The sequence below is a fragment of the Erinaceus europaeus genome, chromosome 2 (assembly GCF_950295315.1).
Source record: "Erinaceus europaeus chromosome 2, mEriEur2.1, whole genome shotgun sequence".
Classification (NCBI taxonomy): domain Eukaryota; kingdom Metazoa; phylum Chordata; class Mammalia; order Eulipotyphla; family Erinaceidae; genus Erinaceus; species Erinaceus europaeus.
The window spans coordinates 140,188,182-140,255,225 of record NC_080163.1 but is presented as its reverse complement, the minus strand read 5'-3'; the positions used below and the strand labels follow the sequence as shown (position 1 = coordinate 140,255,225).

At 49.0% G+C, this 67,044-nt stretch overlaps 6 protein-coding genes across 25 annotated transcripts in view; 4 read left to right on the top strand and 2 right to left on the bottom strand.

The window, feature by feature from the left end:
- The window catches only part of CTCF (CCCTC-binding factor), a 71,688-nt gene extending 69,093 nt beyond the window's left edge, over window positions 1-2,595 (top strand). For 8 of the 10 annotated variants that reach the window (XM_016185850.2, XM_060185321.1, XM_060185320.1 and 5 more), the window contains one exon: window positions 1,075-2,595. In XM_016185850.2, the coding sequence (XP_016041336.1) occupies window positions 1,075-1,256 (182 nt within the window). In that variant the 3' untranslated portion in view covers window positions 1,257-2,595. The remainder of the gene's footprint in view (window positions 1-1,074) is intronic. The other 2 variants (XM_060185317.1, XM_060185318.1) reach the window with 1 other exon arrangement.
- A 23,233-nt stretch (window positions 2,596-25,828) lies between these two features.
- CARMIL2 (capping protein regulator and myosin 1 linker 2) lies at window positions 25,829-47,783 on the top strand. 7 transcript variants are annotated; one of them, XM_060185310.1, is made up of 39 exons: window positions 25,829-25,952; window positions 26,178-26,272; window positions 26,367-26,417; window positions 26,595-26,657; window positions 26,750-26,874; window positions 26,989-27,083; window positions 27,268-27,338; window positions 27,450-27,523; window positions 27,659-27,734; window positions 27,809-27,897; window positions 28,010-28,104; window positions 28,751-28,837; window positions 28,914-29,026; window positions 29,147-29,224; window positions 29,519-29,595; window positions 29,696-29,800; window positions 29,949-30,018; window positions 30,133-30,214; window positions 30,333-30,429; window positions 30,522-30,579; window positions 30,690-30,862; window positions 30,988-31,150; window positions 32,401-32,502; window positions 41,103-41,231; window positions 41,312-41,425; window positions 41,594-41,748; window positions 41,823-41,910; window positions 42,092-42,226; window positions 42,332-42,398; window positions 42,793-43,034; window positions 43,881-43,981; window positions 44,064-44,427; window positions 44,508-44,630; window positions 46,097-46,133; window positions 46,283-46,354; window positions 46,461-46,676; window positions 46,819-46,899; window positions 47,180-47,257; window positions 47,620-47,783. In XM_060185310.1, exons 1-39 carry the CDS (start codon window positions 25,904-25,906, stop codon window positions 47,730-47,732), a joined length of 4,203 nt encoding a protein of 1,400 aa, XP_060041293.1. In that variant the 5' UTR covers window positions 25,829-25,903; the 3' UTR covers window positions 47,733-47,783. The 7 variants fall into 7 exon arrangements, with proteins under 7 accessions (XP_060041293.1, XP_060041292.1, XP_060041290.1 ...); XM_060185309.1 differs by having other exon boundaries at window positions 28,980-29,026; window positions 30,314-30,579; XM_060185307.1 differs by having other exon boundaries at window positions 28,953-29,026; window positions 30,314-30,579.
- Window positions 47,743-50,846, bottom strand: ACD (ACD shelterin complex subunit and telomerase recruitment factor). 3 transcript variants are annotated; one of them, XM_060185312.1, is made up of 12 exons: window positions 50,657-50,846; window positions 50,453-50,589; window positions 50,269-50,362; window positions 50,103-50,179; window positions 49,956-50,000; window positions 49,785-49,825; window positions 49,493-49,647; window positions 49,317-49,413; window positions 49,160-49,216; window positions 48,621-48,976; window positions 48,003-48,094; window positions 47,743-47,922 (listed from the first exon to the last, which is right to left on the bottom strand). In XM_060185312.1, the coding sequence occupies exons 1-12, from the start codon at window positions 50,753-50,755 to the stop codon at window positions 47,844-47,846; spliced, it is 1,329 nt and encodes a 442-aa protein (XP_060041295.1). In that variant the 5' UTR covers window positions 50,756-50,846; the 3' UTR covers window positions 47,743-47,843. The 3 variants fall into 3 exon arrangements, with proteins under 3 accessions (XP_060041295.1, XP_016041334.1, XP_016041335.1); XM_016185848.2 differs by having other exon boundaries at window positions 49,160-49,237; window positions 50,657-50,844; XM_016185849.2 differs by lacking the exon at window positions 49,160-49,216 and having other exon boundaries at window positions 50,657-50,844.
- Window positions 50,847-51,258: 412 nt separating this feature from the next.
- On the top strand, window positions 51,259-53,253 carry PARD6A (par-6 family cell polarity regulator alpha). Its single transcript, XM_007517727.2, has 3 exons — window positions 51,259-51,601; window positions 51,929-52,151; window positions 52,380-53,253. Exons 1-3 carry the CDS (start codon window positions 51,539-51,541, stop codon window positions 53,129-53,131), a joined length of 1,038 nt encoding a protein of 345 aa, XP_007517789.1. The 5' UTR covers window positions 51,259-51,538; the 3' UTR covers window positions 53,132-53,253.
- Window positions 53,254-53,430: 177 nt separating this feature from the next.
- ENKD1 (enkurin domain containing 1) lies at window positions 53,431-58,795 on the bottom strand. Of its 3 annotated transcripts, none has more exons than XM_007517726.3 (8): window positions 58,728-58,795; window positions 58,401-58,499; window positions 58,120-58,314; window positions 55,929-56,101; window positions 54,390-54,515; window positions 54,134-54,297; window positions 53,897-54,033; window positions 53,431-53,806 (listed from the first exon to the last, which is right to left on the bottom strand). In XM_007517726.3, exons 2-8 carry the CDS (start codon window positions 58,483-58,485, stop codon window positions 53,646-53,648), a joined length of 1,041 nt encoding a protein of 346 aa, XP_007517788.1. In that variant the 5' UTR covers window positions 58,486-58,499; window positions 58,728-58,795; the 3' UTR covers window positions 53,431-53,645. The 3 variants fall into 3 exon arrangements, with proteins under 3 accessions (XP_007517788.1, XP_016041316.1, XP_060041285.1); XM_016185830.2 differs by having other exon boundaries at window positions 58,679-58,784; XM_060185302.1 differs by lacking the exon at window positions 58,728-58,795 and adding an exon at window positions 58,573-58,591.
- Window positions 58,796-58,874: 79 nt separating this feature from the next.
- On the top strand, window positions 58,875-60,759 carry C2H16orf86 (chromosome 2 C16orf86 homolog). Its single transcript, XM_060185303.1, has 4 exons — window positions 58,875-59,121; window positions 59,330-59,559; window positions 59,915-60,117; window positions 60,218-60,759. Exons 1-4 carry the CDS (start codon window positions 59,017-59,019, stop codon window positions 60,610-60,612), a joined length of 933 nt encoding a protein of 310 aa, XP_060041286.1. The 5' UTR covers window positions 58,875-59,016; the 3' UTR covers window positions 60,613-60,759.
- Window positions 60,760-67,044: the final 6,285 nt, after the last annotated feature.

Below are 67,044 nucleotides of genomic sequence, written 5' to 3'. Positions count from 1 at the left end.
ATTTATTCCCTTTTGCTGCCCTTGTTGTTTTGTTGTTGTTATTGATGTCATTGTTGGTGGATAGGACAGAGAGAAGTGGAGAGGGGGAGGAGAGAAAGATAGACACCTGCAGACCTGCTTCACCACTTGTGAAGCGATCTCCCTGCAGGTGGGGAGCCAGGGGCTCAAACTGGGTTCCTTAAGCCTATCCTTGTGCTTTGTGCCACATGCGCTTAACCGGCTGCACTACCGCCTGACTCCCTTAATTTTTTTTATATTTATTTATTCCCTTTTGTTGTATTTGTATCATTGTTATAGTTATTAATGTCGTTGTTGGATAGGACAGAGAGAAATGGTGAGAGGAGGGGAAGACAGAGAGGGGGAGAGAAAGACAGACACCTGCAGACCTGCTTCACCGCCTGTGAAGCGACTCCCCTGCAGGTGGGGAGCCGGGGGTTCGAACCGGGATCCCTAACGGTTGTCCTTGTGCTTTGCACCATCTGCGCTTAACCTGCTGCGCTACCACCCAACTCCCCCATGTTTCATCTTTTTAGATAATATTTGTTTATTAGTGATAGAAAAGAGACAGAAAAAAACATCATAGTTCTCGCATATGTGGTGTTTGAACTCAGGATTTCATGTTTGTAAGTCCATTGCTGGTTCTCAGTAATAAATAAGTAGGTGGTGGTGGTAGAGGTTTTGTCATCAGGCTTACTTATATCACGGGGGCTCAGTGCCTAGTACAGTTTTCCCAGTGTCCTCCCCCTCTTTCTTTCTTGATAGAGATAGGAATTTGGAGGAGTCGGGCAGTAGCGCAGCAGGGTAAGCGCACGTGGCGCACAGCGCAAGGACCAGCACAAAAAAGTGATAGAAATTTGGGGAGGAGAAGAAAGACAATGTCACAGTGTCAAAGATTTTGCTCTTTGGCACATTTTAGAGCACTGGGGCTTAATGCATAGACACATTTCAAATCTTTTTTCTTTCTATAACATGGCCAAGGCTTTCCTCTATTGCTGACATATATTTTGTGTTAAGTCTGAAAGGACCCTTGCAATCAGGGAACTTTAATGGAGCATTTGTGCTCTTCTTTGCCAGCAACAGCTATCATTCAGGTTGAAGATCAGAATACAGGTGCAATTGAGAACATTATAGTTGAAGTCAAAAAAGAGCCAGATGCAGAACCTGCAGGAGAGGAGGAGGAGGCCCAACCAGCTGCAACAGATGCCCCCAATGGAGACCTTACGCCTGAGATGATCCTCAGCATGATGGACCGGTGATGGTGGGGCCTCGAGTATCGCCTGGACTACTTTGGGCTGTGTTTAAACGGTCCTTGACTTAATTTTTCTCCCTTTATTCTTTTGGCTTTGGGAAAAGCACCATTTTACACCATTTTACCAAACATACTGAGAACTAAAATTTCAAGGATGATGTTAGAAAAATGTGATTTTACTAGAACTTGCTGTTTGATGTTAGCAAATCATGGAATGTTCTGAGTCCCTGAGGGTTTACTGTGAAGTGCTGAGGACAGTGTTGACGCCTAACTGGTTTTCTTTAATGGAAACAGAGACATCAGACCCTCTTTCCTACAATGGTAAACCACTCCAGAATGGCCACCGGGTTTCCCAGAGTTCTATGGTCTTCCCAAGAGAGTTTTTAATTGTAAATGCAAACTTGGGAAGGACTTAGACTTTTAAACTGGTTTTTGCTTTTGCTTTTCCCTGACTCTCTTTGGATGGAGTCAGCTGCACACCAGTAGTATGGCATGCTACGATCGATCGGTTTCTGTCCTAAAGGCTTTGCCTCTTTCTTGGCAAAGTTTCTGGTATGGTCAAGCTTGTAAATAACTTTTTTTACATTTTAATCTTTTCCATTAATTAAGAGGTTAAAAAAAAAGTGCAGTGTAAGAAAACCCAGCATTTTAATTACTTGCAAATTAAGTGACTACAGACTCTGTAGTGTGTAAATGTTGATAAAAAATTGGATCACAATCATGTAGCAGAACAGCACGCAGACTGCTGCCCGCTCGTGACGGCCGCCCAGGTGGAAGATCGTGATTTCCAGCCCATGGAGCCAGCATTTGAACCTTGTACAATTAAATTTCAGTTATGATTCCCCATCACCATTTTGTTTGCTATGTTTGTAACTAAATTTTATGTTTTACAAATCCTCTGTTAAGGCAGAAGGATTATTATGAGTGGGTCACAGCAACCCTTAAGAGCTGGGCCAGGAAATTTACTAGGTCAGTCATTTAAACTTTGGATCTTCAAAAAGTAATAATAATGTGAAACAAAACCAACTAAAAATGATTCTTGCACATGAACTGTCACATGTTTAAAATGTGTTTTTTAGAGAACCTCAAGTCTTGCTGATTTCAAACACTTTTTCCTTCTGTGTATTGCTTTTAAGAGAGCCATCAGTTAGCTTTCAGACTCTAGGTTGATGCATTTTGTACTTAGCTGTACTGTGTGATATATTTTTTTTTGTTTTATTTTGTTTTGTTTTTTTAGGACGCCAACATGAGACCTGTAATAAAATATGTAATGGGGTTTAAAGCTGGGGAGGAGGATCTACTGCTGTACAGCTAATAAATCATAACAGATTAACAAGTGCTCCAAACATCCTGTCTAATGTGATTCCTGCTTAATGAGGGGCCCGACAGGACCCAAATGCAGGAGGCCTCATTGCCTTTCAGAGGTAAACTGTATAATAGATTGAGTGCAGCCTCCTGGAAGTAGATGTGAATAGAGATAAATGGACATGACCCACCTTGCGAGTAAGTTCCCCGTGGCAGAGAAGTAGCTTAGAATAGAGTGAAATAGAGTGAGCAGAGGGAGAGAGAGCTCTGTCCTCAGGGTCTCAAATAGGATCAGCATCTGGAAGTCTTCCTGGTGCAGGGAAGAAAAACTGGATCCAGTCCTTACAGAAGTTCATTTGAGGGAGTTCGGCTGTAATGCCAAGGTGCTGCAAAGCACAAGAACCCCGGAGTAAGGATCCCAGTTTGAGCCCCCAGCGCCCCACCTGCAGGGGGTTTGCTTCACAAGCGGAAGCAGGTCTGCAGGTGTCTGTCTGTCCTTCCTGTCTGTCTCCTCCCCCCCCCCCCATTTCTCTCTGTCCTGTCCAATAACAACCACGACGGGCAACAAAAGCCCCAGCGATAACCCTGGAGGCAAAATATATATATAATTAAAATAGTCCTAGTTTTTTTTTTCCCCTTTTGTTGCCCTTGTTTTTTATTGTTGTAGTTATTATTGTTGTTACTATTTATGTCATTGTTAGATAGGATAGAAATGGAGAGAGGAGGGGAAGACAGGGGGAGAGAAAGAGACACCTGCAGACCTGCTTCACCGCCTGTGAAGCAACTCCCCTGCAGGTGGGGAGCCGGGACTTGAACCCGGATTCTTACTCCTGTCCTTGCGCTTAGCGCCACCTGTGTTTAACCTGTTGCGCTACCGCCTGGCTGACAGTCACAGTTTTTAAAAAGAAGTTCATTTGAAAACAAACAGTTCACACAGTGGCACGCTCAGTTAAGTGCATATGTTATAAAGCACAAGAACCTGGGTTCAAGCCCTGCTCTACCTCTCACCCTTCCCTCTTGATTGCTCTGTTTTCCCTCTCTCTTTACTGCGTGGGACTGAACCTGGGACCTTGAAGCTTCAGACATGGGAGTATGAGAGTCTGTTTGTATAACCATTATCCTGTCTCCCCTGTCCTTCTCTCTGTTTCTATCTAATAATATTTTTTTTAAAAAATCAGAGTCTAGAAGGTGGCACAGTGGATAAAGCATTAGACTTTCAAGCATGAGGTCCTGAGTTCAATCCCTGACAGCATATGTACCAGGGTGATGATATCTGGTTCGTTCTCTCTCCTCCTACCCTTATCATTAAGTTTTTTGTTTTTGGTTTTGGTAAATCAGATATGATTGGTAAGGTAACTCCTGAAAGGATGCCTGCTTTGCCCTGGGTATGACACAGGTTCAAGCCCAGTTCCCACCACAGTTGTGCAAGATTTGGTGCTGTGTTCTTTCCCTTTTTCTGTCTACAAAAAGTTGGCCCAAGGGCCGGGTGGTGGCACACCTTGTTGAGCGCATGTTACAATGCACAAGAACCCAGGTTTGAGCCCGCAGTCCCCACCTGCAGGGGGAAAGCTTCACAAGTGAAGCACTGCTGCAGGTATCTCTCACCCTCTCTCACCCTCTCTATCCCTCTCTTCCCTCTCGATTTCTGTCTATCTTTACCCAATAAGTAAAGATTAAAAAAAGGGAGTTGGGCAGTAGTGCAGCAGGTTAAACGCACGTGGCGCAAAACGCAAGGACCGGCTTAAGGATCTCGGAGCCCCCGGCTTCCCAGCTGCAGGGGAGTCGCTTCACAAGTGGTGAAGCAGGTCTGCAGGTGTCTATCTTTCTCTCCTCCTCTGTGTCTTCCCCTCCTCTCTCTGTTTCTCTCTGTCCTATCCAACAACGACGACAATAACTACAACAATAAAACAAGGCAACAAAAGGGAATAAATAAATATTTTTTAAAAGATTTTTTAAAATTTTAGAAGTTGGTCCAGACAGGGCATGGCAGTGTGTGGGTAGAGACTCCTAGACAAGCACCACAGAAAGCAGGACAAAAAAGGGAGTAAGTTTATCTTGGCGAAATAATATCTTGTTGCTGCTGACCGTTTATGAAGTTGAATTTGGTGAACTTTGTAGCTTAGGTGCAAGTTGTAGCCACTGATTACAGGTTTTTTTGTTTGTTTGTTTTGCCCCCATGGTTTCCACTGGGGTTTGGTGGCGGCACTATGAATGCAATGCTGCCGGCAACTGCTTTTAATTGGACAGGACAGAAATTGAGAGAGGAGGGGGCGATAGGGAGGGAGAAGGACCACTTGTTAAGCATCTGCCCTACAGATGGGGACCTGCAGGTTTGCATAACCATCAGGATCCCTGCGTGGGTCCTTGGGCTTGTGGAAATCTCCACAGAACAGCTCCTAGTGTCACAGCTCCAGGGTACAGCAGATCCAGAGAACAAGACTTGAGGGAGACTGCATGGAGGGCAGGGAGACGCTCTATTACTTAAATGGGTTCCAGGCTGATTCCCACCAGACCTGCACAGGCTTGTCCTGCGGCACACGGCTTTTTATCAGTTTCAAACTGGGCGTGGCACAAGCTGATTGGTTAGAAACTGTCCATCAAGGCGCTGACAATAAAGGTGAGAGCAGGTTGACTAACCTTCAGAGCCAGCCACTGGGATGCTGGAGTGTAGAAGTGGGCATCCACCAGGAGCCTAGAGATTTTTCATTTCATACTTAGCAGCTATGTGCTCTTAACCTGGTACACCACCATCCAGCCCCCTAATTACAGGGTTTTTTAAAGGAAAACTTCAGTATAACCAGTTTTCAGTGAAAAGTAACACAGAACAAAATGTATTGTGACTTTTGTCTGGCTTGGGCTGGCCATATATTTGGATCTCCCAGAAAAAAACAACTATGATCTGAGGCATAAAAACCAAACTTGGTAGTTGCTCTTTGGACTAAATGTTAGTAGTCTGAGGATACTGGGAGCATAGCCTCCATGCCATCCAGGAGAAACTTGGTGGTATGGAGATTTAACCTTGGGAACTCAGAGCCTCAGGCTGAGGCTTTTTGCATAACCATTATGCTATCTATGCCCATCCTCTCTACCTCCCTCCCCCCTGTTTCTCTCTGTCCTATCAAGAAAATTAAAAAATGAAAAGTTACTCTTGTGCCTGAGGCTCAAAAGTCCCAGGTTCAATCCCCAGTACCACCATAAGTGGGAGCTGAGCAGTGCTCTGGCAATAAATAAATAAATAAATTGTTGGGGGAAGGGGCCAGGCACTAGCATACCTAGTTAAGTGCACATAGTACTAAGCACAAGGACCTGCACAAAAATCCAAGTTCAAGGCCCTCCCCACCTGCAGGGGGAAGATTTCACAAGCAGCAAAGCAGGTCTGTAGGTGTCTGTCTCTTTCACCCTTTCTATCTTTCCCTCTCTGTTTCTTTGTCCTATCAAATAAAATGGTAAAAATAGCCACTAGGAACAGTGGGTTCATAGTGCTGGCACAGAGCCCCAGCAATAACCCTGGAGGTTTAATTTAAAAATAGAGCATTGGGAGTCGGGCAGTAGCGCAGCAGGTTAAGTGCAGGTGTTAACAAAAATAGGGCATGGGGGAGTCGGGAGGTAGCACAGCGAGTTAAGCACAGGTGGCGCAAAGCACAAGGACCAGCATAAGGATCCCGGTTTGAGCCCCCAGCTCCCGCTTTACAAGCGGTGAAGCCAGTCTACAGGTGTCTTTCTCTGCTCCTCTCTGTCTTCCTCTCCTCTCTCCATTTCTCTCTGTCCTATCAAACAACGATTGCATCAGTAACAACTACAGTAATAAAAAAATAAGGGCAACAAAAAGGGAATAAATATTTTAAGAAATTTTTTTAAAATAGGTCATGCGTAGACAGCATAATGTTTGTGCAAAGAGACTGTCATGCCTGAGGCTCTGGAGTCCTAGGTTCAGTCACCTATACCACCATAAGCCAAACAGAGCTATGCTCTGGTTAATTAAAAGAAATTGATGCAGAGGGGGAGTCCGGCGGTAGCACAGCTGGTTAAGCACATGAGGCGCAAAGCACAAGGACTGGCTTAAAGATCCCAGTTCGACCCCCGGCTCCCCACCTGCAGAGGAGTCCCTTCATAGGTGGTGAAGCGGGTCTGCAAGTGTCTATCTTTCTCTCTCCCTCTGTCTTCCCCTCCTCTCTCCATTTCTCTCTGTCCTATCCAACAATGACGACAACAATAATAACTACAACAATAAAACAACAAGGGCAACAAAAGGGAATAAATCAATAAATATTTAAAAGAAAAAAAAGGAATTAATGCAGAAAGTGAGACACAACACTGCTTCACCCAGTGAGGATGGGGGCTCAACCACAGGTCCTTATGCATAGTGATACGTGCACTGCCATCTGGCCCCAACCTTTTAATTAATAGTTTTAAGATAATCAAATTGCCAACAGACATAGAAAAAAATGAGGAGGAGCTGGGCGGTGGCACAGCAGGTTAAGCGGCATGTGACGCAAAGTGCAAGGACCGAAGGGTCCCCACCTGCAGGGGAATCACTTCACAAGTGGTGAAGCAGGTCTGCAGGTGTCTTATCTTTCTCCAGCCCCCCGTCTTCCCCTCCTCTCTCCATTTCTTTCATCCTATCCATCAATAACAATAATAACCGTAACAATGTTGAATGACAAGGGCAACAAAAGGTAATTTTTTTTTTTTTTTAAAGAAGGGGTGTCGGGTGGTAGTGCAGCAGGTTAAGCACACATGGCTCGAAGTGCAAGGACCTGCTTATGGATCCTGGTTCGAGATCCTCCCAGCTTCCCACCTGCAGGGGGGTTCGCTTCACAAGCGGTGAAGCAGGTCTGTAGGTATGTTTCTTTTTTTTTTAATTTTTTTATTTAAGAAAGGATTAATGAACAAAAACATAAGGTAGGAGGGGTACAACTCCACACAATCCCCACCACCCAATCCCCATAACCCACCCCCTCCCATGGTAGCTTTTCCATTCTCTAGCCCTCTGGGAGCATGGACCCAGGATCGTTGTGGGTTGCAGAAGGTGGAAGGTCTGGCTTCTGTAATTGCTTCTCCGCTGAACATGGGCGTTGACTGGTCGGTCCATACTCCCAGTCTGCCTCTCTCTTTCCCTAGTAAGGTGTGTCTCTGGGGAAGCTGAGCTCCAGGACACATTGGTGGGTGTAGGTATGTTTCTTTCCCCTCTGTTTTCCCCTTCTCTCTCAGTTTCTCTCTGTCCTATCTAACAACAACGACAGCAATAGTAACAATGACAACGATAATCAAAAAGGAAAATTTTAAAAAAGAAAAATAAAGATTCTTACTGTCAGAGAAATGAACATGAAAGCAGAGTTAACGTCAGCAGCATGAGAATGACCTACCAAAAAAAAAAGAGAGAGAGAGAAATTATGGTGAGAATATGAAAAAAGAATCTGTGGTCCGGGAGGTGGCACAGTGGATAAAGCATTGGATTCTCAACCATGAGGTCCCGAGTTTGATCCCCAGCAGTACCAGAGTGATGTCTGGTTTTTTTCTCTCTTCCTATCTTTCTCATGAATAAATAAGTAGATTCTTTTAAATATTCCCTTTTGTTGCCCTTGCTTTATTGTTGTAGTTATTATTGTTGTTGGATAAGACAGAGAGAAATGGAGAGAGATGGGGGAAGCCAAAGAGGGGGAGAGAAAGATAGACACCTGCAGACCTGCTTCACCGCTTGTGGGGCGACGCCCCTGCAGGTGGGGAGCCAGGGCTCGAACCTGGATCCTTATGCTGGTCCTTGTGCTTTGCGCAACCTGCACTTAACCCGCTGCGCTACAGCCCAACTGCCAAATAAGTAAATTTTTTTTCCCAACCCCTCTTAAGTAAATTTTTTTAAATACTTATTTTCCCCTTTGTTGCCCTTGTTTTTCATCATTGTTGTAGTTATTGTTGTCGTTGTTATTAGATAGGACAGAGAGAAATGGAGAGAGGAGGGGAAAACGGGGAGAGAAAGGCAGACACCTGCAGACCTGCTTCACCGCCTGTGAAGCGACGCCCTTGCAGGTGCAGAGCTGGGTGCTCAAACCGGGATCCTTAAGCCGTCCCTTGTGCTTTGCGCCACATGCGCTTGACCTGCTGCGCTACCACCCAACTCCCCCAAATAAGTAAATTCTAAAAAGAAAAAAAAATCTTACAATTTAGTAGAAATGCCCATTTTTAAAAAATATTTATTTATTCCCTTTTGCTGCCCTTGTTGTTTTATTGTTGTAGTTATTGTTGTTAGAAATGCCCATTTCTTCAGCCCCTGTGGAAAAGTTTAGAGATGTCCTAAAAACATTAAAAGCAAACCCACCAAGTGGCTGAGCAACTCCTGTTTCAGGTATTTGTCCAAGAACATGAAAATACCTGAAAAGATCTGTGCACACCCGTTTTGATGGCAATGCTATTTGTAATAGAAACAACCCACGTTTCTTTCTTTTTTCTTTTTTTTTTTCTTTGCCCCAGGGTTACTGCTAGGGCTCACAAATCCACTGTTTCTGGGGGCCATTTTGCCCCCTTTTGTTACCTACCCTCCAAGTTTCTTTCTTTTTATTTATTTATTATTACCAGTGCACTGTTAAGCTCTGGCTTATGGTGGTGCATGGATTGAACCTGGGACTTTGGGGCCTCAGGCTTGAGGGTCTGTTTGCATAGCCATTATGCTGTCTACCCTCTCCACCCAAAACAACCCAAGTTTCCAACAACAGATAAATGGTTAAAAAAATTGTAGTGGGGGTCGGGCGGTAGTGCAGCAGGTTAAGCGCACGTGGCGCAAAGCACAAGGACCGGCATAAGGATCCCGGTTCGAACCCCGGCTCCCCACCTGCAGGGGAGTCGCTTCACAGGCGGTGAAGCAGGTCTGCAGGTGTCTATCTTTCTCTCCTCCTCTGTGTCTTCCCCTCCTCTCTCTGTTTCTCTCTGTCCTATCCAACAACGACGACAATAACTACAACAATAAAACAAGGCAACAAAAGGGAATAAATAAATATTTTTTAAAAGATTTTTTAAAATTTTAGAAGTTGGTCCAGACAGGGCATGGCAGTGTGTGGGTAGAGACTCCTAGACAAGCACCACAGAAAGCAGGACAAAAAAGGGAGTAAGTTTATCTTGGCGAAATAATATCTTGTTGCTGCTGACCGTTTATGAAGTTGAATTTGGTGAACTTTGTAGCTTAGGTGCAAGTTGTAGCCACTGATTACAGGTTTTTTTGTTTGTTTGTTTTGCCCCCATGGTTTCCACTGGGGTTTGGTGGCGGCACTATGAATGCAATGCTGCCGGCAACTGCTTTTAATTGGACAGGACAGAAATTGAGAGAGGAGGGGGCGATAGGGAGGGAGAAGGACCACTTGTTAAGCATCTGCCCTACAGATGGGGACCTGCAGGTTTGCATAACCATCAGGATCCCTGCGTGGGTCCTTGGGCTTGTGGAAATCTCCACAGAACAGCTCCTAGTGTCACAGCTCCAGGGTACAGCAGATCCAGAGAACAAGACTTGAGGGAGACTGCATGGAGGGCAGGGAGACGCTCTATTACTTAAATGGGTTCCAGGCTGATTCCCACCAGACCTGCACAGGCTTGTCCTGCGGCACACGGCTTTTTATCAGTTTCAAACTGGGCGTGGCACAAGCTGATTGGTTAGAAACTGTCCATCAAGGCGCTGACAATAAAGGTGAGAGCAGGTTGACTAACCTTCAGAGCCAGCCACTGGGATGCTGGAGTGTAGAAGTGGGCATCCACCAGGAGCCTAGAGATTTTTCATTTCATACTTAGCAGCTATGTGCTCTTAACCTGGTACACCACCATCCAGCCCCCTAATTACAGGGTTTTTTAAAGGAAAACTTCAGTATAACCAGTTTTCAGTGAAAAGTAACACAGAACAAAATGTATTGTGACTTTTGTCTGGCTTGGGCTGGCCATATATTTGGATCTCCCAGAAAAAAACAACTATGATCTGAGGCATAAAAACCAAACTTGGTAGTTGCTCTTTGGACTAAATGTTAGTAGTCTGAGGATACTGGGAGCATAGCCTCCATGCCATCCAGGAGAAACTTGGTGGTATGGAGATTTAACCTTGGGAACTCAGAGCCTCAGGCTGAGGCTTTTTGCATAACCATTATGCTATCTATGCCCATCCTCTCTACCTCCCTCCCCCCTGTTTCTCTCTGTCCTATCAAGAAAATTAAAAAATGAAAAGTTACTCTTGTGCCTGAGGCTCAAAAGTCCCAGGTTCAATCCCCAGTACCACCATAAGTGGGAGCTGAGCAGTGCTCTGGCAATAAATAAATAAATAAATTGTTGGGGGAAGGGGCCAGGCACTAGCATACCTAGTTAAGTGCACATAGTACTAAGCACAAGGACCTGCACAAAAATCCAAGTTCAAGGCCCTCCCCACCTGCAGGGGGAAGATTTCACAAGCAGCAAAGCAGGTCTGTAGGTGTCTGTCTCTTTCACCCTTTCTATCTTTCCCTCTCTGTTTCTTTGTCCTATCAAATAAAATGGTAAAAATAGCCACTAGGAACAGTGGGTTCATAGTGCTGGCACAGAGCCCCAGCAATAACCCTGGAGGTTTAATTTAAAAATAGAGCATTGGGAGTCGGGCAGTAGCGCAGCAGGTTAAGTGCAGGTGTTAACAAAAATAGGGCATGGGGGAGTCGGGAGGTAGCACAGCGAGTTAAGCACAGGTGGCGCAAAGCACAAGGACCAGCATAAGGATCCCGGTTTGAGCCCCCAGCTCCCGCTTTACAAGCGGTGAAGCCAGTCTACAGGTGTCTTTCTCTGCTCCTCTCTGTCTTCCTCTCCTCTCTCCATTTCTCTCTGTCCTATCAAACAACGATTGCATCAGTAACAACTACAGTAATAAAAAAATAAGGGCAACAAAAAGGGAATAAATATTTTAAGAAATTTTTTTAAAATAGGTCATGCGTAGACAGCATAATGTTTGTGCAAAGAGACTGTCATGCCTGAGGCTCTGGAGTCCTAGGTTCAGTCACCTATACCACCATAAGCCAAACAGAGCTATGCTCTGGTTAATTAAAAGAAATTGATGCAGAGGGGGAGTCCGGCGGTAGCACAGCTGGTTAAGCACATGAGGCGCAAAGCACAAGGACTGGCTTAAAGATCCCAGTTCGACCCCCGGCTCCCCACCTGCAGAGGAGTCCCTTCATAGGTGGTGAAGCGGGTCTGCAAGTGTCTATCTTTCTCTCTCCCTCTGTCTTCCCCTCCTCTCTCCATTTCTCTCTGTCCTATCCAACAATGACGACAACAATAATAACTACAACAATAAAACAACAAGGGCAACAAAAGGGAATAAATCAATAAATATTTAAAAGAAAAAAAAGGAATTAATGCAGAAAGTGAGACACAACACTGCTTCACCCAGTGAGGATGGGGGCTCAACCACAGGTCCTTATGCATAGTGATACGTGCACTGCCATCTGGCCCCAACCTTTTAATTAATAGTTTTAAGATAATCAAATTGCCAACAGACATAGAAAAAAATGAGGAGGAGCTGGGCGGTGGCACAGCAGGTTAAGCGGCATGTGACGCAAAGTGCAAGGACCGAAGGGTCCCCACCTGCAGGGGAATCACTTCACAAGTGGTGAAGCAGGTCTGCAGGTGTCTTATCTTTCTCCAGCCCCCCGTCTTCCCCTCCTCTCTCCATTTCTTTCATCCTATCCATCAATAACAATAATAACCGTAACAATGTTGAATGACAAGGGCAACAAAAGGTAATTTTTTTTTTTTTTTAAAGAAGGGGTGTCGGGTGGTAGTGCAGCAGGTTAAGCACACATGGCTCGAAGTGCAAGGACCTGCTTATGGATCCTGGTTCGAGATCCTCCCAGCTTCCCACCTGCAGGGGGGTTCGCTTCACAAGCGGTGAAGCAGGTCTGTAGGTATGTTTCTTTTTTTTTTAATTTTTTTATTTAAGAAAGGATTAATGAACAAAAACATAAGGTAGGAGGGGTACAACTCCACACAATCCCCACCACCCAATCCCCATAACCCACCCCCTCCCATGGTAGCTTTTCCATTCTCTAGCCCTCTGGGAGCATGGACCCAGGATCGTTGTGGGTTGCAGAAGGTGGAAGGTCTGGCTTCTGTAATTGCTTCTCCGCTGAACATGGGCGTTGACTGGTCGGTCCATACTCCCAGTCTGCCTCTCTCTTTCCCTAGTAAGGTGTGTCTCTGGGGAAGCTGAGCTCCAGGACACATTGGTGGGTGTAGGTATGTTTCTTTCCCCTCTGTTTTCCCCTTCTCTCTCAGTTTCTCTCTGTCCTATCTAACAACAACGACAGCAATAGTAACAATGACAACGATAATCAAAAAGGAAAATTTTAAAAAAGAAAAATAAAGATTCTTACTGTCAGAGAAATGAACATGAAAGCAGAGTTAACGTCAGCAGCATGAGAATGACCTACCAAAAAAAAAAGAGAGAGAGAGAAATTATGGTGAGAATATGAAAAAAGAATCTGTGGTCCGGGAGGTGGCACAGTGGATAAAGCATTGGATTCTCAACCATGAGGTCCCGAGTTTGATCCCCAGCAGTACCAGAGTGATGTCTGGTTTTTTTCTCTCTTCCTATCTTTCTCATGAATAAATAAGTAGATTCTTTTAAATATTCCCTTTTGTTGCCCTTGCTTTATTGTTGTAGTTATTATTGTTGTTGGATAAGACAGAGAGAAATGGAGAGAGATGGGGGAAGCCAAAGAGGGGGAGAGAAAGATAGACACCTGCAGACCTGCTTCACCGCTTGTGGGGCGACGCCCCTGCAGGTGGGGAGCCAGGGCTCGAACCTGGATCCTTATGCTGGTCCTTGTGCTTTGCGCAACCTGCACTTAACCCGCTGCGCTACAGCCCAACTGCCAAATAAGTAAATTTTTTTTCCCAACCCCTCTTAAGTAAATTTTTTTAAATACTTATTTTCCCCTTTGTTGCCCTTGTTTTTCATCATTGTTGTAGTTATTGTTGTCGTTGTTATTAGATAGGACAGAGAGAAATGGAGAGAGGAGGGGAAAACGGGGAGAGAAAGGCAGACACCTGCAGACCTGCTTCACCGCCTGTGAAGCGACGCCCTTGCAGGTGCAGAGCTGGGTGCTCAAACCGGGATCCTTAAGCCGTCCCTTGTGCTTTGCGCCACATGCGCTTGACCTGCTGCGCTACCACCCAACTCCCCCAAATAAGTAAATTCTAAAAAGAAAAAAAAATCTTACAATTTAGTAGAAATGCCCATTTTTAAAAAATATTTATTTATTCCCTTTTGCTGCCCTTGTTGTTTTATTGTTGTAGTTATTGTTGTTAGAAATGCCCATTTCTTCAGCCCCTGTGGAAAAGTTTAGAGATGTCCTAAAAACATTAAAAGCAAACCCACCAAGTGGCTGAGCAACTCCTGTTTCAGGTATTTGTCCAAGAACATGAAAATACCTGAAAAGATCTGTGCACACCCGTTTTGATGGCAATGCTATTTGTAATAGAAACAACCCACGTTTCTTTCTTTTTTCTTTTTTTTTTTCTTTGCCCCAGGGTTACTGCTAGGGCTCACAAATCCACTGTTTCTGGGGGCCATTTTGCCCCCTTTTGTTACCTACCCTCCAAGTTTCTTTCTTTTTATTTATTTATTATTACCAGTGCACTGTTAAGCTCTGGCTTATGGTGGTGCATGGATTGAACCTGGGACTTTGGGGCCTCAGGCTTGAGGGTCTGTTTGCATAGCCATTATGCTGTCTACCCTCTCCACCCAAAACAACCCAAGTTTCCAACAACAGATAAATGGTTAAAAAAATTGTAGTGGGGGTCGGGCGGTAGTGCAGCAGGTTAAGCGCACGTGGCGCAAAGCACAAGGACCAGCATTAAGGATCCTGGTTCAAGCTCCCGCCTCCCCACCTGCAGGGGAGTCGCTTCACAAGTGGTGAAACAGGTCTGCAGGTGTCTATCTTTCCCTCTCTCTGTCTTCCCTTCCTCTCTCCATTTCTCTCTGTCCTATCCAAAATTGAACAACATTAACAACAACAATAATGACCACAAGGGCAACAATAGGGGGGAAAAAGTTTGTGGCATATGTATACAATTGAATAGTATATACACCTGTGAAAAGTGACAACATAGAGGGGCCAAGCAGTGGTACACCCAGTTAAGGGCACATAGTATTAAGCGTAAGGACCTTAATGGAGCCTCAGAGATAACCCTGGAAGCAAAATAGACAGCATATATGGAACTAGAGGGAGTCATGTTGAGTGGTAAAAGCCAGAAGCAGAAGACCATACAGGATGATCACACTCACATGGGGTCTTAGAAGCCAAGCAAAGGACAACATTCGGAGTGGACTGCAGTCTAACAGATTGGGGAGTCAAAAAGGGGAAGAGAGGAGTACTAAGGGGAGGCTGAGGATTTAAGTCCCTTTAATGAAACAGGATGGTAGTTTGATGGAGAGTAAGATGTATCCTGGTGACAACAATTCTGTAAATCACCATTTCTTCTAAGGAGATGATGAAGTTGGAGGGAGAACAATATCTGAGAGAGGGCCAGGAGATACTTCACCCAGCAGAGTGCACAAACACCGCGCACAGAAGCTTTACAAGTGGTGGAGCAGTGCTGTGATAGCTCAGCTTCCATTTAGAAAAGAAAAAGGAGGCGAGAGGAAAGTGCTGGGAGGCGTGGAATCACACAGTTGTAGAGCACTAGCAGTAATTCTGGTGGGAGATGGAAAAATTACACACACACACACACACACACACACACACACATACATGTTGACCAATGAGATTGATTTTCCATCGTTCTGTTTTGGAGTCCTAGTGTTGCTATGATAGACTCACCTAACGTAAGATTTCAGAAATGGAGTCGGGCGGTAGCGCATGTGGCGTGAAGCGCGCAAGGACCAGCGTTAGGAACCTGGTTCAAGTCCCGGCTCCCCACTTGCAGGGGAGTCACTTCACAAGCGGTGAAGAAGGTCTGCAGGTGTCTATCTTTCTCTCCTCCTCTCTGTCTTCCCCTCCTCTCTCCATTCTCTCTAACAATGACATCAACAACAGCAAGAATAACTACCAAAAAAAGGCAACAAAGGGGAAAATAAACAAAAATATTTAAAAAAATATTTCAGAAACTGTTGAAAAAATAATAAACATTGAATTCTTATGGTGAGGGTAGATTGCATAGTAGTTATGCAAAGAGACTCCTTATAGCAACACTTTGAGGTAAGTAGCTCCAGCTACAAAACAAACTGGAAGCCCACAATTGGTTGAGTAGCTCATTCTGTCAAAACAGTATGAGATAGAGTCAGTACTTAATTTAGTCAATCTGCTTTCAAAACCTGCCTCCTAGACCTCTTGGCCAAACTGCAAGTGTACGAGACCTATGAGTTTTCACCCAATAAGTAATTTTCAGATTGTATGTGGTCCTAGAAGAGCTACAGGTTGGAGAGAGAACATCATAGTTATACAAAGACTTTCATGCCTGAGGCTCCCAAGTTTGATCCCCAGCACCATCAGAAGCCAAAGTGGCCAGGCAGTTGGCACACCCAGTTAAATATATGTATTATGCCCAAGGACCCAGGTTCAAGCTCCCCACTGACTAAATAGTGGAAGTGGCCTAAATGTCCATTGACAAATGACTGGTTAAGGAAGTCGGGCGGTAGCTCAGCGGGTTAAGAGCACGTGGCGGAAAGCACTGGCCTAAGAATCCTGGTTTAGCCCCCGACCCCCTAACTGCCCGGAAGTAGCTTCACAAGCAGTGAAGCGGGTCTACAGATGTCTTTCTTTCCCCCCTCTCTGTCTTCCCCTCCTCTCTCCATTTCTCTCTGTCCTATCAACAATGACATCAATAACAGCAACAACAATAATAACTACAACAATAAAACAAGGGCAACAGTGGTCCGGGAGGTGGTGCAGAGATAAAGCTTTGGACTCTCAAGCAGGAGGTCCTGAGTTCGATCCCTGGCAGCACATGTGCCAGAGTGATGTCTGGTTCTTTCTCTCTCCTCCTATCTTTCTCATTAATAAACAAAATCTTTAAAAAAAAAAAAAAAAAAGACAACTAAAGGGAATAAATAATTTTTTTTTTAATTACTGGTTAAATTGTAGATGGGGGGAGTCGGGCGATAGCGAGGCAGGTTAAACGCACGCGGCACAAAGCACAAACACAAGCTTAAGGATCCCAGTTCAAGCCCCCAGCTCCCCACCTGCAGGGGAGTCGCTTCACAGGCGGTGAAGCAGGTCTGAGGGTGTCTGTCTTCCTTTCCCCCTCTCTGTCTTCCCCTCGTCTCTCCATTTCTCTCTGTCCTATCTAACAATGACCACATCAATAACTACAACAATAATAAAAAAAAAAAAAAAAAACAAGGGCAACAAAAGGGAAAATAAATATTTTTTAAAATTATAAATGGGAGGGGGGAGATACTGCAGCAGGTTAAGCGCACATGATGTGAAGCTCAAGGGCCAGTGCAAATATCCCGGTTTGAGCTTCTGGCTCTCCACCTGCAGGGGGGTCGCTTCACATGCAGTGAAGCAGGTCCTCTCTCGATTTCTCTGTACTGTCCAACAATGACAGCAATAATAATAATAACAATAGAGATAACCCTGGAGGAAAAAAAATAAGTTATAGAGCTGGAGCTGAGCCATATTTCTGTGCTCAAGGCCCTGGAAAGGCTTCATGACTGTGAAGCAGTGCTTCTGGTGTCTTTCTCCTTCTCTGTATCCCTTCCCTCTTGATTTCTTTCTCTAAAATAAAATTTAAAATATTTTTAATTTGGGGGACAGGCGGTAGCACAGCGGGTTAAGTGCATGTGGTGCGAAGCACAAGAACTGGCATAAGGATCCCGGTTTGAGCCCCCCCACTCCCCACCTGCAGGGGAGTCGCTTCATAGGCAGTGTCTATCTTTCTGTCCCCCTCTCTGTCTTCCCCTCTCTCCATTTCTCTGTCCTATCCAACAACAATAACTACAACAATAAAAAAACAAGGGCAACAAAAGGGAATAAATAAATATATTTTTAAAATTTTTTAATTTATGAATTATATCATCCATGGACTTCTACTCTGCAATAAAAAAGATGCCATTGGGTCTTTTGGAACAAGGTAGTTGGAATTGGAGGTGATTATGCTTATAGAAAGAAGCAGGAGGGAGCCAGGCGGTAGTGCAGTGGGATAAGCACAGGTGGTGCAAAGCAAGGACTGGCTTAAGGGTGCCAGTTCGAGCCCCCGGCTCCCCACCTGCAGGGGAGTTGCTTCACAAGTGGTGAAGTAGTAGGGAAAGAGAGAGGCAGACTGGGAGTATGGACCGACCAGTCAACGCCCATGTTCAGCGAGGAAGCAATTACAGAAGCCAGACCTTCTACCTTCTGCAACCCTCAATGACCCTGGGTCCATGCTCCCAGAGGGATAGAGAATGGGAAAGCTATCGGGGGAGGGGGTGGGATATGGAGATTGGGCGGTGGGAATTGTGTGGAGTTGTACCCCTCCTACCCTATGGTTTTGTTAATTAATCCTTTCTTTAATAAAAAAAAATTAAAAAAAAAAAAAAAAACAAGTGGTGAAGTAGGTCTGCAGGTGTCTATCTTTCTCTCTCCCTGTCTGTCTTCCCCGCCTCTCTCCATTTCTCTCTGTCCTATCCAACAACAACATCAATAATAACTACAATAATAAAATAAGGACAACAAAAGGGAATAAATAAATATTTAAAAAAAAAAAAAGAAAGAAGCAAGGTGGGGGTGGGCGGTAACACAGCGGGTTAATTAAGCACACGTGGCGCAAGGATCCTGGTTGGAGCTCCTGGCTCCCCAACTGCAGCGGGGGATCGCTTCAGAAGCAGTGAAGTAGGTCTATAGATGTCAATTTTTTTTCTCCTCTCTGTCTTCCCCTCATCTCTCGATTTCTCTCTGTCCTATCCAACAAGAATAACAATAATAACAAGGGCAACAAAAATGAGAAAAAATGGCCTCCAGGTGCAGTGGATTCATAGTGCAGACACTGAGCCCCAGCAATAATAACCCTAGAGGCAAAAAGAAAGAAGCAAAGGGGGCTGAGTGGTGGTGCACCATGTTAAGTGCACACAGTACAAAGTGCAAGGATCCCAATTTGAGCCCCCCCGTTCCCACCTGGAGGGGAAAAGCTTCACAAGTCTAGCAGATGGAGACTTGTCTCAAGTGGCCTCCCCCAGGGCTCTGTTCTGGCTCCTACGCTATTTAATATTTACATCAATGACCTCCCAGAAACTTCTTCAAGGAAGTTCATCTACGCCGATGACATCTGCTGTGCAACTCAGGCATCCAAGTTTGACATCCTCGAGGAAACACTCACGAAAGACATGTCTCTGATATCTGATTACTGTAAAAAATGGCGACTAATCCCCAGCACTGCAAAAACGGTATCATCTGTTTTCCATCTACACCATGCCTCGGCCTCGCGTGAGCTTAATGTGCAGCTTGAAGATAAGAGAATCCAGCATGAAGCCCAGCCAGTCTATCTTAGCGTTACTCTCGATCGCACTCTGTCATTTCACAAACATCTCATAAAAACTGCAGCAAAGGTGGGCGCAAGGAATAACATCATTGCAAGACTGGTCAGCTCCTCATGGGGCGCGAGCGCTTCCACACTACGATCATCATCTCTGGCATTATGCTATTCCACTGCAGAATACTGTGCCCCAGTATGGTTCCGTAGCCCCCATGTCCACTTGGTCGATTCCAAATTATATTCCTCCATGAGGATCATTTCTGGAACCATCCGTTCCACCCCGGTTCCATGGCTGCCAGTTCTTAGCAACATCGCCCCGCCAGATATTCGTCGGGATGCGGCATCATCTAAGTTCATTTCCCACGTCTACGCCCGACCGGACCTGCCAATATACACGGATATCTTCGCCCACCCTGTCCAACGCTTGACGTCTCGTCACCCAATCTGGTCCCCTACGCCTACACTGAACTTCTCTGTTCCAGACTCTTGGAAACAGAGCTGGCAGTCAGCTGAGGTAAAGAACAAACACCTCATCACAGACCCCTGCGAGCGTCAACCCGGCTTTGACCTAGCACGTTATGATTGGGCCCTCCTCAATCGCTATCGAACAGGCCATGGCCGGTGCACCGCTATGTTCCATCGCTGGGGAGCCAGAGACGACCCGAACTGCCCCTGCGGCTCCAGACAGACTATGACCCACATAGTCAACGACTGCCACCTCTCCAGATTCAAAGGAGGTCTCGAAACTTTACATCAGGCTCAACCTGACGCTGTTGACTGGCTACGGAAGAAGGGCAAACGCTAGAAAAAGAAGAAGAAGCTTCACAAGAAGTGGAGCAGGTCTTTCTCTCTCTTTTTTTTTAATCATCTTTTTATTTATTGCATAGAGACTGCCAGAAATTGAGAGGAGATGGGAGATAGACACCTGCAGTATTGCGTTACTTCTTGTGAAGCTTTCCCCCTGCAGGGAGCTTGAACTCAGGTCCCTGTGCATTGTAACGTGCGCTTAACCATGTGCACCACCACCTGGCCCCAATATATATTTTTATTTATTATTGAATAGACAGAGAAATTGAGAAGGGAGAGGGTGGTAGGGAGGGAGAGAGACAGAGACACCTTCAGCCTTGCTTCACCACACGAGAAGCTTTCCCCCTCCAGGAGGGGACCAGGGGTTTGAACCAGGATACTTGTTCACTATAATGTGTGCACTTAACTAGGTGCGCCACCACCTGGCCTCTCTCTATCCCTATCTCCTCTCTCAATTTCTCTCTGTCTGTCAAATAAAAATAGAAAGAATGGAAAAAATGGCCTCTAGAGCGGTGGGTTCATAGTGCTGATACCGGATTTGAGGGTGATCTGGCTGCGACATCTGTCACCCCGCTGATCGCCAGGGTTGATTCAGCTGATCTGTCTGGCTAGGCGGGTGTCCCCTTCCTCCCTCACTGCTCCATGTGATGCACTCAAAGAGGAAGGCCTTCCCCGAATAGAGACGGACCTGGTATACGAGGGTATACGAGGAGCTGTGCTCCCCTGCTAGAACCTCCAAACAAGCTCTCAAGGTCGTTAGTGCTGATATCCAGCCCCAGCAATAACCCTGGCGGCAAAATAATGTATTTGGGAAGGGTGGTGGTTCACCTAGTAGAGTGCACATATTACCATGTGTGAGGTCCTGGTTCAAGTCTCCATCTAGGCAGGGGGAGCTTCATGAGCACTGAAAACAATGGGGTGGTGCAGGCACCAAGTCCCAGGAATAACCCTGAGAGCAAATTAGATATATATGGAGAGAGAGAGAGGGAGGGAGAGAAATGATGGTGGTGATGATGGTCTTGACATCAGCAGAGCTTCACTGCTCCAGGCTTTTTTAGATAAGACAAGAGGAAGAGATCACAACATCTATAGCAACAGGGAACTGGCTTGAACCTAGGTCCCATATAGGGTTATCACTGAGGCCCAGAGCCGGCACTATGAATCTACTGCTCCTGGATGCCATTTTTTCCATCTTTTATTGGATAGGACACAGAGATATTGAGAGGGGAGGGGAGAGAGAGAGAGAAAGATAGACACCCACAGACCTGCTTCACTGCTTGTGAAGCGACCCCCTTGCAGGTGGGTAGCCAGGGACTCAAACCAGGATCTCTGTGTGGGTCCTTGCACTTTGAACTATATGTGCTTAACCCAGTGTGCTACTGCCCAACCCCCACACTATCTACTATCTACTTTAAATTGGTTTCTAGCCTTTGGCTAATTTCAGCAACTGGGAGCTTCCTCTCTCCTAGTGACTTCTGGCATCCCAGACTCCAGTGGATACAGAATGCACACACATGGATGACCTCCATGTATCTGGTTTCATATATAAACTTCACTTGATCCCAAGTCCTTAGGGTTCAAGCCCTAGTCTGTCTGAAGCTGTACCTTGCTGGTACATAGCCTGAGCTTGATAAAAACTGAGGACTCCCAACTGTAGAGAAGGGCATCTGGCCCCATCAAGTGTTTATTCCTTTTTTTCTTTCTTTTTTCTTTTTTTGCCTCCAGGATTATTGTTAGGGCTCAATGCCTGCACTAGGAATCCACTGCTCCTGTGGCCATTTTTACTATTATTATTTGGATAGAACAGAGAAGCTGAGAGGGGAAGGGAAGATAGGGAGAGAGACATACCTGCAGACTTGCCTCACAACTTGTAAAGCGACTCCCTTGCAGTTGGGGAGCTGGGGGCTCTAACTGGGATCCTTGCGTGTGTCCTCAGTTGCGTACTATGTGCACTTAACCCAGTGCACCATCACCCAGCCCCATGTTTATTCCCTTTTTAAAATCTGGACTGACCTAGGAGGTTGTGCAGTGGGTAGCATATCAGATTTGTAGGCATGAGATCCCAAATTAAACTCATGTGATTCATATGTGCCTCTCTTTCTCTCTCTCATACAAAACAGCACTGTGGTTTATTATTATTATTATTATTATTATTATTATTATTATTATTATTATTATTATGCCTCCAGGGTTATTGCTGGTGCTTGGTGCTGGCAATAAGGAATCCACCACTCCCAATCGCCATTTTTTCCTTTTTTTAAATTTCTAGTTTATTTTTGATAGGGCAGAGAGAAATTGAGAGGAAAGAGGATGATAGAAAGAGAAATACCAGGGGCTGGGCGGTAGCACAGTGAATTAAGCGCACATGGCACAAAGCACAAGGACCAGCGTAAGGATCCCACGGTTCCAGCCCCCAGCTCCCCACCTGCAGGGTGGGCTGCTATGCAAGAGGTGAAGCAGGTCTGCAGGTGTCTTTCTCTTCTCTTTGTCTTCCCCTCCTCTCTCGATTTCTCTCTGTCCTTTTCAACAACAACTATAACAATAACAACCACAAAAAGAGCAACAAAATGGGATAAATGGCTTCGAGGAGCAGTGGATTCTTTTTTTTTTTGTCTTTTTTTAAAAACTATTTTTATTTATTAGATAGGAACAGTCAGAAATTAAGAGGGAAGGGGCAGGCAGAGAGACAGAGACACCCCTGCTGCCCTGCTTCACCACTCACAGAGCTTTCTTTTTCTTTTTTTTTTTATAGGGTAGGAGGGGTACAACTCCACACAATTCCCACCGCCCAATCTCCATATCCCACCCCCTCCCCCGATAGCTTTCCCATTCTCTATCCCTCTGGGAGCATGGGCCCAGGGTCATTGAGGGTTGCAGAAGGTAGAAGGTCTGGCTTCTGTAATTGCTTCCCCGCTGAACATGGGCGTTGACTGGTCATCCATACTCCCAGTCTGCCTCTCTCTTTCCTTAGTAGGGTGGGTCTCTGGGGAAGCTGAGCTCCAGGACACATTGGTGGGGTCTTCAATCCAGGGAAGTCTGGCCGGCATCCTGATGACACCTGGAACCTGGTGACTGAAAAGAGAGTTAACATACAAAGCCAAACAAATTGTTGAGCAATCATGGACCCAAAGCTTGGAAAAGTGGAGAGGAAGTATTAGGGAGGTACTCACTGAGCAGTGGATTCTTACTGTTGGCTTTGAACCCCAGCGATAACCCTGGAGGCAAAAAAAAAAAAAGGAGGAGGAGAAGAAGAAGAAGAATGGAAATACCTGAGGGGCCAGGTGGCACAACTGGTTAAGTGCTCACATTACAGTGGCAAGGACCCAGGTTCAAGCCCCTGGTCTCCACCTGTAGGCGGAAAGCTTTGCAAGTGGTGAAGCAGTGCTGCAGGTGTTTCTCTGTCACTCTCCCTCTCTATCATTCCCTTCCCTCTTGATCTCTGGCTGTCTCTATCCAATAAATAAATAAATAAATAAAATTTAAAAATTAAAAAAAAAGAAGAAGAAAGCGATACCTATAGCCCTCTTCAACATTTCATGAAGCGTCCCCCTGCAGGTGGGGAGCAGGGCTCAAACCCAAATCCTTGAGCAGATCCTTGTGCTTTTTACTATGGGTGTTCCACAGCCCAGCCCCTACAGTGGTTATTTAAAAAGGCCAAATTTTTAAGCACAGGTGGCGCAAAGTGCAAGGACCGGCATAAGGATCCCGGTTTGAACCCTGGCTCCCCACCTGCAGGGGAGTCGCTTCATAGGCAGTGAAGCAGGTCTGCAGGTGTCTATCTTTCAGTCCCCCTCTCTGTCTTCCCCTCCTTTCTCCATTTCTCTCTGTCCTATCCAACAACGACAACAACAATAATAATAACCACAACAATAAAACAACAAGGGCAACAAAATGGAATAAATAAATAAATAAATATTTAAAAAATTTAAAGTGGTCCAGGAAGTGGCGCAGTGATAAAGCTTTAGGCTCTCAAGCGTGAGGTCCTGAGTTCGATCCCCGGCAGCACATGTGCCAGAGTGATGTCTGGTTCTTTCTCTCTCCTCCTATCATTCTCATAAATAAGTAAATAAAAAGTTAAAAGAAAAAAATTTTTTGAAGTTAGAAAAAAAAGACCAGTGAGTCGGGCTGTAGCGCAGCGGGTTAAGCGCAGGTGGCACAAAGCACAAGGACCGGCATAAGGATCCCGGTTCGAACCCCGGCTCCCCACCTGCAGGAGAGTCGCTTCACAGGCGGTGAAGCAGGTCTGCAGGTGTCTATCTTTCTCTCCTCCTCTCTGTCTTCCCCTCCTCTCTCCATTTCTCTCTGTCCTATCCAACAACGACAACAATAATAACTACAACAATAAAACAACAAGGGCAACAAAGGGAATAAATAAATAAAATAAATATTTTAAAAAATATATAAATAAATAAAAATAAAATAAAAAAGAAGAAAAAGGCCAAATTTACATTTGTTAAGAGAAAATTGTGAAGGTAGTGAACTTTGAAACTAGATGAATTAGGTGTTATACTTAATTTAAGGGGGAAAAAAAGAAAAGAAAGAAAAAGAGTGGTCCAGGAGGTGGCACAGTGGATAAAGTATTGGATTCTCAAGCACGAGGTCCCGAGTTCAGTCCCCAGCAGTACATGTACCAGAGTGATGTCTGGGTTCTTTCTCTTCCTATCTTTCTCATAAATAAATAAATAAATAAATAAATAAGAAAAAAGGAGGGGAGCCGAGCAGTAGCACAGCGGGTTAAATGCACATAGAGCAAAGTGCATGGACTGGAGTAAGGATCCAGGTTCAAGTCCCTGGTGGTGGCTTCAAAAGCAGTGAAGCAGGTCAGCAGGTATCTATCTTTCTCTCCCCCTCTCTGACTCTCATGCCTGAGGCTTTGAGATCCCAGCTCCAATCACCAACACCACCATGAACCAGAGCTGAGTAGTGCTCTTGTAAAGTGTAATAATAATATAAACAAATATCAGGCCAATATGATAGTTCATTTGAGAGGGAGCCTGCTTGGGGAAAAGCTTTGCAAGTGGTGAAGTAGGGCTGCAGGTGTCTCTCTGTCTCTATCTCCCCCTTCCCTCTAGATTTCTGGATGTCTCTATGCAATAAGTAAATAAAGATAACTTTTTAAAAAAATTTCCCTGTTGTTGCACTTGCTGTTTTTGTTGTTGTGGTTGTATTGTTATTATTGTTGTTGTTATTGATGTCATTGTTAGATAGGACAGAGAGAAATGGAGAGAGAAGGGGAAGACAGAGAGGGAAAGAGAAAGATAGACACCTGAAGACCTATTTCACTGCCTGTGAAGCGACTCCCCTGCAGGCGGGGAGCTGGGGGCTCGAACCGGGATCCTTACGCCAGTCTTTGTGCTTCACGCCACGTTCGCTTAAGACGCTGCACTACCGCCCGACTCCCATAAAAATAACTTTTTAAAATTAAAACAAAAAAAGGAGAGAGGGAGCCTGCTTTGCCATGTGCAAAGCCCATATTCGAGCCTCTGGTAAATATGACCCTAGGGAAAACTTTGGTGCTATGATCTCTCTTCCCTCTCGCTCCTCTCTCATCTGAAACAGACTAAAAATTGGGTCCGAGTAGAATAACAAGTTCTTGGTTTCTACGAGGTCACAGGATCCATATTAAAAGAAACAGATTAAGTAGGTTCTCCAGTTTAGGGCTGGTCCCTGCTGCAGCTGTCCATCCACCTTCCTAGGTGGGTTTTTTTTTTTGGGGGGGGGGGAAGAGACGACGAACCCAGGTGGATCCCAGGGATCCCCCGAGCGGGCAGCGCCCCCTGGTGCTCGCAGCAGGGACTTCGGGACAACGAGTTAAGGGTCTTGGAACCGCCAGAGACCCACAAGCGATGTCCCCCGGCCACCCCCACTCCTTCACCTAATTACCCGACGGAGAAACTGCTGTGAGACGGGGCGGACACCCAGGTCCGGGTCGCGTCTCGGGGCGGCGGGGGCGGGGGGCGGCCTGGCAGGAAGCCACGTACTTTCCGCCGTGGGAGGAGCAGGTGGCAGCAGCCGCCCGGGCCCAGGCTTCCTGTGCGCGCCTGCCACCACCACCGCTTCTCCTCGGGGCCTCGGGCCTTCCCAGGGTCGGGCCTCATGGCCCAAAGCCCCCAGGACCCCGACGGCATATCCTGTGAGCTCAGAGGTAAGTGCCGGCCATGCCCACCCGCTTGGCTACAAGAAAGCCATACAGCACCCAAAGCAGAGGCCAACCCCTAGTCAGGGTTGTGAGGTTCGCTCTGCTCCTCCCAACAGCTTGGGCGCCCCTACATCCAAACCCCCCCCATCTGTAGCCTAGCACAGAGGGTCAGCATGGGCTTCTCCAGGTCACCAAAGGGTCAAAGTCACCCAGCAGGCTGCCCTTCCACAGGTGAAATCACCAGGTTCCTGTGGCCCAAGGAGGCAGAGCTGCTGCTGAAAACCTGGCTTCCCCCGCGGGATGGTGCTGAGCAAGGTCACGTTCTGGTATGGCAGGGGGTAGGGGTCCAGGAAGGCCACCAGGGACCAGGCAGAAAAAGCCTGGAGCCCTGCCCTGGGAGTCAGGCTTTCTCTCCCTTAGGCGCTGCTGCGATGGAGAGCCTATCTGCTCCACACCTGCCTTCCCCTGAGGGTGAGTCTTAGAGCCTGGGGTCATCTTCCCCTTGCCTGCCTGCAGCTTTCTCATGATGAGGGACTCTACCTCTCAGTATTGTTCTTCTTGTCCCTGGGAACTCTGTCATCATGTAGGACTGGGCTCCCAAAGGCTGGGGCTCAAGGGGACAAATTGGCTGACCCAGGTGCTCCACAGGTGGACTGCACTTTCAGCTACCTGGAGGTCCAGGCCATGGCACTGCAGGAGACACCCCCTCAGGTGAGACCCCACCAGAGCCTGCAGCCTGGTCTTCATCTCCCCTGCATCTGCCTCCTCGCTTGGAGCCCAGCCTACCCGTCCTCCCTCCCCAGGTCACATTTGAGCTGGAGTCCCTGCCTGAACTGGTACTGGAGTTTCCTGGGGTGGCTGCCCTGGAACAGCTAGCCCAGCACATCACTGTGGCCATTAAGAAAGTTTTTCCTCGATCCACTCTTGGGTGAGGACCAGCAGCTGCAACGGACTGGCAGGGAGGGAGGGCATGGACAGAAGTGGGTGCCTCTCGCCACAGCAGCTGGAAGTCCCCTGCCCCTCCCATTTCTCCCCTCCCCAGGAAGCTCTTTCGGAGGCCCACACCCCACACCATGCTGGCTCGCCTGGAGAGAAGCAGCCATCCCTCAGAGGCCTCTGCATCCAGCAGGCCCTGTGGTAAGGGCCAAGGCGGGGGACACACAGGGTTTGCAGCCTGCCCTGCTTCTTCAGCCCCAAGTCCTGGGTTTGGGGGGTTTCCCAAATGGCTGCTCAGAGTACAGCTTGGATTTGATCTTCCTCCATTTCTGACTTATTCTCTTTCTCCTCCCCGATGCTGTCATACCCCCTGGCATCTCTCCAGGTGGCTTCGTGGAGACATATGAGGCTCTGTGTGACTACAATGGCTTCCCTTTCTGTGAGGAGATACAGTGGGTGAGGGCAGGGCCCTTTGTAGGGGGCTCTAAAGACAGCTAATCCCCTTTTTTGTTGAGCACTCCCCACCCCTGTGGCCCCAGGCTAGCTAAAGACTCTCTTCTCATCCAGGACGTGAACACCATCTACCATCGACAGGGCTGCCGCCATTTCAACCTGGGAGACTTCAGCCATCTGGGCAGTCGGTACATGGCCCCCAGGATAGGGAAGATAGTTTTCATGGCCACATTCCTGAGTTGGAGCCTCTGTCTGTAGGTGATGCCAGGTGGTGGAGCAGGGTGGAGGGTCCTGAGCTTGGCACCTGTCCTTTCTCCATCCAGAGACCTGGCCTTGAGTGTGGCTGCTCTTTCCTACAACCTGTGGTTCCAGTGCCTCTCTTGTGTAGACATGAAGCTGGTGAGAGTGTAGGGAATGGAGGGACAGGGCACCAGGGCTGGGTGCAGCCTACTGAGTCCTCCTCTGGTTCTCAGAGCCTTGAGGTCTTGGAACAGATTCTGCACATGATGAGTCAGTCATCCCACCTGGAGGAGCTGGTGCTGGAGGCCTGTGGCCTGAGGGGGTGAGAGGGCAGGGCAAGAGGGCAAGGTATAGTATTGGGTGGAGGGTCTAGAGTTCTGGGAAGGAGCTGGGAATTCATTGTCAGAGGTTCACATCTGGGGTCTGGTCCCCAGAGAGTTTGTCCGAAGACTGGCCCAGGCACTGGCAGGACATTCAAGCTCTGGGCTACGGGAGCTCAGCCTGGCCGGGAATCTGCTGGATGACAGAGGTATGACTGAGCCTGGGGACCTCCTCACCTCTGGCTCTGAGGCTGGCACAAGAAGTGAGACCTAGGGCGTAGGGTGGTAGCACAGCGGGTTAAGCACAGGTGACACAAAGCACAAGGACCTGTGTAAGGATCGCAGTTCGAGACCCCAGCTCTCCACCTGCAGGGGAGTCGCTTCACAGGCGGTGAAGCAGGTCTGCAGGTGTCTTTCTCTCCCCCTCTCTGTCTTCCCCTTCTCTCTCCATTTCTCTCTGTTCTATCTAACAATGATGACATCAATAATAACAATAATAACTACAACAATAAAACAACAAGGGTGTGGTCCGGGAGGTGGTGCAGTGGTAAAGCTTTGGACTCTCAAGCATGAGGTTCTGAGTTTGATCCCCGGCAGCACATGTGCCAGAGTGATGTCTGGTTCTTTCTCTCTCCTCCTATCTTTCTCATAAATAAATAAAATCTTTAAAAAAAAAAAAAAAAAAAAACAAGGGCAACAAAAGGGAAAAAATAAATATTAAAAAAAGAATTACACACACACACACACACACACACACACACACACACACACACACACACACACACACATATATATATATATATATATATATATATATATATATAGTGAGACCCACATGGCTACTCCACTTCCAAGGTGTGGCAGCACTCAGCAGACATCTAGAGCGTCGGCCAGGTGCCCTGAGGAGACTCAACCTAGCGCAAACAGGGTTGACCCCCCGAGGTAGGTGGCCCCAAGATGGGATTGGCAAGGGAGGTATATCTGCCCAATGGCTGAGTCATCCCTCTGCTACCACCAGGAATAAGGGCTCTGGGACAGGCCCTGGCCTCTAACCCAGCCTTTGACTCTTCCCTGACTCATCTAGACCTTTCTGGGAACCCCGGGGCACTGGGGACTTCGGAAGACAATGGGGTGAGTGACTGCCTTTAGAGTCACTGACTGGAGGTGCCATAGGCAGTGGGTTGTCAGGGAACTCTGGGTGACAGGCTCTCTGACAACCCACAACAACTCACTACCCCTTCCTCCCACCAGGGTCTCTACAGTTTCATAAGCCGTCCCAATGCTCTGACATTCCTGAATCTTGCAGGCACCGACACTGCCCTGGACACTGTGAGGGGGGTGGGCAGTGGGTGGGAGAATCTTTGGATTTTTATTATTTTTATTTTTTTCATTTCTCCTCCTACCCACCCTCTGAGTGGGAGCATCTTTAGGGCAGCATGGCCTCATCCCTGGGTCGACCAGAGTGGGCTGTGGGTGTGGGTGTGCCCCCAGGGCGGGACTTTTCAGGGACGCAACTTGTGTCGAGGGGCGGGGCCTTGCGGGGCAGGGGTGTGACCTTTGCAAGGGGCGGGGTCCTGCCGGGGGCGGGGCTCCGCCCAGCGTAGTCCACACCTCCTCCCGCAGCTCTTCTCAGCTTTGTCGCGTGGCTGCTGCGCCAGCCTCGTGCACCTCGAGGCTTCAAGGAATGTCTTTTCCCGCACGTAAGGGGGCGGGCCCCGAGCGGGGGTGGGGGGCTGCTTAGCCCCTCCCCCTTCCCGCAAACCCACTCCTCCGCACCGCCCCCCCCCCCCCCCCCCGCAGGAAGTCCCGGACTGCGGCCGCAGTGCTGCACCTGTTCCTCAGTCAGGCGAGGGCGCTGCGACACTTGGGACTAGCGGGCTGCAAGCTGCCCCCCGACGCGCTCAGGTCAGAGTCACTGCCCAGGACCCAACCCCGCGTGTGCAGCCACCATAGAGGCCTCGCCCCGGCCGTGCCCACTACCTCCTGGCCCGAGTTTTCTTGGCATCCCAGCCCCCCTTTCACAGCTCGCTCCATCTGTGACATCTCTTTCCAGAGCTCTTTTGGAAGGTCTCGTGCTCAACACGCAGGTGAGCGACCTGCACCTGGACCTCAGCGCCTGTGAGGTGAGCCCTCGGGGGAGGGGTCAGGGCGGGGTGGGGACGCTGCCCCGGGACGCCCCCTGCCCAGCTGCTGCAGCCTCTTGGCCTGAGCGCCCGCCGCTCACTGTTCACCTTCAGCTGCGCTCAGCCGGCGCTCAGGTGATCCAGGACTTGGTGTGCGATGCCAGCGCAGTGAGCTCCCTGGATTTGGCAGATAATGGTGAGGGACCTCACCCCATGAGCCTATTTTCCAACATCCACCCAAGTTCCACTTCGTTCTTATCCACTGCACCCCTCACCCCAAACCTTGCCTCCTGAGTGACCCAAGCCATCCCCAGGCTTCGGTTCAGACATGGTGACGCTGGTGCTGGCCATTGGGAGGAGTCGGTCCTTGCGACATGTGGCGCTTGGAAGGAATTTCAACGTTCGGTGCAAGTGAGCCCCCACCCCACTCTGGGTGTCCCAGATAGCACCCTGCACCCGAAGCCCCTCGCCCCACCATCTCCAACAGCAAACCCTGCCCACAGGGAGACCCTGTACGATGTATTACACCGGATTGTCCAGCTCATGCAGGATGACGACTGTGTGAGTCCATGGCCTCATGCGGATACTCAGGCAGTGTGCCCCAGTGACCACCCCCCATCTCCTTGCTGACCCCCAAGGGTAACCGCACTTAGCTTTCTCTTTAACCCCAGCCTCTGCAGTCCCTGTCCGTGGCTGAGTCACGGTTGAAGCTGGGTGCCAGCGTCTTGCTCCGGGCCCTGGGCACCAATCCTAATCTGACAGCGCTGGACATCAGTGGCAATGCCATGGGGGATGCAGGCGCCAAGATGCTGGCCAAAGCTCTAAGGGTCAACACTAGGCTCCGGTGGGTGGGGCGAGGAGGGGCGCCCTGGGCTGAGGGGTGGGGCTGTTGAAGGTCACCCAATGCACTGGGCCTGATAGCTGGGTGGGACCTTCTGTGGGGCCACCACTGAGCCAGACCTGACCCAGGTCTGTGATCTGGGACCGGAACCACACGTCGGCGATGGGCCTCCTGGACGTGGCACAGGCCCTGGAACAGAACCGAAGCCTAAAGTCTATGCCTCTGCCGCTGAACGACGTTGCCCAGGCGCAGCGCAGCCGCCCAGAACTGACCACACGTGCAGTGCATCAGGTCAGGGTTCCCTCTTCTTGCTCTGTCCTGTGCAAGTGTTCTCCCAGCTGCCACCACCACCACCGCCACCACCACCACTTCTCAGGATCGTCTGTCCATACCTGCACTATAGCTTACCTGGATAGTGCCCCTGCTTTGCCATACAATTGACCCAAGTTTGAGCCAAGCCCCCACTTCACTGGAGGAAGTTTCAGTGCTGTGACGTTTCTTTCCCTCTCCCACATCTGACTATCTGAAAATGTCAGACCGGGTAGCTAGGAAATAGCTCATATGGTGGTACACTGGACTTGCATGCCTGCTATGTCTGATTTGTTTCTCTTTCTGTGTCATGTAAAACTCCCTCTGTTTCTTTCTTTCTTTCTTTCTTTATTTCCTTTTGTTGCCCTTGTTGTTTTATTGTTGTTGTTTTATTGTTGTAGTTGTTGTTGTCATTGCTGTCATTGTTGTTGGATAGGACAGAGAGAAATGGAGAGAGGAGGGGAAGACAGAGACAGGGAGAGAAAGATAGACACCTGCAGACCTGCTTCACCGCCTGTGAAGCGACTCCCCTGCAGGTGGGGAGCTGGGGGCTCGAACCGGGATCCTTATGCCAGTCCTTGCGCTTTGCGCCACCTGCGCTTAACCCACTGCGCTACCGCCCGACTCCCTCCTCTGTTTCTTAAATGTAATAAAGTAAGATTTTTAAAATATCAACCCCATGGTGGTGACAACAACAACAAAAAATCCCAAAAATCTCGGGGCCAGGTGGTGGCACAACTGGTTGAATCCACATGTTACATTGCACAAGGACCCAGGTTCGAGCCCCCAGTCCCCACCTGCAGGGAGAAAGCTTCACAATTGGTGAAGCAGTGCTGCAGGTCTCTCTCTCTCTCTCTCTCCTCTTCTCCACTTCTGGATGTCTATCAAATAAATATAGATAATAAAAATATTTAAAAATAGGGAGTCGGGCTGTAGTGCAGCGGGTTAAGCGCAGGTGGCGCAAAGCACAAGGACCGGCATGAGGATCCTGGTTCGAGCCCCAGCTCCCCACCTGCAGGGGAGTCGCTTCACAGGCGGTGAAGCAGGTCTGCAGGTGTCTATCTTTCTCTCCTCCTCTCTGTCTTCCCCCTCCTCTCTCCATTTCTCTCTGTCCTATCCAACAACGACAACAACAATAATAACTACAACAATAAAACAACAAGGGAAACAAAATGGAATAAATAAATAAAATAAAAAATATATATATTTAAAAATAAAATCTCTTGTCCCAGATTCAAGCCTGTCTCTTGAGGAACAACCAAGCTGATCGTGCCCCTCCTGATGGCATCACCCTCCAGAAGCCACTAGGTCTGTCTTCAGACCCCTCAGAGCAGGTCAGTGACTCCTCCATCAAAATTTGAATGAATAACAAACGTACGGAGTGTGAGGGATTGCTGGCATCAGTAGTCTCCACAGGTCTGAGGATCTTTCCTGTGACTATGGTGTCTGAGTCCTGCTTTTCTTTGGTCTGGATAGGAGCCAACTATCACAAAACAGCTCCTTCAATAATATGCATGATTGACTTTTCTTAGTTTTTTTAAAACATTAATTTATTCCTTTTGTTGCCCTTGTTGTTTTATTGTTGTAGTTATTATTGTTGTTGTTATTGATGTTGTTGTTGTTGGATAGGACAGAGAGAAATGGAGAGAGGAGGAGAAGACGGGGAGAGAAAGACACCTGCAGACCTGCTTCGCCACTTGTCAAGTGACTGCCCTGTAGGCAGGGAGCCGGGGACTCAAACCAGGATCCTTAGCCAGTTCTTGAGCTTTGCGCCACCTGTGCTTAACCCGCTGCGCTACCGTCCAACTCCCTACAAATATTTTATAAAAATGGAAGAGGAGAAGCCAGAGTAATAAGAGTGTAGCTCAGCTGTAAAGTACATGTGAGTACCTGAGTTCCACCCCCAAAACCAACAAACAAACTAAAGGTAACTAAAAACTAAGAAAAGTCAGGAGTTAGGTGGTAGCACAGTGGGTTAAGCAGAGGTGGCGCAAAGTGCAAGAACCGGCATAAGGATCTTGGTTTGAGCCCCTGACTCCCCACCTACAGGGAATTCACTTCACAAGTGGTGAAGCAGGTCTGCAGGTGTCTCTCTTTCTCTCCCCCTCCCTGTATTCCCCTTCTCTCTCCATTTCTCTCTGTCCTACCCAACAACAACATCAATAACAACAATAATACCTACAACAATAAAACAAGGGCAACAAAAGGGAATAAATAAATAAATATTAATATATATATGGGTGGGGGTATAGCATAATAGTTATGCAAAGAGACTTTCATGCCTGAGGCTCTCAAGTCCCAGGTTCAATCCCCCACACCGCCATAAGCCAGAGCTGAGCAGTGCTCTGGTAAAAAAAAAATATATATATATATATATACATATATATACATATATATGTATATATATATATATATATATATTTGTATGCTGGGGATACAGCATGATGGTTATGCAAAAGCCTTTCATGCATGAGGCTCTGAAGTCCCAGGTTCAATCCCCAGCACCACCATAAGCCAGAGCTGATCAGTGTTTTTGTCTCTCTCTGTATCTTTCTCCTTAAAATAAATAAATAAATATTAAGAAAATATTTATTTGTGGGGGCCGGGAAGTGGTGCATCAGGTTCAGTGCACATAGTGCATAAGTGCAAGGACCCATGCGAGGACCCTAGGTCTAGCCTCTGGCCCCTACCTGCATGGTGGTGAAGTGGTGAAGCAGGTCTGCAGGTGTCTCTCTGTCTCTCTCCCTCTCTGTCTCAACTGTCCCTACCCCTCTCAACTTTTCTCTGTCCTGTCCAATACAATAGAAAAAAAAAAAGGCCTCCAGGGTGGGGGCATAATAGTTATGCAAAGAGACTTTAATGTCTGAGGCTCTCAAGTCTCAGGTTCAGTCCCCCACACCCCCATAAGCCAGAGCTGAGCAGTGCTCTGGTAAAAAAAAAAAAAAAAAAAACCCTCCAGGAGCAGTGGATTCATAGTGCAGGCACGGAGCCCCAGCTATAACCCTGGAGAAAAAAAAAAAAGAAAGAAAGAAAATATTTATTTGCTAAAGGGGGTGGGGGAGATAACCAGAGCATCATTCTGGCACATGAGATGCCAGGGGTTGAACTCAGAATCTCATGGTTAAGAATCCAGTGCTTTGGGGAGTAGGGCGGTAGCGCAGCAGGTTAAGCACAGGTGGCACAAAGTGCAAGGACCGGCATAAGGATCCCGGTTCGAGCCCCCAGCTCGCCACCTGCAGGGGAGTCGCTTCACAGGTGGTGAAGCAGGTCTGCAGGTGTCTATCTTTCTCTCCTCCTCTCTGTCTTCCCCTCCCCTCTCCATTTCTCTCTGTCCTATCCAACAACGATGACATCAATAACAACAACAATAATAATGACAACAGTAAAACAACAAGGGCAAAAAAGGGAATAAATAAATAAATTAAAATTTAAATAAAAAAAAAGAATCCAGTGCTTTGTCCCCTGTGCCCCTCTGGTGGCTTCTTCTCCCTCTCTCAATGTATTTATTACTGGATAGAGACAGAGAGCAATGGAAAGAGGAGGAGAAGATAGAGAGGGAAAGAGACAGACACCTGTAGCCATGCTTCAAGACTTGTGAAGCTTTTCCCCCTGCAGTTGGGGACCAGGAGCTTGAACCAAGGTTCTTGTACACTGTAATTTCTGTGCTTAACCAAGTGCACTACCACCTATTCCCCCTCTGGCTTCTATCTATCTATCTATCTATCTATCTATCTATCTATCTATCTATCTATCATCTATCTATCTATTTATTTATTTATTTTGCCTCCAGGGTTAGTGCTGGGGCTCAGTTCCTGCACCACAAATCCACTGGTCATGGATGCCATTTTTTCCCCTTTTGTTGCCCTTTTTGTTTATCATTGTTGTTGTTGCTGTCCTTGTTGTTGGATAGAACAGAGAGAAATGGAGAAAGGAGGGGAAGACAGAGAGGGGGAGAGAAAGACACCTGCAGACCTGCTTCACTGCCCGTGAAGAGACCCCCACTGCAGGTGGGGAGCTCGGGCGTGAACTGGGTTCCTGAAGCTGGTCCGTGCATTTTAACCTGCTGTGTAACTGCCCAGCCCCCTCTGGCTTCTTTTTAGAGCAACTAGTTTCAACTTTCTTGAAACCTGGAAGGTGATGTAGTAGCTAGAGTTTTGGACTTAAAAGCATGAAGTCCAGGGCGCCAGATGGTAGCGCAATGCATTCAAGAGGTTCCAGATTCACCAGGTCTGGCTGAGGAGAAACAATCATTTAAAAAGTAGTAATACCATAAGGATCCCGGTTCGAACCCCGGCTCCCCACCTGCAGAGGAGTCGCTTCACAGGCGGTGAAGCAGGTCTGCAGGTGTCTATCTCTCTCTCCTCCTCTCTGTCTTCCCCTCCTCTCTCCATTTCTCTCTGTCCTATCCAGCAACAATAACAACAATACTACTAACAACAATAATGATAACAGCAACGATAAACAACAAGGGCAACAAAGGGAGAAAAGATGGCCTCCAGGAGCAGTGGATTCTTGGTGCAGGCACCGAGCCCCAGTGATGACCCTGGAGGCAAAATAATAATAATAATAATAATAATAATGAAAGGAGGAAATAGCTGAATAGCTGCTAGGAACAGTAAATTCACTGTGCAGGCACCAAGTCCCAGAAATAAACCTGGTAGGGAAAAAAGGATGGAGAGTGGGATGGGAGGAGACAGAGAGAAGGAAACACAGCTGCAGCATTGCTACACCGCTCGTGAAACCTTCCCACTGTGGAGGGGACCAAAAGCTTGAACTGGGTCTTTGCAATGGTAACATGTGCTCTGCCTGGTGTGAGACCGCCTGCCCCCAGTAAGTAAATAGACCTTTTTAAAAATGGGATCACTGCTCACCTCTGGCTTATGGTGGTGGTGGGGAGTGAACCTAGGACCACAGGGCCTCAGACATTAAAGTCTTTTGCATAACCATTATACTATCGCCTCTCCCCTTACTTGATTTATTTAACTTTCTTAATATGTATTTATTTATTTATTTTCCCTTTTGTTGTCCTTGTTGTTTTTTATTGTTGTTGTAGTAGTAGTTGTTATTTTTTAAAAAATTTATTTTGGGACCAGGCAGTGGTGCACCTGCTTGAGCACACATGTTACAGTGTGCAAGGACTCAAGTTCAAGCCTCCGGTCCCCACTGGCAGGGGGAAAACCTCACAAGCGGTGGAGCAGGGCTGTAGGTGTCTCTCTGTCTCTCTTCCTTTCTATCCCTCCCTTCCCTCTTGATTTCTGGCTGTCTCTATCCAATAAATAAAGATAATAATACTTTTTAAAAATTTATTTTATTTTCCCTTTTGTTGCACTTGTTTTTTTGTTTGCTTTTTTTAAAAAAAGATTTTATTTATTTATTAATGAGAAGATAGGACGAGAGAGAAAGAACCAGACATCACTCTGGCACATGTGCTGCAGGGGACTGAACTCAGGACCTCATGCTTGAGAGTCCAAAGCTTTATCACTGAGCCACCTCCCGGACCACCCCTTGTTTTTTTTTTTTTTTATTTCTTTATTGGGGAATTAATGTTTTACATTCAACAGTAAATACAATAGTTTGTACATGCGTAACATTCCCCAGTTTCCCATATAACAATACAACCCCCACTAGGTCCTCTGTCATCCTTCTTGGACCTGTATTCTTCCCAGCCATCCACCCCAGAGTCTTTTACTTTGGTGCAATACGCCAATTCCATTTCAGGTTCTACTTGTGTTTTCTTTTCTGATCTTGTTTTTCAACTTCTGCCGGAGAGTGAGATCATCCCATATTCATCCTTCTGTTTCTGACTTATTTAACTTAACATGAATTTTTCAAGGTCCATCCAAAATCGGCTGAAAACGGTGAACTCACCTTTTTTATAGCTGAGTAGTATTCCATTGTGTATATATACCACAACTTGCTCAGCCACTCATCTGTTGTTGGACACCTGGGTTGCTTCCAGGTTTTGGCTATTACAAATTGTGCTGCCAAGAACATAGGTGTACACAGATCTTTTTGGATGGATGTGTTGGGTTCCTTAGGATATATCCCCAGGAGAGGAATTGCAGGATCATAGGGTAGGTCCATTTCTAGCCTTCTGAGAGTTCTCCAGACTGTTCTCCACAGAGGCTGGACCAATTGACATCCCCACCAGCAGTGTAGGAGGGTTCCTTTGACCCCACACCCTTTCCAGCATTTGCTGCTGTTACCTTTTCTGATGTATGACATTGTCACAGGAGTGAAGTGGTATCTCATTGTTGTCTTTATTTGCATTTCTCTGACAATCAGAGACTTGGAGCATTTTTTCATGTGTTTCTTGGCCTTTTGGGTCTCTTCTGTGGTGAATATTCTGTCCATGTCCTCCCCCCATTTTTGGATGGGGTTATTTATTGTCTTGTTGTTGAGTTTGGCAAGCTCTTTATATATGTTGGTTATTAAACTCTTGTCTGATATATGGCATGCAAAGATCTTCTCCCATTCTGTGAGGGGTCTCTTGGTTTGGGTAGTGGTTTCTTTTGCTGTGAAGAAGCTTTTTAATTTGATGTAGTCCCATAGGTTTATACTTGCCTTACTCTTCTTTGTAATTGGATTTGTTTCATTGAAGATGTCTTTAAAATGTATGCAGAAAAGAGTTCTGCCAATATTTTCCTCTAAGTATCTGATAGTTTGTGGTCTAACATTAAAGTCCTTGATCCACTTGGAATTTACTTTTGTATTTGGTGAAATACGGTGGTTCAGTTTCATTCTTCTGCATGTTTCAACCCATTGTTTCCAACACCATTTGTTAAAGAGACTCTGCTTTCCCCATTTAATAGTCTGGCCCCCTTTGTCAAAGATTAGATGTCCATAGGTGTGGGGGCTCACCCCTTGTTGTTTTTTATTGTTGTTGTAATTATTGTTGCTTATGTCATTGTTGCTGATGTTGTTGTTGTTAGCGAGGACAGAGAGAAATGGAGAGAGGAGGGGGAGAGAAAGAAAGACACCTGCAGACCTGCAGACCTGCTTCACCACCTGTGAAGCGACTCCCCTGCAGATGGGGAGCCTGGGGCTTGAACCAAGATCCTTAAGCTGGTCCTTGTGCTTCACACCACGTGCGCTTAACCTGCTGTGCTACTGCCTGACTCCCTATTTATTTTATTTTATTTATGTTTTTGTTTTTGCCTCCACGGTTATCTCTGGGGCTCAGTGTCTGCACTACGAATCCACTGCTCCTGGAGACCATTTTTCCCCCTTTTGTTGCCCTTGTTATTCATTGTTGCTGTTATTATTATTGTTGTTATTGCTGTCATTGTTGTTGGATAAGACAGAGAAATCGAGAGAGGAGGGGAAGGCAGAGAGAAGGAGAGAAAGATAGACACCTGTAGGGAGTCAGGCGGTAGCGCAAGGGTTAAGCACACGTGGCGCAAAGCGCTAGGACAGGTGAAAGGATCCCTATTGGAGCCCAGTGAAGCAGGTATCCAGGTGTCTCTCTTTCTCTCCCCCTCTCTGTCTTCCCCTCCTCTCTCCATTTCTCTCTGTCTTATCCGACAATAATAAAAAAACAAGGGCAACAGAAATGGAAAAATAAATATTAAAAAAAGACACCTACAGACCTGCTTCACCGCTTGTGAAGCAACCCCTCTGAAGGGGGGGGGCTTGAACCAGGATTCTTATGCCAGTTCTTGTGCTTTGCACCATGTGCGCTTAACCGGCTGTGCTACTGCCTGGCCCCCTATTTTATATTTTTAAGCATGAGGTCCTGAGTTCAGTCCCCAGCATCATGTTCCAGAGTGAGCCTTTGGTGTCCTTTCTTATGCTCTCTCATGTTAATAAGTATGTAAATTGGGGGTCGGGCAGTAGCACAGCGGACTATGCTCACATGGCCCCACGCACAAGGACCAAGGACCTGCATAAGGATGGCGGTTCCAGCCCTTGGCTCCCCATCTGTAGGGGGGTCACTTCACAAGCGGTGAAGCAGGTCTGCAAGTGTCTTTCTCTCTCTCTTTTTGTCTTCTCCCTCCTCTTTCAATTTCTCTCTATCCTATCCAGCAACAAAGACAGCAATAACAACAACAACAATAAACAACAAGGGCAACAAAAGGGGAAAAAATAGCCTCCAGGAGCAACGGCTTTGTGGTGCAGGCACCGAGCCCCCACAATAACCCTGGAGGCAAAATAATAATAGTAATAATAAGTATGTAAATTGCAGCCTAAAATATGGCACAATCGATAAGGCATTGGAGTCCTGATTTTCATCTGTGGCATCACATATGCCAGAGTGATGGCCTTATTTTTTTCTCTCTCTCCTCTCTCATAACTACATAAGTCTTGTGGCTGAGTGGTGGCATACCTGGTTGAGTGTACACATTACAATGTACAAAGACCCAGGTTCAAGCATCCCCATCCCTATTTTCAGTAAAACAGGGCTACAGGTATCTCTCTCTATCTCTACTTTCTCTCTCAATTTCTCTGTATTTATCCACAATAAATAAAAAATATTTATAAGAATCCATGGACAGACAACCACACCAATGTGTCCTGGAACCCCACCTCTCCAGAGCCCTGCCCCACTAGGGAAAGAGAGAGACAGGCTGGGAGTATGGATCAAACTGCCAATACCCATGTCCAGCAGAGAAGCAGTTACAGAAGCCAGACCTTCCATCTTCTGCACCCCATAATGATCCTGGGTTCATACTCCCAGAATAGGAAAGTTTTCAATGAAGGGCATGGGATGTGAAACTCTGGTGGTGGGAATTGTGTGGAATTTTACCCCTCTTATTATATGGTCTTGTTGATCATTATTAAGTCAATAATAAGTAGGGGTCTGGGTGGTAGTACACTTGGTTAAGCACACATGTTATCATACACAAGGATCCAGGTTCGAGTCCCTGCTCCCCACCTGCAAGGGGGGACACTTCACTAGCAGTGAAGCAGGTCTGTAGGTGTCGCTCTTTCCCTCTCCCTCTCTGTTTCTCCCACCCCTCTCAGTTTCTGTCTTATCAAAAAAAATTTTTTAATTAAAATAAGTAGGGAGACTTAAAAATCTTAAATTGGGAGTCAGATGGTAGCACAGCAGGTTAAACGCAGGTGGCGCAAAGTGCAAGGACTGGCATAAGGATCCCAGTTTGAGCCACCAGCTCCCCACCTGCAGGGAGTCGCTTCACAAGTGGTGAAGTAGGTCTGCAGGTGTCTATCTTTCTCTCCCCCTCTCTGTCTTCCCCTCCTCTCTCCATTTCTCTCTGTCCTATCCAACAATGATGACAACAGTAATAACTATGACAACAAAATAACAAGGGCAACAAAAGGGAATAAATAAATAAATATATTTTTAAAAAATCTTAAATTATGTATCTGTGACCTTGGCAGAACCACTGCAGTTTCCAGTGAAGGGAATGGGGGCACATAATGAGTGGGAATGGTGTGGCACTGTACCTCATTTTCTTTTAATTTTGTAAACCAATATTCAATCACTAATCAAAAATAGACATAGATAACCCATATCTGTGACCTTGGGAGAACTGTTGCAGTTTTCACTGGAGTGGGATGGGGACACAGGACTTGGTGATGGGAGCAGCACTTTTGAATCTGGGATTGAACCCACAACCTCATGCTAGAGTGTCAAAAGCATTATTTGTTATTATTATTATTATTATTATTATTATTTTAAAACAAAAACACTGCTCAACGCTGGTTTAAAGTGATGCTGGGGATTCAATTTCTTTCTCTATCCAATAATAAATAAATAAGATTTTGAAAAAAGGAATCAGTCTGGGGGTAGATAGCATAATGATTATGCAGAGACTCTCATGCCTGAGGCTCCAAAGACCCAGGTTCAATCCCCCACACCACCATAGGCCAGAGCTGAGCATTGCTCTGGTAAAAAAAAAAAAAAAAAAAAAAAATTAGTGTCTGGAGGGGTTGAGGGGGCCAGACTGGACTGACTGCTGATGCCTTCCAGGAAGTGAATGAACTGTGTCAGTCAGTGCAGGAGCACATGGAGCTGCTGGGCTGTGGGGCTGGGCCCCAGGGTGAAGCCGCTGTGCATCAGGCCGAGGATGCCATCCAGAATGCCAACTTCTCTCTCAGTGTGAGCACTTCTCCTTCCCACTATCAGGGCACTTCTCCCCTTAGGTGTCAACTTGAAACTCCTTTCCTCCTTGATCTCAGATTCTTCCTATTCTTTATGAGGCTGGGAACTCCCCAAGCCATCAATGGCAGCTTCAGCAGAAGCTGGAGGCCCTCCTGAGACAGGTGGGTGAGATCTGTCGCCAAGATATTCAGGTGAGATGATACCCTGGCCCCATAGACCATACTTTTGCCCACTGCTCTGACCCCCCCCAATCCTGTAGAGTTAATGTGGATACTTCCTAAATCTGTGGGGGGTCAGAGCCTCAAGCCACACATCCTGATTCCCAGCCACACCCTCACCATGCTCTAACCTTTATCCAGGACTTCACTCAGGTCACACTGGATACAACAAGGACCCTCTGCCCACAGATGGGACCCAGGTGGAGGGAGCAATTGGAGGAGGTCCTGGTGGGCTCCAGGAGCCTCCCAGAGCTATTTCCAGAGCACCTGCTACAAGATACCTTCTATAGGCTCAGGTGGGTTGGACGGGGCTGAGCTGGGCAGGGTTGGACAGACACAACACATTAACCCTTCCCTTCTCTTGCCCTAGGGACATGCGACTCTCAGTTACAGGAACATTGGCCGACAGCATTGTAGCTCAGGCTCTGGAGGGTCTGAGTGCAGCCCGGGATCGGCTGGTGAGGGTCACTTTACACTTGTTCATATACATACGCATATCCCACCCTCACCACTGCTTGGCAGGGGCTCTGTAATGTCTCCTGGGATTCTGTAGTCCAGGGGTGCTGCAGGGTTCCTTTAGCACTAATGGGACAATGACTGAGGCTCCACCTGCTCATCTTTGGGGTCCTTGTATTGCAGGTAGAGAGTCTGGCTCAGCAGGCAATGGCCCCTGTCCTGCCAACACTGAAAGGAGGCAAAGCCAACCCCAGGAAATTGGATAGTCTGTTCTTCCCTGAGATGGAGGTGGAGGATGAGGACGAAGAAGAGCAGAAAGTAGGTAGTCCCAGAACTCTGGGCTTAGAAGTCTAAATCTTCCCAGCTTACTGTGGAGTGTGGAAGCTCCCCTTCTTCAAGCTGAATTTGTATCCTTCCCACCAGGATGACAGTCCTCCACAGAAATGGCCTGAGTCCATCCACTGCCTTTACCTGCCCTCCTACACTCGCTGTGAGTCAGGGAGCAAGCTGGCAATTCCTGGGGTTGGACAGAAGCCCTCCATTAGAACTGGGGGTCGGGGTACATTCACTCAGTCCTGTCCTGGGACTCCTGACCTTGACTGGGCCAAGCCCAGGACCCCTGCACCACCTACAAGGGTGGAACTCCCTGTGATCAGCTTGGAGCCCAAGTGGAGCAGACCCGCGCTCCCTCCCCAGGCCGCGCGTGCTAGGCGGCAGTGTGGAGCCGCTGGGACCGCGCTCAGCACCGCGGACAGCGGCGGGGGAGGGGGAGTGGGGGGGCGGTGGCATCGCCGAGCCCCTCCCCGCGCCCTGGGCGGGTCCCCCGCCGCCCGATGCTGCTGCCACCTCCTCGGGCTCAGCTCTAGCTGGTGCTCGCCCCTCAGGTGCAGCTGAGCAGCAGCAGTTGCAGCCTGAGCTCGAGCTGGCGGCGCCGGGAGAAGATGCGGAGCCGCAGGCGGGGCCGTCTGCTCGCGGCTCTCCCAGCCCCGCTGCCCCTGGGCTCCCGGCAGACCCGCTGCCCCGCATGGAGCTGCCTCCCTCTGGGCAGCCCCTGCGCCATCCCACGCGGGCCCGGCCACGGCCCCGCCGCCAGCACCACCACCGCCCGCCGCCTGGGGGCCCCCAGGTGAGCACTGACCCCCCCCCCCGCCCCAGTCCCCACTTCCGAGCTTGAATTAGGGGTCGTGAGTGGCTCGGGCGCTGCTCATTGGTAATGGCGAGCGGGATGTGGGTCGTGGGGCCTATGGCCATCTGCTCATATAGCCACAGCTGCATCCGGCTCCGGCTTCCTCCCTACCACCCCCTACCCAGGCCATGTCCATTTGGGGTCATGGATGTGCCGGCTTTCGCTGGGGCTGCGCTGGGTGTAGGACTCTGTCTCGGGTTGGCCCGCTGCATGGGTGGGTATACGGAAGAGGATGTGTCTTCTCTTCCCTCCCCCAGGATTACTGGAAGATGCTGGGCCCTGGGGCCATGGGGACAATCTTGCATCTGCTGTGCACCCAGTGGGCCAGTGTGCCCAGGGACGTGTGCACCAACTGGGTGCTACCCGCACTGGGAGGAATGGAGGGAGGAGCTGGCTGGAGGTCCCCCCCCCCAGAGGGTCTGACGCAGCAGCTGGCGCCTGGGAACCAGCAGCAGGCCTGGTGGGGTGGGGGTGGGGGGCATTACAGGGAACTGTTTAGAGCAGAGAGGGGGTGGCAAGTGGGAAATTATGACCCAGGGGGTGAGTCGGTTCTAGCCTGCTGGTGACTAGGTGATTAAGGCTGTGTAGTGACAAGAATAGGTGTGTGTCCAGGACCAATTAACAGTGGACAAACATGTGAAACAGCACCTCTGCCCACCAGCTGGACAGTGGGAGAGGTGGTGTCAGCAGCCCCTAGGGTCACCTCAGCTTCTAGACTGCTGGACAAGGGAGATGGGAAGATGTCGGGTTCTACTCAGTCATCACCCCATCCCGGGTGTCCTCTAGGTGCCTCCAGCCCTCCCACAGGAAGGGAATGGGCTCAGTGCTCGTGTAGACGAGGGTGTGGAGGAATTTTTCTCCAAAAGGTTGATCCAGCAGGACCGCCTGTGAGTAAGCGGCAGTTGTGGGGTGTGGCAGAGGGTGGGATGCCCCTTGGGCCTTCCCCCTTACCGCTGGCTATCCTCATAGCTGGACTCCTGAGGAGGACTTGGTCACTGAGGGCGGTAGCACCCCTGTTCCACGTACACTTCGAAAGAAGCTGGGCACCCTTTTTGCCTTCAAGAAGCCTCGCTCAACAAGGGGCCCACGGCCTGACCTAGAGACCAGCCCTGGGGCAGCTCCCCGTACTCGGAAAACTACACTTGGGGATCTGCTGCGGCCACCAGCTCGCCCTGGCCGGGGTGAGGAGCCTGGTGGGGCTGAGGGGGGCAACAGCAGTCCTGACCCTGCTCGAAGGAGCCGGCCTCGCTACACACGAGAAAGCAAGGCCTATTCCATGATACTGCTGCCTGCTGAAGAGGATGAGGGGACACTGGGTGCCAGACCTGACAAGGTGAGGTCTGGTAATGGGGATGAGTTCTTCTGGGACTGAGGGTGATGGGACCATCTTCTCACTCTGGCATCTGTCTCCAGCGGCGGCCTCTGGAGCGGGGAGAGACAGAACTGGCTCCATCCTTTGAACAGCGGGTGCAAGTGATGCTACAGAGGATTGGTGTTAGCCGAGGCAGCGGGAGTGTGGAAGGCAAGAGAAAACAAGTACGTTGGGACACTGTGAAAAGAGGAGGCAGGTGACATGTGGCAGTCTGTGGTGACATATGTGACCAGGAGCACACTCATGGGTCTACTTGTCAGTTACATCTGCTTCTCAGTCATCTGATTCAACCTTTTCTGTTTTCTTTTTTTTTCCCCCTCACTTTTAAAAAAATATTTATTCATGAGAAAGATAGGAGAGAGGAAGAATCAGATTATCACTCTGGTACATGTGCTGCCAAGGATTGAACTCAGGACCTCATGCTTGAGAATCCAATGCTTTATCCACTGCGCCACCTCCGGGACCACCACTTTTTTTTTTTATTATTAGATAGGACAGTGAGAAAAATGGAGTGGAGGGATAGAAAGAAACAGGGCAGAGGGTAGGTAGCATAACGGTTATGCAAAGAGATTCTCATGCCTGAGGCTCCAAAGCCCCAGGTTCAATCCCTTGTACCACCATAAGCCAGAGCTGAAAAGTGCTCTGGTAAAAAAAAAAAAAAAAAGACAGAGACACCTGCAAACCCACTTCACTGCTTGTGAAGCACACCCCATGCAGGTGGGGAGTGGGGTCTTGAACCCAGATCTTTATGCTTGGTAATATGTGTGTTTAACTGGGTGAGGCACTGAGCAGCCCCCATCAACCTTTTCTTTCCTTGCCTCTTGACTTCTGCCCTGGCTCAGGCCACTGAGATCTCTCTTGTGGACTGGTCCTTTCTCTGCACTTTAACAGAAATTTGACCTGTGGCCTATGTGCATTTGACCTATTTGCACCAGGGCTTTCCTCTCAAGACAGTCCAGAACTCTGCAGCTGAGATGCGGCCTTGCGCTGGTTGCTGCCCTTCTCTGGGCTGTACTCAGAGCCTCTATATACATTCCATCTCCCAGACCACCTCCTCTACATACATTCCCATCTGAAATTTCCTCCTGCTTCACTTCAACCTCTTATGGCACCTGAAGGTTTCTCTTTTTCTATTCCCACTTCACCCTGCAGGTTCCTTCTCTTCCAATCACTAATAACATTACATTCTGACCACAGCTCTGTGTACCATCGTTAGTTTTTTTTTTTTTTACCAGAGCACTGACCAGCTCTGGCTTATGGTGTGGTGCAGGGGGCTGAACTTGAGATTTAGGTGCCTCAGGCATGAGGTTCTTTGCATAACCATTATGCTATCTACCTCTGAGTTAAAATTTTTTTCCAGAAAAATCAGAAATACTTACGAAGTGAGACTCATGCTGAATTTAGAAAGATATGGGAAATGAGTTACAGAATTAAGAAATGACCTTCTCCATGTGTGTCTGCATACATATTGGCACTTCTGTGTGTTCACTATTGAATCAGGACTGGATTTGCCATGTTTGTGCCCAGTCTGCAATGGGCATTTTGTGGCAGTTGTTAAGAACAAGAATGAACAAGGCTGTGTTGGGGGGAGGGGAGGATAACCAGAGCTTGGCTGCCCTGTTTCCTACAGAGTAAAGATGGAGAGATCAAGAAGGCTGGCTCAGATGGTAAGTGGGCTCTTGGCTGGGGTAGTACATTTAGGGAGAGGGAGGTGTCCTTAGTGATAGTCTCTTAGGCACTTGCTTTGCTGGGAGGCTGGATTTTTCTTCCCCTCACACCTAAGGTCTGGTGCCTAAGCCCCCACCCCAACTTGCAGGTGACATTATGGATAGCTCCACAGAGACCCCTCCCATCTCCATCAAGTCCCGAACCCACTCCGTATCTGCTGGTGAGTGAGGGCCACTGTGTGTGTTGGGGGAATGCAGGAGGGGTCAAGCCCACCTCCCATGCCTAGCCCAGGTCTTGGCTGACATCCTCCCCCCCTCCCCCCACAGATCCCTCATGTAGACCTGTGCCAGGCGGCCAGGGCCCTGAATCAGCCACCTGGAAGACACTGGGGCAGCAGCTGAATGCAGAGCTCAGGGGCCGTGGTTGGGGCCAACAGGATGGTCCTGGCCCCCCCTCTCCTTGCCCCAGTCCAAGCCCCCAAAGAGCCAGCCCCTCCCCAGATAGTCTGGGCCTCCCAGAGGATCCTTGCTTTGGTCCCAGAGGTAAGCAAGCACTCTGAACCCCACCGCAATACTGGACTGGGGTTGGAGAAGCACAGCTCCTCTGGGGTCCCTGAAGATGGGAAGCAAGGGCTGGAGGGGGCCAGCTATTGCGACTCTACCCTGATACTCTGGCCTCCTTCAGATGGTCAGCTGAGGCCAAGGCCCCTCTCGGCAGGGCGGCGAGCAGTGTCTGTGCATGAGGACCAGCTCCAGGCCCCTGCTGGTGAGGGGAGACACCTCCATGTGTGTTTGAGTGCAGGAGATGGGGGATGGTGGGCTTCAGGGCTTCCTTCATGGCTCTGCTCCTTGCAAGGGACCACCTGTGGCCTGAGAGGTGAAGATATCAGGGCGCCAAATAAGCAGTGTCTGTGTTGGGGTGGGAGAATGCTGGGGTTGGAGGAGGCTCTGAGAACATAGTGTGCTCCCACTAGCTGTGGAAGAATGGGCTGGGGATAGGCAGCACATCCTGAACACCCCATCCCAGGCCTTTCTGTGTCCCTTAGAACGGCCCCTGCGGTTACAGCGCTCCCCTGTCCTCAAGCGTAGGCCAAAGCTTGAGGCACCCCCATCTCCAAGCCTAGGTAAGATGGGGCTGGGCCAGCTGGGAGGGTGGCAGAAATGCTGGGTCTCCTCCGGATACTTCCTCTCTCTCCCTCTTCATTTATTCCCTTTTGTTGTCCTTGTTGTTTTATTGTTGTAGTTATTATTGATGTAGTTGTTGTTGTTGTTCTTGTTGTTGTTGGATAGGACAGAGAGAAATGGAGAGAGGAGGGGAAGACAGGGAGGGGGAGAGAAAGACAGACACCTGCAAACCTGCTTCACCACCTGTGAAGCGACTCCCCTGCAGTTGGGGAGCCGGGGGCTCGAACTGGGATCCTTATGCCAATCCTTGCGCTTAACCCGCTGTGTTACTGCCCGACTCCCTCTCTCTCTCCTTTTGCAGGATCTAGCCTTGGAGTTGAGTCTCTAACCCCACATCCCACAGAGCCCTTCAGCCCTGAGCGAAGCCCATCCTCCCCAGGCACAGACCAAAGAGGCGGCGGCCCAAACCCCTGACCTTCTCCTCTCCAGCCGCATGAGATTATTTTATTAAAAAACTCAAATGAAGCAGCCTGAAATACTGTGTGTTCACCGTGGGCCTGTGTGAGCACATCCTCCTGTGACCCTTCACACCTGGGTTAGTTCAGAGTCTGCCTGTGGTTCCATCAGAAAGAGCAAGGCCCAGGCCACGAGTTGAGGAGGGAGCCTAGAACGAGAACCATGGCTGTAAGTGGAGACTGGGACTTATGACCAAGAAAATGGAGGCAACCCCAGGCATGCACTTACCTGGCAGCTTGGACCTGGGCACAGAGGGAGGCACAGGGGGACTGATACTCATATTGGAAGGCAGAACCATCATGATGCCTCTTTGGAGGGTCCTGAAAGAAATGTGACATCTTGAGAGGGGTCAAACAAAGGATGTTTAACCCCAGCTCCAATCCTATTCTTGCCTTTTTTTTTTAATTTCAGAGAGAAATTGAGAGGGAAGGGCGAAATAGAGAGGGAGAGAGACTCCTGCAGACCTGCTTCGTCACTCATGAAACTTTCCTCCCTGCAAGTAGGGACTGGGGGCTTGAATCCAGGACCTTGTGTGCTGTAATGTGTGCATTTAATTAGGTGTGCCATCACCTGGCATATATATATATATATATATATATATATAAAATTATTTACTTATTGGATAGAAGGGGAAAGGTAGAAAAGGACAGAGACAGAGAGACACCTGCAGGACCAACCACTTCAGTTTGTGAGGCCTACAGGGGACCGGGGTTTGAACCCGGGTCCTTGCGCACTGTAATGTGTACACCAGCACCCACCCCCCCCCCCCCGGGTCCTTGCGCACTGTAATGTGTACACCAGCACCCCCCCCCCCCATTCTAACTTCTAGTTGGGAGTTATGCTTACCCAGATAGGGTTGGACTTCAGGGATCCTTTGGAGGTTCTTATGATTATAGAGGGCTGCCAGTTCTTGGGGAGCAATCCTAGGTCTGAGTTAGTTTTCTGAGCTCTGGTTACTTGGTGTGGACTGGAGTCATGGCCAAGTGATGAAAGAACTGGGGTACAGTTCAAAGGTGGAGAGACAGGTACATGGTTGGGTTGTGGGGAACTAGGAGGTGGAGGACTAGGGGCTGAAGAGGTGGATGGCTGGAGCTGAGAGTTGTTCTGCTCTTGGCCTGGAGAAGCCAAGGATGTGGAAGACAGAAGACTAACACTGGCACTATCCTCCTCTGACAACACGTGGCCAGATAAGGCAGGAGTTCCTGGAGAAGAAAAGATTCACTGTGGGCACAGCCCTTGTAGCTGAGACCGACCTGTGAGCTGGGGCAGGCCTACAGGGACCGTATCCATCCTCCACCTGGTTGTGTAGCCTTCCACAGGATCCTGTGCAGGCTGGGGACCTAACTGACAAATAGAATTAAGTCCTCCTTATCTCATCACCTTACCTGAGAAACTGGAAGAGGAAGAGGTCAGAGTCTGAGGCAGGTCCTGCAGAGCCAGGTCTGGTGGGGGAGGTTTAGGGCCTGGGGTTCAGGAGGTTTATCAGTACTTGGGTGCTAGATCCCTGGGTACTCCACACTTGATCTCCCTAGTTCTCCTTACCTACTGCCCTCTGACCTGGGCCTAGAGAACTTAGAATTTGCTGGTCCTCCTCAGAGATGTGCAGGCATACGCTGGGGACAGTGTACATGGCTTCACCCTGCCAGAATGTGAACTCTCAGCCTGGCCCTTACCCCAACTCTTATCCTGATATTTCCCAAGGGAAACCCCACACTGACCATGGTCTGGTGCCGTAAAGTAGCCCATCGGGTCGGACAAGGTGCTGTGAAATGGCCACTGGTCAGCATCAGACAGTTCTCAGCCAGTTGCACCAGTGCCCCCCGGTGCTCCTGGTCCTCTTGCACTTCATCCAGAAGTTGGGATAGTGAAATACCTGGCAGGCAGGGAAACAAAGAACGGAACAAAGCTCAAAGTGTAGGAAGCCTAGGTAGGTAGGGTGGAGAGCTTAAGAAAATAAGGGGTGATGACTGGGGAGGTCGCTCTACAGGGCCACTCATGAACCCCCCTTACCAGTACTTGGACTGGGAGAGGTAAACTCTGAAAGGTGCTCCCTATAGAAATAAAAGGGACAGGTCTGAGGAACAATCCTTTAGTCTGAGAACCCCCAGTCTGTCTACACAGACATGCAATCAAGCCCCTGACTAGACCACACTAGGGCCCACAGCCCAGCCCCAGACTCACTCCAGGCAGTCAAAGAGCTTTCTTCGCACCTCTGGGTCCTGGTTGCTGTGAAGTAAGGGGCAGGCAGCCAGTGTCACCAGGAGCCCACATTCTCCCACCCGCAGGGTCTGTGCCAGGGAAACACCTGGAGGGTGGGGCATCGCTCACCAGTCGGGTACCCGCTCCAGGTACTGAAAGGAGGGCAGCAGGATAAAGCTGTTCACCTGGAGGTAGAACTCTGCAGACTGGACAGGGGTTCGGGATAGGTGTCAAGGGCTGTCACCTCACCAAGAGCCAGGCCGGGTGACTCGCCCAGGCTAGTGTCCCCACTCACCGAGCCCCTCTCAGAGACCAGGACCCGGGCCTCGCAGTCCCGCAGCAGCAGAAACTGGCCCTCTGTGCCCCGGAAGCCAAACTCCTTCTCCTCCCTGCAGCGAGCAGAGCCGAGCCTCACAGCCCGCCCACCGCGCCGGATCCCGGGTCCCGCCCGCCCCGGCGCCCCGGGCTCCGTCTCTCACCAGTCCCACGCCTCCATGGCCTCCCGAGTCAGCAGGCAGCGGACACTGAGGGTCCCGTCCGACACCAGCAGCGAGGTTCCCGCGTCAGACGTGTCGGGGGCGCCAGATGGGCCGGGGGCCTCTGGCTCCTGCAGCACCTGTCGGCGGGCAGGCGCGTTACCCCCGCGCCCGGGAGTCCGGGCCTCGAGAAGGTGGGGGACTCACCTCGAGCAGCTGGACCGCTAGAGGGTTTAAGACCGTCTCTGAGCCCAGGATCAGGTCTCGAATCCAGGGCCGCAGGACCAGGTGTCCCGACCAGGACATGGCAGCGGTGGGAGGCCACGGAGCAACCCGCGGATTCCTGAGGGCTCCTGGCCCCGGGCCTCGGGCCCCGCCCCTCGTCGGAAGAGGAAGCGCTGTCCGGTGGGAGGGGCCTGTGGGCCTAAGCCACGCCTCCACAGGCGCCACGCGTGCGCACCAGCGCTTCCTGCTCGGGAATTTCTGTGCAAACTGCAATTGGTCAGAATGGATTCTGCTCTGCTTTCTCTTAACTTGGGCATCTCTGAGCAGCGGGCCAGAATAGGGCCGATCCAAACTCCGTGGCTTCGGGCAGGAAGCGACCAAAGTCCGGCTTCTATGGAGAGGACCTAGCTCTGCGACCAAGGGTGGTCTAGGCGAGCTTGTACCAAGACACTTCAACGTTTTGTGACCTAGAGGGGCCCAGCAGTACTGTGACTCAGCATCCTCGCTGGCAAAACACGCGGCTTTGCAAGGCTGGTAGAAGAGTACACTGCACTCGGTAAATGTCACTACCTTCATGCTCCCCTAGGATTAGCCGAGCCCCACCCCCAAACTCCCGGGACTCGGGGACCATAGCGTAAATGACGCAAGAGCTTCCGGTGACTTCTCCACCCCCAGCTCTGTTTCCTAGGAAACGTGGACTCCACGTTCCACTCAGTCGCTGTCCCCTTGACGTCATGGTCCGGGCAAGAGGGCGGGGCGAGTGCTACAGCCAGGGGCGGGGCGGTGCGGTCCGGCTGGCCAAGCAGTGCACCTGCGCCTCGGCGGGCCGCCTGGGGCACTGTCCCTGGCCCGCCCGGCCCTGCCATGGCCAGGCCACAGAGGACTCCCGCGCGCAGTCCCGACAGCATCGTCGAGGTGAAGAGCAAAGTAAGGGTCCCTTTGCCCCCGCACTTCCAGTTTTCCTTTTATCCTTTTCCTAGCTCCTTGGTTCCCATCACCTTTTTCTCCTTTCCATCCTTGTCTCCTCCATCCATAATCCATCCTTCCAGTGCCGACCTCCAGAGTCCCTCTGTGATCTGAGTACTGGAGGGCCGGGGAGAAGAAGACCTTGGGCAGTGTCCCTTATACTGGGGCTGAGGTCTGAGCTCAAGGCTGCAGCTGTTGTGTCAGGACTATGTACCAACCTGGACCTGTGACAAGGAGTGGGCACAGTCCTGACCCCTCCCACCATCACCCCCTGCTCCTTGCTTTTAGTTTGATGCTGAGTTCCGCCGCTTTGCACTGCCTCGTGCTTCGGTGAGTAGTTTTCAAGAGTTCTCCCGGTTGCTGCGTGCAGTACACCAGATTCCTGGCCTGGAAGTGCTGCTTGGCTATACGGATGCTCACGGGGACCTACTGCCTCTCACCAACGACGACAGTTTGCACCGGGCCCTGGCCAGTGGGCCCCCACCACTACGCCTACTGGTGCAGAAGCGGGGTGAGGAGGATGGGGTACAGTGGGCAGCCTCTGTGGGGGAGGTCTATGTGGGCTATGTCCATGTCTCAGCTATCCAGACTTCACTTTCTGCAGTCCCTGCCCTTGGCCTGACCTCCAAGTAAAAAGAAATAGCTACAATGTCCCCTTTCCCAGGTTTGGGGCAGATGGAAAAGGGTCCAGGTGGGAGAACAGGGTCTCTGATCTCAGCAATCCCCTCTCCTGTAACAGAAGCTGATTCCAGTGGCCTGGCCTTTGCTTCCAGCTCTCTGCAGCGGCGTAAGAAAGGACTCTTACTTCGGCCAGTAATACCTCTGCGCACCCGGCCACCCCTGCTAATCAGCCTGCCCCAAGATTTTCGCCAGGTTTCTTCAGTCATAGACGTGGACGTACTGCCTGAGACCCACCGACGGGTGCGACTGCACAAACATGGTTCTGACCGCCCCTTGGGCTTCTACATACGAGATGGGATGAGTGTGCGTGTGGCTCCTCAGGGCCTGGAGCGGGTTCCAGGCATCTTTATCTCCCGCCTGGTACGAGGGGGCCTGGCTGAGAGTACAGGGCTGCTGGCGGTCAGTGATGAAATCCTTGAGGTGAATGGCATTGAGGTGGCTGGGAAGACTTTGGACCAAGTGACAGACATGATGGTTGCCAACAGCCACAATCTCATTGTCACTGTCAAGCCAGCCAACCAGCGCAATAACGTGATGCGCGGGGCATCTGGGCGTGTGACAGGGCCTCCCTCTGCTGGGTCTGGGCCTGTTGAGCCTGACAGTGATGATGACAGCAATGATCTGGTCATTGAGAACAGCCAGCTTCATTGTTCCAATGGGCTGTCTCAGAGGCCTTCATGCTGGGACCTGCGCCCGGGCCGCTTACCTCTTGGTGCCCGAAGCTCTCTGCCCTCCCTGGATGATCAGGAGCAGGCCAACTCTGACTGGGGGAACAGCATGAGAGGAGATGGTAGTGGTTTTAGCCTGTGACAGGCAAAGACACAGCCCCTTTACACTCCAGGCAGAAGGGACAAGGCAGGGAACTGGGATGTGGGGGGTTGCTCACAGGACCATCTCAGTCTAAGGAACATTAAAGATTTTCTACAAATACAGTCATGGTTCTTCTGTGTTCCAGCCCCAGACTCCTTCCTGATACTAAGGCCTTGCCTTCTGCCCTGGACATGAGGCAGAGTTACAAGGGTAGCTAGGGAGCCCTTCCTGTTGTCAAGCAGCAGGATGGCCACTGGGTATGACATTTATAGGGTAAGAAAAGCTCTTAGGAAACAAAGCCCAGTGTGTACAAAAGTTTAATTCTGACAAAGAGATTAAGAGACCTTGTGACTTTTCAGTAGCCATCAGTGGCTGGGAGGAATACTCTGGGGATATTTTTTACCCCCCCCCCTACCTTCAGACCCCTCTCTGATAGGGCCCGACCCTGACCCTGCTCTTCACAGCCATCAGGCAATTCACAGCACATTGTTTCTATGTCCATATCTAGAGGGGCTTAGGCATCCATCTTCACAAAAACTTTGGGGCGTGAAAAGATCTTGATAGCCTCCTCTACCTGCACCAGCTTCCGGTCCAGTTCAGCACGGTGGCTCTGGGCCCTCAGTGAGTCGGCACCTGCAGGCAGCAGCACCAGCTCACGCAGCAGCTGACTCTGGCCTATAAGGGATTTGAGAGCAGTGAGAGCTGGGTAGGGATGCACAGTCCCCAGTGCACTCCCCATGCAATCTTGCTCACCCTAGTACTCACTCTGGAGCAGTTTGCTCAGGGTCTCCAGCCGCTGGTTCTCTGGCATTTGAGTATGGCCAGGAGGCATGGCAGGGTCTGGCTGGCTATTCTGACGGGCCTCAGCCTCCTGCCGCCACAGATCCCTGCGTTCCAATAAGCTGCAGATGCATAGGTTCAGGGTTGACGGTCCCAGCCCAGGTGCTGGCTCCTACCCTTCAGAGGCACCCCTCACCCTGGATATCAGGCAGTGGGACCTACTAATGGGGCATGTGGCCCTTCTGTGTGATGTTGTAGTGCTCCTGGGCTTGTCTCTGTTGCTCCAGCACCTGTGCCAGGACTTGCAGTGAGCGGGAATGCCGCCGGGGAGCCCTCTTTGCAGTGCGGGCATTGTGGCTAATGAAGTCCACACAGAGGCCTGGGCCCTACAGGACATGGCAAGATGATGAGGTAAGGGTTGTCCCAGAACCCCTCAGGACATCTGACCCACTTCCCAGGCCCCTATGCAGTCTCTCACCTTAGCATTGGGACTTGGTTGGGTTAGTTGGGGACTGGAGACACGGGGTGGTGGGAGCCCAGAGCCACAACGGGAGTGTGCCCGCAGGAAGTGAGCAGGCTCTGTTCCAGAGGCAGGGCTGGGCTCCTGGAGGGCAGGGCATAGCAGAGCAATCAGTAAGGCTGGGGGTAGGATCTCAATCCACAAGACTGCCTCTATCCCTCTGCCCTCAGGATCTCCCTCTCTCTTTTTTTTTTTGCTTCCAGGACTATTGCTGGGGCTCAGTGCCTGCACTACAAATCCACTGATCCTGGAGGCCATATTTTTCCATTTTGTTGCCCTTGTTGCCTGTCTATTAGTGATTTAATACTGATTTATAAGATTGTAAGATAATAGGGACCTCTGGGTCCTTCTCTGTCCTCACACCTATAGGTTGCTTCCTCCTGAGGGGAAACTTCTCATCTGCCTTTGTCCACTGCGCCATCTCCTGGGCTTCCTCATTTGCTTTGAAATGTGTTTCACACCTTTAAGAAAACAGCAAACCACCCTCTCCTTATACCTCCAGCCTGCCTCCAGATACCTTTCTCTCTCTCTCTCTTTTTTTTTTTTTTTTTTGCTTCTTAGTCAAGTTTCTTGGCTCTGGCCCCACAAATATAATTCACAGCTGTCCTCTAAGATCTCAAATTCAAGATCACTTCCATGGACTCCTCATCCATCTGCTTTCTGGATACATTCCCACCTCCCCTTCAGAGACCCACATACATCTTCATATGACTCAATACATCTGCATATATGACTGCTGTCTTTTCTCTCAATCCTGCTCCTCCTGAGACCCATGGCTAAAAAAATATCGTCAGGGAGTCGGGCGGTAGCACAGCGGGTTAAGCGCATGTGGTGCAAAGCACAAGGACCGACGTAAGGATCTCAGTTGGAGCCCCGGCTCCCCACCTGCAGGGGAGTCGCTTCACAGGCAGTGAAGCAGGTCTGCAGGTGTCTTTCTCTCCCCGTGTTCCCCTCCTCTCTCTATTCCTCTGTCCTATCCAACAACAATGACATCAATAACAATAATTTAAACTACAACAATAAAAACAAGGGCAACAAAATGGATTGAATAAATAAACAAATATTTAAAAAATATATCATTGTCTACTCAAGACAGAATCCCACCACAACAGCCCCTCCTTTTCCCACTGAAATAACGGTTGAGACATGGTTTATATAATATAACACTTTATGGGATCTTGCTAACTTCTTAGTCTAACAGTGAATTGTACATTGCATCCCTACTTTCCCTTCTGGCCTTGGAATATCTATTGGTAAGGTTCCATCTATCTAAAATGTTTGCTTTCATTCTCCCCTTGGATAATTCCTTGTCTTTCAAGATCAGCCAGCCATCACCACTTCTGAGTAAGGCTCTGCCCCAGCCTGCAGAACAAATCGTCTCTTTTTCCTTTTATGTAAGTTGCTATGATTGTCCTCCCTCCTGACAACTCAGATCAGTACCTAAATGCCTGTTGACCAACAAGATGGACTGTACTTCTGGTTCCCTGAAGCAGGTACCTGAAGGTGGGCCTTTACTCGTGACTCCACTTTGTCGTACTTGGGTGAGCGCCACAGAGCCTTCAGGGGCCTGGGCTGGCCTTGCTCCCGGCTGCGCTCCTGCTCGCGAAAACGCCTCTGGATCTCCCTGATACGCCTCAGGTTCTCTTTCTCGTAGTCTTTAGGGTCCTTCCCTAGGAAAAAGATGCTGCCAGACTCTGTTCTATACATACATGCATTCCAACTCATACCAGTTCACACATAGGCTCAAACCCTGCCTGCTATGGAAACATCTCCTTTACTTTTTCATCTATTTATTTTGCCACCAAGGTTGTCACTGCAGCTTTTTGCCTGCATAGCTCTATTACTCCTGGTGACTGTCTATTTTTTTTTTTCTTTTTGACAGGGTAAGGGAGAATAGGGAAAAACAGAAAAAGGAGAGACCACAATACCACTCGACTGCTCATGAAGCTTCTCTGCATGTGTCCCTATGTGGCTGGAGCGCTGAGCCACAGTCCTTTTGTGTTAGTAATATGTGTACCACCCAACCCCCTCTCCATTTATTTGTTTTTGATGTTATGGCATCTGTACATACGTGCTTTTGCTGCTCCAAGACAACTTTTTTCATTCGTTCAGAAAGAGGAAGCAACTGAACCAGAAAGGGAGAATACTGGAGCTTCCCCAATGCCACGGTAGCAGTCCCTACATGCTGCTGGAGCTCAAACCTGGGCGGCAAGCATGGCAAGAGAGGCATCATACCTCATGAGCTGTTTCTCCAGTCCCTTTTCCATTTTTTAAAAATATTTATTTATTTGTTGGATAGAGACAGCCAGAAATCGAGAGGGAAGGGGGTGGTAGAGAGGGAGAGACAGAGAGACACCTGCAGCCCTGCTTCACCCCTCACAAAGCTTTCCCCATGCAGGTGGGGACCGGGGGCTTGAACCCTGGTCCTTGCACATTGCAACGTGTGCTCAACCAGGTGCACCACCACCCGACCCCCCTTTTCCATTTTTTAAAAAATTTATTCCTTTCTGTTGCCCTTGTTTTATTGTTATAGTTTTTTTTAATATTTATTTTATTTATTTATTCCCTTTTGTTGCCCTTGTTGTTTTATTGTTGTAGTTATTATTGTTGTTGTCGTTGTTTGTTATAGTTTTTTTTAAAAAAGATTTTTATTTATTTATGAGAAAGATAGAAGAATCAGACATCACTCTGGCACATGTGCTGCTGCCCAACTCCCTTATCTATTTTTTTAATATTTTATTTATTTATTTATTAATGAGAAAGATAGGGGGAGAGAGAAAGAACCAGACATCACTCTGGCACATGTGCTGCCGGGGATCGAACTTAGGACCTCATGCTTGAGAGTCCAAAGCTTTATCACTGCGCCACCTCCCGGACCACTTTTTAAAGATTTTTATTTATTCATGAATAAGACAGGTGGAGATGAGAGAAAGAACCTGACATCACTCTGATACATGCTCTGCTGGGGATTGAACTCAAGACCTCATGCTTCAAAGTCCAATGCTTTATCCACTGCACTACCTCCCAGACCACACTCCCTGTTGAATACTATATATAATACATACATATACTAGATACATATATATATATATATTATATATATATATACAGTCTTATTTTTTTGAGAGACACCAAGACCTTCTCTATCATCTGTATCATCTGTGCAATTCCCTTGGTGCTAGGCATCGAACCCAAGGCCTCATGACTGGTAAAGTATGGGGCTAAAAGCTGAGTCATCTCCCAGGACGTGAAAGCTACCTCTTTCTTCTTTTTTTTAAATATTTATTTTTCTTTTTGTTGCCCTTGTTTTATTGTTGTAGTTATTATTGTTGTTACTGATGTTGTCGTTGTTGGATAGGACAGAGAGAAGTGGAGAGAAGAGGGGAAGACAGAGGAGGGGGTGAGAAAGACGCTTGCAGACCTGCTTCACTGCTTGTGAAGAGACTCTCCTGCAGGTGGGGAGCCGGGGGCTCGAACAGGGATCCTTCCACTGGTCCTTGCGCTTTGCACCACCTGCGCTTAACCAGTTGTGCTACTGCCTGACTCCCAAGTTACCTCTTTCATTCCTCTTCTGAAAAGCAGTACTGCATTTTCTCCCTTTTATAGTTGGTGAAGGAAGCACAGCTGCTTTCTGATTTCAGCTTTCAACTTCAGATCTGCCTCACAGCCCCTTCTGCCCAGAACTTACTCTTGGGAGAGGCTCCTGGGCCTAGGCAGATCCCCCCGAGTTGGAGCAGCACGCCCCCCACGCCCTGTCTGCCGCGCTCCAGGATCTGTCGGGCTCCAGGACCGATTCGCGGGCCTCGGGGAGAGCCGGCATCCAGGTCCCGGTCCCAGGTCAGCAGGTTCAGTTTCCGCGCGTTCCCCTCAAGGCGTCCCTGGGCTGCGGGTCAGAGGGAGCAGAGTGCCAGGCTCAGGGTGGACTCAGAGCTCAAGGCTGCGCAGCCGCACCGCCCGCCTCCAACTCACCCGAGGCCGGGCGCCGGTAGTAGTCGGGGCAGAGCGTGGGGTCTGGGGGGATGGGCCCCGAGATGCGGGATGGTCCCTCGCACATGCCGTCCCGCCGCCCTGCAAAGGTGCACCGAGGTCGGCTGGGCTGCGCCTCTCCCGCCCGGACCCCCTTCCTTAGCACGAGGCCTACCTGGACAGGGACCCTGACCCGAACCGCACCCTCCATTCCCAGACTCCTCCCGCCTCCAGACTGCAGCCTGTGCTCGGTGCTCCTGTCACCTAACCCACTTCGATACCCCATTCGCCGCCAGTCCAGCAGCGCCGCCGCCAGGGCAGGGGGCTCACCGGAACACTTGCTCCTTGCCACTGCAACCCCACCCGGCTTGCTGTTGCTAGGCAACACTGGCTTCCGTCCCTGACGTCAGGGGCCAATGCCCCTTGGCGCAAGGCCTTCTGGGGCTTGTAGTTTCCTATACGGGAGGCATAGCGGTTGCCTGTTGCCCTTCCCACTCGGGCCTTGCCCCTTAGCCAATCTGGTAGACTCGCTCAGCGTCCACCACTCAGGCCCCTTGTGGTCCAGCCTTTCATATACCCCTTCAATCAACCGTCTGGGACGCAGTGACCCTACGAGGCAATGGCTTCAGCAGAAACAGAGAGGCTGCCAGGATCCCAGGAGGGGACGTCTGTGGGGTTGCCACAGCTTGCAGAGGCAACTGTTGGCCAAGCTCAGAGTTCTGAGGTGACCATGGGCTGTGTTGCCTTCAAGCACTTGGTCACAGGGCTCTAGGAGACCAGGCTGCATTATTCCGCCCCTTAACTACCAGAATGGGCTCCACACTGGCCTGTTGCCCTTTATTCACCTTTAGTGTTTAATGTCAGGTATCTTAAGACTGTCCCCTGTGCTCTTTGCCTGGCCATGGTAACCAGTTTACCCATGTCAACTCTAGTGTCCTGTGACGGGAGACTTGTGCTTGGTGCCAGCCCATGAAGCCTGCTGGCCCCAGAGTGAAGATAAGTGTCCTTCAGGATCAGTATCAGAGCCAGAGCTCCAGGATGGAAGACTCAAGTCAGAAGAGGAGAGTGTCAAGCCAGAGGTGGAGGCACCTGAGGAGAGAGGTTCCAGGCCTGCAGCCTCTGTTGTTAGGCCCAGTCATGGTCCAAAGAGGAAGCCAGCTAAGTGAGGGGACTTTTCAGAGATGCAGAGGTGGGATGGGTTAGGGGATGTTCCTTCTGGTAGGATTCCTAAACCCTGCCCTCCTGTAGGGTGCATCCTTATTCCCTGCCACTACCATCATTCCCCCCCCCTCTATCCCTAAGAATCTCTGGAATAAGGTACAAGAGATAGTATCTCAGGGCCTTGCAGAAGACTGAGCTTACATGAGCTCTTGGTCCTTGCCCAGACCTAGGCCTTAATGATGAGGAAAAGGATATGAATCTGGGCCCGGAGTGGTGGGCAGATGGGGGTATTCCTTAGGGTACAGGAGGCAGAGACTTGCTCCTCAGGCCTCCTACTTCTGGCTTGGCCCCCTCAGTCTCCCAGGGCCTATCCACCAAGCCCACTCTCGGGCTGAAGCAGACCTACCACTGAGGAAGGAGGAACCAGAAGGTAGCCAGAGTGAGCCATCACCATCCACCAAGCACAAAAAAGCCAAGAAGCGTAAGAATCTGGGCACCCCGGTACTCTCAGCTGTAACCAGCACAGTTTCCACACCACCAGACACCTTGGGGCTAGAGCGTGAGTGGCAGCCTTTGGCCTTCCCTATTCCCTGTCTGCTTGCCCCCAGATATGGCACAGTCTGCAGCTCTAGCCCCTGCCCTGCCCTGGATCCTTGCAGGAAAGGTCCAGCGCTTACGGCCTCTGTACCAGTACATCAACTACTTGAACCCTGAGCTGAACCAGACAGAAGAGGTAAATGGAGAAGCTGAGGCTGAAGTGGAACCTGAGTCAGAGGTGGCTCTGGCCCCTGAGGCAGGTGTGGAGCAACTGCAGGCTTTACTGCCTGTTGTAGGTGAGCTGGGCCCAGGCCTTGCTTTACCCTGTGCCAGTACAATTGTGTCCCCCACCCAAATTCTGGTTCCCCCAGGAGAGGAGTCTGGGGGGTTGCCCAACTTGGGGGTCAGTGGCTGCCTCAAGGCTGAGGTGGATAAGTCAACACAGGTAGACATCAACAAAATGCTGAGTGTCTGTGCTGCCCCACTTGTACCCCCACTCTCTCCTCAGTACAAGTGACTGTCCAGTCCTAGTGCTGGCTCCCCTCCTCCCAAACCTGAAGCAGAACAGCAGGCTGTGGACCTAAGCCCTCAGGTGGAGGAGGGAAATGGGTCCCCTCCCCTACTTGAGATTCTGAACTTGTTAAAAATAAAATGTTTTTCCTTTCCTCAGACTCTGTGACTCTTTAAATAAGGAATCTGCAGAGGGAGAGAGGCTGGGAAAGGGTGGAAGATTCCCTAGGACAGAGTTTGAAACTTGAGGGGCAGAGGTACATAGCACAATGGTTATGCAAAGAGACTCTCATGCCTGAGGCTCCAAAGTCCCAGGTTCAATACCCTGCACCACCTTAAGCCAGAGTGGAGCAGTGCTCTGGTAAAAACAAACAAGGTTTGAAAGTTGACAGGTCACCAGAATTTCCTGGAAACTTAACAAAAATAAATTCCGGGGTTCTGCCTAGACCAGACTGAAACAGAATATTCAGGGCTAGGGCCCAGTGCTATGTATTTAAAGACTTCCTAGTGGCCAGGAGATAGCTCACCTGCTAGAACACACACTTTCCCATGTGTAAGGATCTGGGATCAAGCTCCTGGCACCACATGGGAACAATATGCATGGCAGGTACTATGGCATCTCTCCTCCTCTCCTGTCATTTGCTCTATTAAAAAAAAAAAAAAGTCTGCTTAGAGCCATGGAATCACACAGGAATGAAGTCCTGGTACACACGGGGAAAAAAGTCTTCCCAGATGAACCTGAAGGTTACCAGTAGAGAGGGAGAGGATATGGCATAAGGATTGGCATAAGGATCCCAGTTCAAGCCCTGGGCTCCCCACCTGCAGTGTGGGGGGGGTCCCTTCACAGGCAGTGAAGCAGGTCTGCAGGTGTCTTTCTCTCCCTCTCTGTCTCCCCTCCTCTCATTTCTCTTTGTCCTATCCAGCAACAATAGCAATGACAACAATAATAATAATAATATCAACAACGAGAGCAACAAAATGGGAAAAAATGGTCTCCAGGAGCATTTGCAGTACAGCCACTGAGCCCCAGCAATAAAACTGGAGGCAATAAATAAATAAAAAGAAATACTTGTAGCACTGCTTCATTGCCTGTGAAGCTTCACCTTACAGGAGAGGAGTTGGGGCTTGAACCTGGGTCCTCATATATAGTAATGTGTGTGCTCAGTCTGGTGTACCAACACCAGTCCTGCTTTTCCTCTTTTATTTATTTTTTTAATATTTATTTATTCCTTTGTTGCCCTTGTTGTTTATTGTTGTTGTTACTGCTGTCGTTGTTGTTGGATAGGACAGAGAGAAATCAAGAGAGGAGGGGAAGACAGAGAGGAGAGATAGACACCTGTAGACCTGCTTCACTGCCTGTGAAGTGACTCCCCTGCAGGTGGGGAGCCAGGGTATCAAACCGGGATTCTTATGCCGGTCCTTGCGCTTTGTGCCACCTGCGCTTAACCCCCTGCGCTACCGCCCGACTACCTCTCTCCTACATTAATCTGCTTCTCCTCTCTCCTCTATTTCTTTCTCTAAGTAAAGAATGAACACGTTTAACTGGGGGGAGGTCAGTTGCTGGTGCTACACATATGTAAAACCCTGGATTCATTCCATGGTGGAAAAAAAAAAAAGAATGGAAGAAGCCACTGTTTCTAGGAGGTCACTCTAAGGGGGACATGAGGATGTAAGGAGATGCCTGCATGAAGAGCTGAAGATGACAGATGTAGACTGCAGGTGGTGGGTGTGACTGCCACTTTTGCCTAGGGGACAAGTAATGGAAAAGAAGTCTTCTGGTTGACTCTTTAAGGAGAGTTGGGTGTCTTCCAGGCAAAGGATATGCCAGGGACAAAGCTCTGCTAGTACAGAAGATGCCAGACCATTTGCTATGGTTGAAGCAGAAGGCACAGCCATCAGGACAGCAGGTTGGTTGAGTCTGGAAATGGCGAGAAGCAGCACACAGCAGGGAGGGGTCTAGGACCGATATTCTGGAGAAGTTGTGTAGGCAGCAGTGTGAGAGGCAGAATGGGGAAGGAAGAGAACTATGGACAGGGAGGTAAGAAGGCTGCTGCCATCATCTGGCTGAGTCTAGCTGTGGTGGGAGGGTAGAAAATAAGAAACAGGCATTTTAGAAGTTTTCTTCTGATTGCTGTAACATACAGAATAGCAAACTATTTCTTCTTAATTACACTTTTTGTTTTTATTATTATTGAAGAGACCAAGAGAAACTGAGAGGGGAGGGAGAGAGATAAGAGAGATACCTGAAGCCCTGCTTCACCACCTTGCCTTACAGGTGAACAAGGACCAGGGGATTGAACCTGGGTCCTTGTGCCCTGTAATGATGTGTGTACTTAACCAGGTGTGACACCACCCAGCCCCGAAAACTTTATTTTCTCTGGCCTGGAAAAACACTGTCTACTTTTTCTCTCTCTCTCTCTCTTTCTTTCTTTCTCTCTTTCTTTTTAAAGTATTTGTTCATGAGAAAGATAGGAGAGAAAGAACCAGACATCACTCTGGTACATGTGCTACCGGGGATCGAACTCAGGACCTCATGCTTGAGAGTCTAATGCTTTATCCACTGTGCTATCTCCCAGACCACCTACTTTTTCTTTATAATTTATTGCTGAGAGGGACTGGACAGTGGCACACCCAGTTAGGGGCACATGTTACCATATACAAGGACCTGGGCTCAAATCTTCACACCCCACCTGTAGGGAGGAAGCTGCATAAGACGTGAAGCAGGGCTGCAGACGTCTCTTTCTCCCTTTCAGTTTTTCTGTTCTACAAAATAAAATAAATAAAAAAGGAGAAATGGCCACTGGGAGCAGTGAATTCACTGTACAAGAACTGAGTCCCAGTGATAAGCCTGGTGGGGAAAAGAAAAGATATATTGGTAGGAGAGGGAAAGTGGAAAGGGAGTGCAGGAGAACCAGAGCATGGCTTTGGCATATATAATGGTAGGGTTGGAACTCAGGGCCATACGCTTGCTAGTCCTGTGCTTTATTATTGTGCCAACTCCTGGGCCCCACATTGTTTATTTTGACCAAAGGAAGATTATTTGGTGAAAATGGAATTATGACTCAGCAATACCACTCTTAGGCATTTATCCAAAAGACATGCAAACACTAATTTGAAGGGACATATGTACCCCTATGTGCATAGCTTCATTATTCATAATAGCCAAAGAATTGAAGCAATCTAAATGCCCATCAGCAGATGTCTGGGGTTATATACTCCTCAAAATACTAGTCTACTCTGCAATTAAGAAAACAAAACAAACAAACAAACAAAAAAAGATGGGGGCCAGGCAGTAGGGCAGCCAGTTAAGAGCATATGGTGTGAAGCACAAGGACCGGCATAAGAATCCCAGTTTGAGCCCCGGCTCCCCACCTGCAGGGGAGTCACTTCACAAGTGGTGAAGCAGGTCTGCAGGTGTCTATCTTTCTCCCCCTCCTTTCTCCATTTCTCTCTGTCCTAGCCAACAACAATGACAGCAATAACAACAATAAGAACAATAAACAACAAGCACAACAAAGAGGGAAAAAATAGCCTCCAAGAGCAGTGGATGGGTAGAACAGGCACCAAGCCCCAGCAATAACCCCAAAGGCCAAAAAAAAAAAGATTATATTATGTTCTTTGGAATAAAATGGATGGAACTGGAGGTGACTATGCTTAGTATAATAAGAGGTGAAAGAAAACTACTGGATAGTTTTACTCATGTAGAATCTACAGAACTGAAACACACTAACTTGAAAACACACACACATACAGACAAAGGAGTAAATATACCATCTCTAGGACTATGACAACTATGGAGGTTATTGCAGGGGGGAGGGGTTGGGGACACAGAACTCTGGCTGGCATGTGTAGTGTGGGAACTATATCTTTTTTTTTTTTTTTTTGCCTCCAGGGTTATTGCTGGGGCTCGGTGCCTGCACTACTAATTCACTGCTTCTGGAAGTTATTTTTTTCCCTTTTGTTGCCCTTGTTGTGGTTGTTATTGTTGTTATAGCTGTTGTTGTTGTTTGATAGGACAGAGAAATTGAGAGAGGAGGGGAAGACAAAGAGGAGGAAAGAAAGATAGATACCTGCAGACCTGCTTCACAACTTTCAAAGCAACCCCCCTGCAGGTGGGGTGCTGGGGTCTTGAACCGGGATATTTACACAGGTCCTCAAGCTTTGCACCATGTATACTTAACCCACTGCACCTCTGCCCAGCTTCTGTAATAGCACAGTCTTATAAACTACTTTTTTTTTTCCCCCACAATTTTTTTTTTTTTAACCAGAGCACTGCTCAGCTCTGGCTTATGGTGGTGCAGGGGATTGAACCTCGGATTTGAGGGAGCCTCAGGCATGAAAGTCTGTTTGCATAACCATTATGCTATCCTTATAAACTACTTTTAACCACAAATAAAAAGTGGCTTGGGAAGAAGTTAAAAAAAAATTTTTTTTTTAATTTTGAGAAACCAGTCCTGGGAGATGATGTTACTTTCCTCCAGGAGGGGGCGGTGTAGGATAAGTCTGGAACCAGCTGTGGGTTCAGCACATGTGAGGACCAGAACCCTGGTGGTTCTTTGACCCCTGCATGTAAGCCACTTCGAGACATATCTCCTTAGTTCCAACATGGGACTGATCCAAGATATACATGCTGGACATGAACATTTTCTAGGTCAGTCACCAAATGGAGTAATTTCAATATCCTCCTTCTTCTTCTAGCGTTTGCCAATATCCTCCTAATACAGAGGGACTAACCTGGAGCAGAGTTGATGTTTCCTAGGAGGAAGAGGGCAGCATCGCCTTTCAGTGTCCTGCCTGCTGGGCTCACAATCGCACTCTGTCATTTCACGAACATCTCATAAAAACTGCAGCAAAGGTGGGCGCGAGGAATAACATCACTGCAAGACTGGCCAGCTCCTCATGGGGCGCGAGCGCTTCCACACTGCAATGCACATTCTAGTTCAGTTCTAGCAGAGATTCCTGCTATGGAGAAGAGGCAGGGGACCTGAGCAGGGATAGTCAACATTTGGATACTCAAGAGGTTGAGGATCCACGAGTGCTGGGGGAAAGAGTAGTTCGGGGTTTGGATCTGCAGTCAGACAAAACTGATGAGGCGGTGAAACAGGTGTCTATCTTTCTCTCCCCGTCTTCCCCTCCCCTCTCAATTTCTCTCTGTCTTACCCAACAACGACATCAACAACAACAACAACAACAACAAAAGGGAAAATAAAATGTAAAAACAAACAAAAACTGATGAGGCATCTGACTCCATCAGTCCTAATAAAGGAGGTGAGCAACTTTGCCTTTTGCTGCCTGGAAAGGACAGTGGTTACATTAATAGTAGTACACGGGAGTCGGGCAGTAGTGCAGCGGGTTAAGCCCATGTGGCACAAAGCGCAAGGACCAGCCTAAGGATCCTGGTTTGAGCCCCCTGGCTCCCCACCTGCAGAAGAGTCACTTCACAGGCGGTGAAGCAGGTCTGCAGGGGTCTATCTTTCTCTCTCCCTCTCTGTCTTCCTCTCCTCTTTCCATTTCTCTCTGTCCTATCTAACAACAACATCAATAACAACAGTAACTACAACAACAATGAAAAATAAGGGCAACAAAAAAGGGGAAAAATAGTAGTACTTCAGAGTGGTGTGGATATTAAAATAATGGAATGTATTCTTAAGCAGAATGTATTCTTGAATGGAATGTATTCTTGAATGTATTCTTCTCTGCCATAGAATAAGCAAATTCCAACATGAGTCATTGTTATTTTAGCTCACAGGACAAGGTCTGAAATCCGAACACAGGAAACAGGCCTGATGACTTTTATAAGGGATGTTAAGAGAGAGAGAGAGCCCTCTCTGAGCCTTTCTTTGTCTGACAAGGAGCCCAGAGTAGCTTGGCAAGGTTAGAGAAGGGAGAAGAATTTGGTCCAGGCTTTAACCTGGCAGGCTGATGGAGGACAGAAGGGCCATTTGTGCTCTCCCACCACTCCCACCTGACATGGTTAAACGTGTAGCATACAGTAAAAGCATGACTGGTGACCGGAAGTCTGGACTAGGTGGTATTTGCTGCACTGACTCATAGGATGAGCAAATGGAAACTTCCTCAAGTTCATCCTATTCACCTGCCCTGAGACTTGTCACCTTCCCTTTACCTAGGGGTTCCTAAGAGCCCATTTCACAAGAAAAGAATCCTTCCTGATTTCTAGCCTAACAAGGTCCCAGACTCCATTTCTCTAAAATGGGATGTTTAACATGCTCCCAGTAGGAAATACTGAGTCTGTTCTCAGTTTCCTTTGGAAAGATCCTGGGTCTTGGTCACAAGGCTATGAATAAGCTCAGAGATAAGGGGGAGGAAGGGCAGGAGTCCATATGGCTCAGATTGACAATGCAGGGCAGGTCAGAGCTGCTGAGTCAGGAGAAAGGAAAAGAATAGAGGGAGTCGGGCTGTAGCGCAGCGGGTTAAGCGC

Bases quoted from the DNA above. Each gene is read 5' to 3' on its own strand.
- CARMIL2 (XM_060185305.1), top strand. From the start codon at position 25,904: ATGGCCCAAAGCCCCCAGGACCCCGACGGCATATCCTGTGAGCTCAGA. The intron at 25,953-26,177 runs GTAAGTGCCGGC...GCCCTTCCACAG, and splicing joins CATATCCTGTGAGCTCAGAG to GTGAAATCACCAGGTTCCTG. The intron at 29,225-29,518 runs GTGAGGGGGGTG...CTCCTCCCGCAG, and splicing joins CCGACACTGCCCTGGACACT to CTCTTCTCAGCTTTGTCGCG.
- PARD6A (XM_007517727.2), top strand. From the start codon at position 51,539: ATGGCCAGGCCACAGAGGACTCCCGCGCGCAGTCCCGACAGCATCGTC. The intron at 51,602-51,928 runs GTAAGGGTCCCT...CCTTGCTTTTAG, and splicing joins TCGTCGAGGTGAAGAGCAAA to TTTGATGCTGAGTTCCGCCG. The intron at 52,152-52,379 runs GTGAGGAGGATG...CTCCTGTAACAG, and splicing joins CCTACTGGTGCAGAAGCGGG to AAGCTGATTCCAGTGGCCTG.
- ENKD1 (XM_007517726.3), bottom strand. From the start codon at position 58,485: ATGTGCGAGGGACCATCCCGCATCTCGGGGCCCATCCCCCCAGACCCC. The intron at 58,315-58,400 runs GTGAGTTGGAGG...TCTGACCCGCAG, and splicing joins CTACCGGCGCCCGGCCTCGG to CCCAGGGACGCCTTGAGGGG. The intron at 54,034-54,133 runs GTAGGTCCCACT...ATGCATCTGCAG, and splicing joins AAGGGCCACATGCCCCATTA to CTTATTGGAACGCAGGGATC.
- ACD (XM_016185848.2), bottom strand. From the start codon at position 50,755: ATGTCCTGGTCGGGACACCTGGTCCTGCGGCCCTGGATTCGAGACCTG. The intron at 50,590-50,656 runs GTGAGTCCCCCA...GCCCGCCGACAG, and splicing joins TAGCGGTCCAGCTGCTCGAG to GTGCTGCAGGAGCCAGAGGC. The intron at 49,238-49,316 runs GTAAGGAGAACT...CCTGAACCCCAG, and splicing joins CCCAGGTCAGAGGGCAGTAG to GCCCTAAACCTCCCCCACCA.
- C2H16orf86 (XM_060185303.1), top strand. From the start codon at position 59,017: ATGGCTTCAGCAGAAACAGAGAGGCTGCCAGGATCCCAGGAGGGGACG. The intron at 59,122-59,329 runs GTGACCATGGGC...TGTCAACTCTAG, and splicing joins GCCAAGCTCAGAGTTCTGAG to TGTCCTGTGACGGGAGACTT. The intron at 60,118-60,217 runs GTGAGTGGCAGC...GGATCCTTGCAG, and splicing joins AGACACCTTGGGGCTAGAGC to GAAAGGTCCAGCGCTTACGG.